The 71322-nt window shown below is 36.3% G+C and overlaps 6 protein-coding genes, 1 long non-coding RNA gene and 1 other non-coding gene across 10 annotated transcripts; 4 read left to right on the top strand and 4 right to left on the bottom strand.

The window, feature by feature from the left end:
* Nucleotides 1-3604: 3604 nt before the first annotated feature.
* On the top strand, nucleotides 3605-3711 carry LOC118483444. The gene has a single exon (XR_004870732.1). It is a non-coding gene; the product is annotated as a small nucleolar RNA R71 (small nucleolar RNA).
* Nucleotides 3712-15981: 12270 nt separating this feature from the next.
* LOC110886465 (DNA-directed RNA polymerase I subunit rpa49) lies at nucleotides 15982-20914 on the top strand. Its single transcript, XM_022134273.2, has 5 exons — nucleotides 15982-16150; nucleotides 17104-17602; nucleotides 17949-18083; nucleotides 19370-19693; nucleotides 20297-20914. Exons 2-5 carry the CDS (start codon nucleotides 17162-17164, stop codon nucleotides 20702-20704), a joined length of 1308 nt encoding a protein of 435 aa, XP_021989965.1. The 5' UTR covers nucleotides 15982-16150; nucleotides 17104-17161; the 3' UTR covers nucleotides 20705-20914.
* Nucleotides 20915-21941: 1027 nt separating this feature from the next.
* LOC110883404 lies at nucleotides 21942-23899 on the top strand. The gene is made up of 2 exons (XM_022131167.2): nucleotides 21942-22033; nucleotides 23172-23899. Exon 2 carries the CDS (start codon nucleotides 23186-23188, stop codon nucleotides 23762-23764), a length of 579 nt encoding a protein of 192 aa, XP_021986859.1. The 5' UTR covers nucleotides 21942-22033; nucleotides 23172-23185; the 3' UTR covers nucleotides 23765-23899.
* A 3013-nt stretch (nucleotides 23900-26912) lies between these two features.
* Nucleotides 26913-32491, bottom strand: LOC110886466 (protein phosphatase 2C 16). The gene is made up of 4 exons (XM_022134274.2): nucleotides 31014-32491; nucleotides 28796-29140; nucleotides 28582-28687; nucleotides 26913-27421 (listed from the first exon to the last, which is right to left on the bottom strand). The coding sequence occupies exons 1-4, from the start codon at nucleotides 31635-31637 to the stop codon at nucleotides 27087-27089; spliced, it is 1410 nt and encodes a 469-aa protein (XP_021989966.1). The 5' UTR covers nucleotides 31638-32491; the 3' UTR covers nucleotides 26913-27086.
* A 4915-nt stretch (nucleotides 32492-37406) lies between these two features.
* Nucleotides 37407-38197, top strand: LOC110886467 (mitochondrial import inner membrane translocase subunit TIM23-1). The gene has a single exon (XM_022134275.2). The coding sequence runs from the start codon at nucleotides 37496-37498 to the stop codon at nucleotides 38057-38059; it is 564 nt and encodes a 187-aa protein (XP_021989967.1). The 5' UTR covers nucleotides 37407-37495; the 3' UTR covers nucleotides 38060-38197.
* Nucleotides 38198-39520: 1323 nt separating this feature from the next.
* LOC110886468 (dihydrolipoyllysine-residue acetyltransferase component 2 of pyruvate dehydrogenase complex, mitochondrial) lies at nucleotides 39521-46403 on the bottom strand. Of its 2 annotated transcripts, none has more exons than XM_022134276.2 (19): nucleotides 46046-46403; nucleotides 45496-45589; nucleotides 45265-45392; nucleotides 45085-45137; nucleotides 44960-45000; nucleotides 44088-44143; nucleotides 43918-43992; nucleotides 43714-43806; nucleotides 43372-43608; nucleotides 43213-43285; nucleotides 42443-42546; nucleotides 42254-42339; nucleotides 42094-42169; nucleotides 41905-41972; nucleotides 41736-41802; nucleotides 40839-40934; nucleotides 40652-40754; nucleotides 40017-40112; nucleotides 39521-39905 (listed from the first exon to the last, which is right to left on the bottom strand). In XM_022134276.2, the coding sequence occupies exons 1-19, from the start codon at nucleotides 46082-46084 to the stop codon at nucleotides 39835-39837; spliced, it is 1656 nt and encodes a 551-aa protein (XP_021989968.1). In that variant the 5' UTR covers nucleotides 46085-46403; the 3' UTR covers nucleotides 39521-39834. The 2 variants fall into 2 exon arrangements, with proteins under 2 accessions (XP_021989968.1, XP_021989969.1); XM_022134277.2 differs by having other exon boundaries at nucleotides 43489-43608; nucleotides 46046-46196.
* A 6600-nt stretch (nucleotides 46404-53003) lies between these two features.
* On the bottom strand, nucleotides 53004-59095 carry LOC110886469 (casein kinase 1-like protein 2). 2 transcript variants are annotated; one of them, XM_022134279.2, is made up of 14 exons: nucleotides 58650-59095; nucleotides 58515-58555; nucleotides 56673-56742; nucleotides 56434-56582; nucleotides 56256-56351; nucleotides 56093-56163; nucleotides 55575-55636; nucleotides 55426-55489; nucleotides 55242-55326; nucleotides 55026-55152; nucleotides 54826-54908; nucleotides 54675-54738; nucleotides 53610-53746; nucleotides 53004-53488 (listed from the first exon to the last, which is right to left on the bottom strand). In XM_022134279.2, exons 1-14 carry the CDS (start codon nucleotides 58723-58725, stop codon nucleotides 53240-53242), a joined length of 1374 nt encoding a protein of 457 aa, XP_021989971.1. In that variant the 5' UTR covers nucleotides 58726-59095; the 3' UTR covers nucleotides 53004-53239. The 2 variants fall into 2 exon arrangements, with proteins under 2 accessions (XP_021989971.1, XP_021989970.1); XM_022134278.2 differs by having other exon boundaries at nucleotides 53610-53749.
* Nucleotides 59096-69428: 10333 nt separating this feature from the next.
* On the bottom strand, nucleotides 69429-70532 carry LOC110883405. Its single transcript, XR_002560455.2, has 3 exons — nucleotides 70383-70532; nucleotides 70114-70210; nucleotides 69429-69703 (listed from the first exon to the last, which is right to left on the bottom strand). It is a non-coding gene; the product is annotated as an uncharacterized LOC110883405 (long non-coding RNA).
* Between the last annotated feature and the right edge of the window lie 790 nt (nucleotides 70533-71322).

The raw sequence follows: 71322 nt of genomic DNA on the forward strand, positions 1-71322 counted from the left end.
TGCCATCAAACAAAATTCATCATCAAAAGTATAATTAGAAGCATAGAGAGCAAAATTTTCATCACCAAGTTCATCAGGCATGCTGCTCCAATCAACAAAGCCTTGTGTGAAAAAAGCTTTGCTGATCTGGTTGTGTCACTGTTGAAGCAGCTTGTTGAGGTGCAACAAGTTGCACTTGTGCCTGAGGAATATGGGCCTGAACATACTGAATTTGTGGAACAGTGGTTTGAACATAATGCACAGGCACAGGGGTTGCAGCATAATGAGCAGTGTTAACATGTGCTGCAGGGGCATATTGAGTATAGTGCACAGTGTTTTGTTGTTGTGGTCTAGGGTTTGAGCCAGGGTGAGTAATTATGGGACCAGTGGTTTGACTCCTACATTCCCTAGCAAAATGACCTAGCCTATTACACTTGTAACACTTGATTTTTGACTTATCCAACCCCACCCTTAAATTCCCATGAAGCCCTGGGAATTTTCTCGCTGTTCTTTTGTAGAATTTGCTTGTTCTAACACTAAGCAAAGCCAATTGATGCGAAATGTCCATTTCTTCTAAGTCAGTGGGATCAAAATGTTGCAAATCATTCAGTTCAAAGCAAAAGTTATCTGACATCTGGTTTTCAGTATTTGCAGTGAAAGCATAATTTACAGAGTGAGGATCAGAGTTGTTAAAATTACCCCCAGCAGTTATGTCAATAAAGTGATCATAACTCTGATCCTTACTGCCGCTACCAGATTCTTCCTGACCAAATAGAGCTGTGCTGCCAAATGAATAGTCATCAGCAACTTTTCCAGACTCTTGCAACTTCCTTTTCTGGTTTAACTCCCTTTCATAGGTCAGGAGTCTACCATGGAGTTGGGTCAGGGTCAGATCTTTGAACTCAACTGCATTTCTGGTGACAAAAGCAATTGTGTCCCATTTTTCGGGCAGTGATCTAAAGAACCTGCTATTTTGAGTTGCATTTGGAAATGTAACTTTAACAAGCCTTAGTTCACTGATGAGACAACTGAAACGTTCAAATTGTTGGGTTAGTGATTCCCCTTTGATATGACAAAATGTTTCGTACTGCTGATTCAGAATTTCCCTGTTGTTTTCAATAACCTCTTGTGTCCCCCAAATTGTTCCTTCAATGCATCCCATAATTCTTTGGCACTGTTACAATGTAACAGCCCAGCATAGATTTCATTGGGTAGTACAGAAGCTATGATGCTAAATGCTTTGGCATCAAGTTCGAACTTCTGAAAATCAGATTCTGTATAATTTTCAGTTGGTTTAGGAACGAACTTTTTGGTGTCCTCAGCACTTGGCACCATAGGAACATGAGGACCGAAAACAACAGACCTCCAACATCCAGTGTTCTGTTGAGCAAGGATGTGACACATCCTTCTCTCCCAGATGTTGTATTCATTTCTTTTAAGCATAGGAGGTTTAAAAAGCGAGCCAATGTTATTCTTATCATCTTGAGACTGTGACGACATCCTGGTTGTTTTACAGGCACTGATTAATCAACTTTATCGGTGATTAAACCTTGCACTGTTTTTCAACACGACGAACAAACGATCAGTATCAACGATTTCGAGCTGAACTATTTACGTCAAAATGATTGTTAAATCAAATTTGACTGTCCAGGCTCTGATACCAATTGTTAGGATCTGAGTTTGGATTGATTGTGATTTGTGTTTGAATTTAGATGAATAATGGAAGAGTAGTGCAGCGGAAATTAAATGGAAGCAAACTTTTCACAATCAAACAGAAGAAATGCTTTCAATCATACATTTGCAACACAGAATCAAATGATTAAATTTATTTCAAACTTTGATTACAATGCATGTATGATTCTCAAACTCCCCCTCAGCCCGAGCTCAGTATTTGTTCGTGCAGGGAGAATGATGGTGAAAGAGCTAAACAGAACAGTACAGAGCACTGTTCTATTTATAGGCACTAGCAAACTACTGAGCATCAAAGCTGACGTCACCATGAAAGTGACATCTAACCTCCTAACAAACTCTTAACAACTGACCTATACAAACACTGCTATACTAACCACTGATGTTACAGTTTATTACATAAAGTAAACATAAACAGCTGTTGCATCCTTCCACTGCTGTGAACCCAGCAGTGCTTGAAACAAGGCAGTAGATTGAGCAGCAGAGCTTTAGTTCTTCAGCAGACTTTGACTTGATCAGCAGTTGTAGGTCAGCAGTTTGCATGATCAGCAGATAGGAGGTCAGCAGATGTTGAAACCACTTTCAAGGGGAGAGACTTGCAACCAAACATCTGCTTATTCTGGATCCACTGCTCTGATCCAGTTTTGGCTTTCATTATCTGTTCCTTTGGTAGGGTGCAATCCCAACATTAATGCTAGCCCCAAGATCGGCTAGTGCATTACGTATGGGTGATTCCCCAATTGAGCAAGGGATGGTGAAACTTCCGGGGTCGATCATCTTTTGTGGGAATTTGTTGAGTAGCAAGGCAGAGCATTCTTCACTTAAATTAACTAATTGCAATGATTCAATTTTCTTTTTGTGAGTCAGAAAGTCTCTCATGAATTTTGAATATTTAGGCATTTGGGTTAGGACTTCTACAAATGGAATATTGACATGCAATTGTTTTAGTAGATTTACAAATTTTGTGAATTGCTCATCGGTCTTTTGGTGAAGTAACCGACCGGGATAAGCTACCGGAGGATTCTTAGGGGGCTCTTGATTTGGTGGAGGAGTCATCTCTTTTCGGGGTGTTCACGGAGTTGCGGTTTGGTTAGATGGACTCTTTTCAGTTGGAGGTAGCGGAGCCTCCTTGGGACCTACGGTATGGTTTCTCAATGTGATGAGATGTACTTGCACCTTTGGGTTTGTTTCGGTATTGATGGGTAACGCGCCTTGCGGTCTCTCGGAGAAATTTTGAGCTAGCTGATTTAATTGTTTTTCAATGTTTTCAATACTAGCTTGTTGATTTCTAAAATTCTATTCTATTTGTTGAAATCGATACGAGTTTTTCTTGTCGGCGTCAGAGATGAGGCGTGAGACAGTGTCTTCAAGCCTCTCTCGTCCCCCTTGTTGTTGTTGAGAGAAATTTTGTGTCTCATTACGTGGTTGTTGAAAGTTTGTTCGTGGGTTTTGATTTTGTTGGTTACTACTATTGCCAGGTTCTCTCCAACCAAGGTTAGGGTGGTTACGCCATCCTTGGTTGTAGGTACCTGTTGGAGGACCTGATGGCCTAGGCCTATTATCAATGTAGTTTACCATTTCTGTTTGATTATCCATTTCTTTCATACAACTCCAATTTTCATGTGGCCCACCACACCCCTCACAAGTCATAACCGAGGCCGTTTTTGCCATTTCTAACTTTTTGATTTTCGAACAAAGGGCCTCGATTTGAGCTTGTAAAGAAGTGCTTTCGTCAACCTTATGGGCGTCCGGGGCCATAGATTTAGTGCCTCGGGAAGTGTGCCACTGAAAATTGTTTTGAGCAATTTCCTCAATTTGATTATAAATTTCATTTGGGCGGCGATTACCTAGAAGTCCCCCAGAGCTAGAGTCAAGTGTTTGTCTTGTGTGTGGCAATGATCCATTATAGAAAGTGGATACTTGTTGCCATACCACAAGACCATGATGAGGACACTTTCTGAGTAGCTCCTTGAACCTTTCCCAAGTTTCATACAAGGATTCCCTGTCTTCTTGTGAGTATGTATTAATTTCAGTCATTAATTTAGTCGTTTTAGCAGGAGGGAAATACTTATACAAAAACTTTTGGGCTAGTTCATCCCGGGTGTTTACCGAACCAACTGGGAGGGTGTTAAGCCAAGCCTTAGCTCGGTCTTTTAATGAAAATGGAAACATTCGGAGGCGGATGGCGTCATTAGATGCTCCGTTGATCCGAAAAGTATCACATATTTCCAAAAGTTGGAAATATGCAAATGGGGATCTTCATCCGCAAGCCCGTGGAAGGTTGCGGAGTTTTGGAGCATTTGTATCAAATGCGACCGATGTTCGAAGTTGTTGGCATCGACATTCGGTGCATTGATAGCGGCGCCGAGATTACCTACTGTGGGCCGTAGGTAATCCATTAGGGTACGTTGATCCGCCATCAAAAGTGGGTCCCCCGAAACTTTCTCTTGGTTTTTAGCTTTAAGTCTTTTTCTTAGAAAGCGTTCGGGTTCGTCTAGAGGTTCTTTTATGTCTTTACTGGAGCTGGAGCTCATGCACTACGTGGGAAGTTCAGGTGTGGCGCCTAGGTTCCAAGTCCTGCGATAAAAAAAAGAAGAATATTGGTCAGAAGTTTCACCACGGCCCCGTGCTCAGCTGAACACGGCCCCGTGGTCGGAGTTATAGTGATTGTTTTTTGGATCCCTGTTACTGGAGAGTTAGACACTGCCCCGTGTGCACCAACACGGCCCCGTGCTCAGCTCTCTGTAACTCGGAAAATAAAAACTGCCAGTTACAATGCTCAGCACGGCCCGTGTTCGACCAGGCACGGCCCCGTGCTGCACTCTGCAGAAGCTGAAAATTAAGAAAATTCTAAAAAAACAGAAAAATAAGAAAAAATATTAGGCCGTTGATTACTAACTTTCTTAAAATCCTTGTGTCCCCGGCAACGGCGCCAAAAACTTGATGTGCGTTAGGTGTGGTATATTTTCAATAATATTTTTAGCCATTTTTAACACTTTAGTCAAGTTTTAAATTTATAAAACACAATATTCTACTAACACTAAATACACATATGGGCAAGTGCACCCATCGTGATCGTAGTATAGCGTTGATAAGATACCGAGGTCGTCCAAGGACACAAGAGCTTTTAATACCGGTTTATCCTCAACGTCTAATCAACTCAAAATTTAGAAAAAAGGTGTAAATATGAAAATAAAAACTAAAAATGCTGAAAAATAAAAATAAAAATAAAACAGATAGACAAGATGAATCACTTGGATCCGACTCGCCTTTAGTGTAACCTTTGATGATTTCCGCACTTTTGCACTTTTTAAGAGATTATATTAGTTATAGTAGTAGGCCCCTCTTTTGAAGGTGACGTTACCCTCAATCCAGTAGTTTGAGTCAGCAATGATACAATCCTAAAGGGCCGGAATATTGAAAGATAATTAATTAAGTTATTAATGCGTAATGTGGTAGGCCCCTCTTTTGAAGGTGACGTTACCCTCGGCTAAGTGGTTTGAGTCAGCAGGGATACAATCCCAAATAGCCGGGTTAATGTATTAATAGTAGTTTACATATGAGGGGATCAAGCCATTCGCACCCCCGCCATCCAATACCAGTGGGTATTGAAGGAGGTCCTAGTAAGCTTGACCCAGGTCCTTGCAGGATCTATACACTGAACAAGGGAAGAACCTTACCAAACCATTCTCTTAACCCCGACCAGGTAGCCAACATATCTCTATACAGACCGTAGAGATATGAATGGTGTAAATCTTTTATTTTATATAGACAGTAAAATAACGCCAAGACACCATGGACAAATGATAAGGAAGTTTCACCTTCAACATAAGAAACTAGTTATTAAAGTCATTAATACAGAACCAAATAAAAAGTGTGAAAAGATTAAAAATCAAAAGTATTACACTAAATGCTTGTCTTCACCAAGTGATGTAAGAGACTTAGGCAAACATGGCCTTTGATTGTCAAGAACTCTTACTATCAATCTTTGATCCCGAGACTACTACACACACTCTATGATGGATGATGGATGATGGTGGTGGATGTGGGTGTTAGTGGTGGTGGAGTGTGGGTGAAGTGGGAGAGGGGTGGTTTGCTAAGGGATGCCTTTGAAGTGAACCAAGCACCCCTATTTATAGCATGCACAGAAGCCCGGACACGGCCCCGTGTCTAGTGGGCACGGCCCCGTGTCCATCCACTTTCTCTTTCTTCATTAATTGCAGTTTGTCTTTATTGGCTCCACACGCCCCCCGTGTTCGCTGGGCACGGCCCCGTGTGAAGAAGCGTATCTGTACTATCAAGATTTTCTTGGATTCTGCGAATCTTAGCGTTGACCACGGCCATGTTGAGCTGGGCACGCCCCCGTGTCGGGAAATAGAAGCTTTTACGACTTTGTCTTTTATGCAGACACTTGAGCACGCCTCCGTGTCCGCTGGACACGGGGCCGTGTTCATCCTTCTGATATCTTGTTTTTGCTTGGGAAGATGCTGTCGAGGGGTCGGGCATGCCACATTTATTCCTTTTCTTATAGTTATGTTAGATTTGGCTGCATTTTTGCTTCTTTTGTTCATTTATGCTCATTTAATCCTGAAAATACAAAAGGAAGACAAAAGCACACTTTTTCCAACATTAGTACTAAAAAAGGGTTAGTTTTATGCCTCATTTGATGTAATTTATATGTTGCATTTTACACACATCAACAAGAATAGTTCCTCACTCCATTACTTATTATTAAACTTTCATGTGTTGGCATTTTCGGCACGAAAGTTTCTAATTCTTTGAATAACATCGTTGTAAGGCACGAATGCCTTTAGTGACCAATTTAGGCACACTCGGAAGTATGACCGAGCATTACAGAGTTCATGGTTCGCTTAAAAGGTCGCTCAAAAGTGCAGTTTCGTTTGTTGTCATTTCTAGTCCTTTTAACGCACATAAATGTGCGTAATATCGTTTAACGATGTCCAAGCCTTACGTAACCCATGTTAGGCATTCCCGAGTGTATGCTCAAATATTACGACGCTCCAGCCACTTAAATGGTCATTCAAAGGTGTAGTTTTAGAAGTTAACGCTTTTGGTCCCTCTAACGCTCAAACTTGCGCGTATTATCATTTAGTAGCATCAAAACCCTGTGAAATCCATATTAAGCATTCTCAGGAGTATAATTGCACTTCATAATACCTCGGGTTCGTTAAAAGGTCATTCAGAGGTATAATTAAAAATATTGACGCTTTTAACCCCTTTAACTTGCAAAGTTGCGCGTAACGTCACTTATAGGCATAAAAGCCTTAGATGGCCAATATTGGGTATTCGCGAGAGTATAATCACACATCATGAAGCTCTTGGTTTGTTAAAAGGTCACTTAGAGGTAAGAATTAAAATGTTGACGCTTTTGACCCTTCGACGCGCAAACTTTCAAATAATTATGCAAACGGCTCCTCTCGACCAACGAGTGGCTTAATTCTAATTATGAATACCGTGTTTTGTTATTCAGAGGCTTAGTTTAAGCATGTTAACACTTTTAGTCCTTCTACATTCAAAGTTTTTGATTTTTCGCAAAAAAATGTTCTATAAAGTCAATGTTTGACTTTATTAGGGTTTAGTACACGTGTCAACACATCATTGGGCGTGATTTTACGAGGTGTTACACAAGGGCATAACGGCTTACAGTTGTAGATCTTCTAGAAGCCTTAAATGACCATCGTGCACAATCATTCGGTTATAACTGAAGATGACATGGCATAATCCTGGACACTCATCTAAATCACGATGATGACATTAACTTGGAGAAGGATCTACCCAAAACTACTTTCCATGTGGTAATTCCCCAACCGTTGATCAAGACCCACGATCCGTGTGCAAAGATTAACGGAAGGGAAAATAACCACCAAACGGAAAGCACTTTCCGTTACTCTCTCCGTCGCACCAGTTTCCCGCCAAAAACCGGCTATAAATAAGTCATTGCAGGTATGATCTCATAAGCTAATTTCACTTCACTCTCACTTTACTACTTCTTCTTCTTCTTCGTCAAGATCACTGTACTTATTCTCACGCTGGAGGGTGGTCACGGAGAGAACCCCCATTCTCCCCGTGACGAGTCTAACGACTTTTTGTTTTGCAGTGATTACCGGAGAAGGAAGTCAGCCAAAACCCCCAGTCAACGAGAGGATTAACCCTTTTTTACAGAGACTAAACCCCCAATCTGATTGATTCCGGTAAATTCAGATCGCTGTTTCTTCAACCTGCGACATGTTTTAAAAGCATAGTTCAATACAAAAGTATTGGCGAGTATACAAGTTTGGTGTACTAGCATATAAGTATAAAAATGATAATGAACAATCCACATGGCAAACCTAGTTATCAAGATTAACGTATAAACTGGCATGTGATTTACAAGTCAACCCTCTGATTACCGCAAGTATAAAGAATGAATAAACTTAACATGACCTCTCGTTCACGGGTGGTGCGTTACTCCTATAGCGTTGTACATGTTAAGTGGAGGTTTGTATGAAGTTAATGACAAGTTCACCACATAAGAATCACCCAGAAAACACGAATCAAGCATAACATATCAGTAAGCATGTATTGGATTGTTGTTTGTATGATTGCATAAAAACATGTATGTTAAGGTTATTTTATATATGTAAACATGTTGCACCCAAAAATGTGAAAACGGTAAAATGGGTCAAGTATACTCACAATATTGCACATGCTTTCCTATTATCCGTGATTGACGAGTTGTTTGTGAATAAGGTTTCAATGGTAAGGTTACATGATGTTTAGGAAGTGGTAAGATTCGTGATTTAGAATATAAAGTATCAAAAGTGTGTATATAAAAGTATTATCTTGTTCTAAGCACTCGTTTATGACACTATGTTATGTGGTTTCATGGGTCTCAAATTGCCCATTAGAATCAATAACAAGTGACTTAGAAACTTAGATATAATAGCCTAAGTTTATGAAGAACCATCATGACTTGATTACTATCACAAAAGCAGCCATGTTCTTATGTATACATATGTATTTATATAGTTATAATATCATCCTAAAACTAAGTCCAATCATAGATAACATGCAATATCATGTAAGTCAAGCATGGAGGTTGAAACCTCATTCTATGATTCACCACTACACAAACCATCACAAGGATGGTTCAGAGGGTCATGAATAACAAGAAATAAACTTATCTAGCATATGATCAAGCGACCAAGTACTCTACAACCCAGGTGTGCCAACACATCATGAAAAGAATTAACTAAGTAAGGAGGGCTAGACGGGGCTAAGGTACTTTGATTCTAGTAAGTCACTTTGAGTATACACAAGGTTCAAAATGAATGAGTGGAACTTAGTTTGGAAAGCCAAAACTTCCATTTGTTCACACTTCACAAGTCACGAGTTCATCATATGGAAGATGATGAATTGTGCTAGCTTTCATCATTCAATTACCATGTATAAACAAAAATAAAATGAGTGTTTGAACTCATAACTTTGATGGTAATCACCTTAACACAAACCCACAACCATATACTTGATTGTGAGCTTAGTGGGTTTCACCAAGTTATTGCCAAGAACATGAACATACAAAGATATAACACAAAACTGAAAGTTTAATGCACTTTGGACCTCAAATGTGGTGAGGTTTCACCTTAGATTACCAAGGTAATCTTGTGAAAACCTTCCTAGAGGTTATCCAAGTGCTAAGGAAAAAGAAACAAGTAAGAAATAATAGTAGAAGTGAGCTAGAACTCACTTAGAATCACTTGAAGTTTTGCTCAACTTCTGGAAATTATATGAGATTAGGGAGTGTTTTTGAGAGTGTTTAGAGTTTGTAAAGTGGAAAAAGAGTGTAGGAGAGGTTGGTTATATAGTGGAGGGATTAGGGTTTGAGTTGGGTGAGTATTAATGTGATTAGATGAGAGTTAAGGCATCAAACAAACACAAAATGGACCAATACAAGAGCTGAATCAAACAATCTGCGGATTCGTGACCATGGCGGGCCGCGACAGAAGACGTCTTCAGCCGTCGCGGGGCGCGGCGGCCTTAAGCTGGGCAAATGTTTGATTTTTTGACAAGTTTGGCCCTTGTTGTTTCATGTTTCTTATGTAGTAAGGTAGAATGCATGTAATAAGATGGTTTTAAGTATATAAACACATAAATAATCATTAATTAAGCATCGTAACTAGGGATTAAGTACTTGTAAGTGTAGTATGATGTATAAGCGTACGTGAAACGTATGGACCATGTATATACGATGTTTGATTGCAAGTTGCATATATGTTCACGAGAATCATGTATAACATATCAATTGCATAATTGGATTAAAACGTATAAGTATAGACTAGGGATGAGCTCGGTACCGTCCGGTACCGAACCAGTACCGGTACGGAAAAAACCGAAACCAAAAATCCCCAAAAGTGGGTACCGGTACCGAATGTACTGGTTTGGTACCGGTACGGTACCGGACCGGTACCGAAAATGTCAAAAGTTGGTACCAAATCGGTACCTAAAAAGTACCCGGTCTGATAAATTCGGTACCGGTACCGGTTCGGTACCGGGTCTGATTTGCTCATCCCTAGTATAGACAATTAAGCAAAGTATGATTTGTATGAAATAGGGAATTTTATTACGATCCAAGGTCTCGGATTTCCAATGATACAAACGAAATACGATTACAAGAGAAACAAGTTTCCAAAAATAGGATTACAAGACATGCTTTCTAAATAAGGAAAGGTACGGAAAAACTATCAATCAAATGGCTTTGTGTTAACTATATACATCATCAATGCTATCAAATGGGCTTTGTTAATTAAATCGTTATGTCAGCCCATCTTTGCATAACCCACTCACTCCACTATCAGTTTATTGTTTACTTTCATTCCAGAATTGATCGACGACATCCACCAAAACCTTAGCCGCCTCAAAACCCCTTCACAAACCGTCAACTTCTCAAGGTAATTCTATGTTATTTTTTTTCATGCCATTACAAGGTGCTGATATCAAGTTTGTATTATCAATTACGTGTTTTTGTTTTGATTTTTAGCTCAGAGTGTTTTTTGGTTTAATTTGATTGAATTTGGTTAGTTCGGTTAATCACCCGAAACCGATTCGAATTGAATTTGAATTTTTTTCGGATCCATTAGAACACTCCGAATTCCTAATTACTATGGATTCTAATATTGATTAGAGCTCATAATGTTTTTAATCGTTAACCTAACCGGTGAACACCCAGAATTGCCATTTAAATGAGCCTAAATTAAGATACGTGGTTAAAAGTAAAAACATGTTTTTTAGAGAAAATTGGTGGTTTATGCCCAGGGCTAGAGGTGTAAACAAGCCTAGAGGCTTGAGAGCTACTTGTGATCAGCTCGGTTTAATTGCTTGAACGAGCCGAGCCTTGACGAACCCGAGCCTGAAATAGAGCTCGTTTAGTTATCGAGTCCGAGCTTGAGCCTGATATTCAAAGCTCGTTTAAGCTCGCGAGCCTAAACGGGCCCAAACACAGTTATTGTTTTCATATAAAATATAATAAAAATGACGATACAAATGGTGAGCCGAGCTTGAGCTGAGCTGTTAGCTCGTTTGAGGTTTTCTCAAACTAGCTCGAGCCGAGCTTGAGCTTTGAGTTTTACTCGTGAGCCGAGCTGGAGCTCAAATAAGTAGGCTCGAACCGAGCTGAGCTCGTGCTTTGAGCTTTACTTGTGAGCCGAGCTTGAGCTCAAATAAGTAGGCTTGAACCGAGCCGAGCTCGAGCCTAGTCGGGCTCAGGTTTGGCCTGGCTCGTTTACACCCCTAGTTTATGCCACGCTTTTGAAAAAAAAAAATTGGAAATAAAATTTTTGATGTTTGGGTTGGATCATAGTCACATGGTTCGTGGTACGCTCCGGTACAGGAACGTGAAACGGGGTCGCAATTCGCTAGGTCTCTAAAAATCGGTACGAGCGGGGGTAGGCTCATTTCGGATCGCTTCGGTATGATTTACCATATAATATGGTATGATGTACATTTTGAAGTTAACTATAAATAAGTTGGAGGTTCTTAAAAGCAAGATCTTGGCATAGTTTGGATAAGCAATACCAACATCCTTCAAAGCAAGATCTTGACATACATGAAGAGAAAACTTGAAAACAAACTTGACAGAATTTGGTCGGATTCTCTTCAAAGTTTCTCTACGGCACAAACCGCTCTGAATTAGAGAAAATGGACCTCACCATGGTGTTCGGAACATCAAAATTAGTAGAAAAAGTGTACATTTGGCCGGAAAACGGTCGTCGAAAGGTTCGCCAGAAAACCGCCGCCGGCATGTGCCGTAGTGGTCGGCTGCCGCCGCTGCCATGGCTCTGCCGTGTGGTGGCTGGATTATGGTCGACGGATCTTGTGTTTTAGAGAGAGTATGTAGAGAGTGGTTAGAGAGAAATGAGGCAGAGAGATAAAATGTTTGCGGATAATGAAGGATATGGAGTATATAGGGGTTTGTATACCTAATTTTGGTGGAGTGGATTTGAACTTTGAAGCTCATCAGCCAAGCTCATCCTTCTTTAGCCCACCATTGTCTTCACACAACTCCGTTCCAGCTTGTTCTTGCGTCAGAATTCTCGTTTTCTCGCGTAAATTTAAATACAAATTAGTTTATAAATTAAAATAATTATTTTTATGCTCAAAATATTAGTATTTTGCTGATATTGCATTAAATGTCGCGCACACGAGCTACGTCTTGAAATCGCGTAAGTTGATCTGCTTGTTGATTCTTGTCGTTTCAATGACCCAAAAGTTACTGTAAGTTATAAACATATTTTTTCAACAATACATTAGTATTCTAAACATATTTATTACGATTAACGCACGAATTCTTGTTATCCCATGCGTAGTGTTGACCGTATACACGTCAAAACACTATGTATCTCTCCTAAATGCTAACTTTTAAATCTTAAAGATACAATTTCTTTCTTAATTATAAAGTTTAAAATAGAGAGTCAAACATTTGTTTTGAGTTATATTTCTGGTTGAGTCTTTGTTTTCCTGTACACTAATCGGGTTTTTCAATGTTAGTGTGTTCTCAAATAATCATTAGTTTTTGTCTACATCTTATCTTCTTATCTTATGATGGTGTTTGTTTTTCTAAAAAAATATCTACATAGGCTCTTCTGTCTATTCCACGCAGACGTTGCCATCTGCAGACTGTTTGTTTTTTCAAATATGGTTCATTAAAAAACATTTTCGCGAGCTCTTGTTGGTGCAGACTTGGACCAACCACTTTTAAGGTTTGTAGATGATTAAACACCACCACCGTCCATCACCATTACCACCGTCCACCACCCCCGTCCAACACCACTACCCATCATCCACGTCCACCTCCCACCACCACCGCCACTAGGGATGGGATTGGTATCGTACCCGTACCCGTACCGGTACCGGTACCGAAAATACTGATATCGAATTTGAACAAAACTGGGTACCAAATACCGTACCAAATATATAGGTACCGTACGGGTACGAGTATTTTCAATACAGTACCCGCTTTGGTACCATTTTGTTTTTATATAGTTTTTAAGCACTTGTACGATGTACTAAATAGCTAAAATTGACATGAGTACCAATATAGTACGGGTGCCAAATATGTAGAATTGGTCCGAGTACCAATATGATACGGGTACCGTATAGGTAAAATCAATACAAGTACTATAAATACCATAACACGAAATAAAACATAATATAAAAAACTTTTAAAGGTCTATATAAAACTGAGTACTGATATATGTACCAAATACCTAAAATTGGTACGGGTACAGGTACGGTACGGGTACGAGTATGGGTATTTGGGAAAAAAAGCTCATCCCTAATCGCCACGACCATTGTCTGTACACCACCCACCAGTTTATATATGTGTGTGTGTATATATATATATATATATAAATAAAGGCCCTTTAGCTATCTTTCAATGATCTCGTGAAGTCCCCTAGGTATTAGCATGTGATTCTTCCAACTCAACAATCTTCTTCACCGCAATACGTGTGACGTACCAGGATTCAGCCACTAATCACATTGAACTAACAATTATACAATAAATAAAAATTCCCATTCAATGTAATTAGTAAACTCAAAACATTTGTTCAAAACATGTTTAAGCTCAGCAGAAGCATAATTCGTTGTTTTAGTGACTCAAAACCAAAGTATGTAAAAACAATCAATACTCCTTGTCTTTACACTAGTCACAACCCATGACCACTCCGGCTCCCCAGACTGCAAGTCCCACATCAAATACCTATCGACCTGCAAGCATGCAGAAAAAGTGTATCAACATAAAGCTGGCGAGTTCACAGTTTTGTAAAACGTTTAGTTGCCAAGTGTTTAGTTTCAAAGCATGTTGATAATAACTCGATACCGCAAGACGGCTGTTGTTTGCCCTTCCCCAATGCCTATCAACATTGGTCGAGTGGTTAAGGTCATTAGTTCACGCCCGTCCTATCCAGGTACGTCGTGAGGGTGCCAAACCTAATAGCGCTATCAACTAATAACCCCGTTGCCCTCCAAGCAACTAGTTCGGTAGTAAGATGGGACTTAAGGTGATAGTTTTGAGTGTATTATCCAACATCAACAGTTATAACGTATCCCATCCAGGGATAAAAGTGTGTCAAGTATTCCCTACAGGGATGTAAGTTTGTTTGTTTGTCCCCACTAGACGCATGCTTATGAAAAGAGCAGTGAACTCACCTTAGATTTGCTTAGTAAGTTTATTACTTGTTCGAGGTTGGTCAGCCACGTCCTATTATGGTTATTAGTAACAGTCAGGTTTATATGCAAGAATAAACCATGTATGACAATCAGGTTACATCTAATGTATTCATCACATAACACATATAGCATGCAAGTTAGGCTAGTCACATAGAACATAAAGTATATGGGCCAGGCTTAGACTTTTCAACAAAAGCCCAATGTGTAAATTGGTAAACAGTGTACGGCCCAAGTTCTGCTGATGGGCCAATGATCAGCGTATGGCCCAAGTGGATGTTAAAGTTGGTTTCGAGTGAAACATCAGTCGAAACACAAGATCTCGAGTCGAAACCGATGATCTCGAGTGACAAGTTCATTAGTCGAAACCTCAAGGTTTCGGGTCATGTCCCGAGTCGGAACCGAGGTGGTCTCGACTCGCAACCTTGGTCGAAAACTCGTCCCATTCAACTGGTCAAATATCTTATTAACTTCTATTCCGAAAAATCAGTTAACACTTTATCACATTCCTAATCAGATCAAACAAGTTTTTTTTATTACTATTAACATGTTCATCTCTATTGGACATATAAAAGATGTACCATCAAATGCTTTTTAAAAGTCTAATCTCCATGTTAGCTATTCACCACGCTTCTCCAGCTTGTCTTTATCTTATCTAAGGGCCCATACTTCAAAAAATTTAAAACTTTTGTAGTTAAATTATGAGTAGGTTACGCTCTAGTAATAAAAAGAAAGTACAACGCTTCACGGAAATAAGAACTTCCTCTGAAGAAGGAAGTGGCTTACGGAAGCTATGTTTTGCAAAATGCAGAAGGAGTTGGGCAGGTGGTGGGTTTTTTATGATAAATTAACATTCTGGAACTAATGAGAAAGATGATAGAGAAATGTGTTTGATATAGAAAAAGAAGAAGACACGTGGCATGAAAACCATGTTAACAACAAAAAAGAGAGTATCTAAAAAAATCAAAATAATTTAACTATACTGGGTAAAAAATAAAAATCATGTTAACAACAAAGATAGAGTAAATAAAAAAACTCAAAATAATTTAACTATGCTAGGTAAAAATAGATTAAATTTCTTTTATCATTTATTGGCTAATAATAATATATAGAGTAAATTACAAAAATCATCATTTATGTATGTCACTAATTGCAAACTGTGTACTTTATCTTCAATAATTACAGAAAACGTACTCGATGTTTGCAAATCCTTGCAAGTTATGTCCTTTAGCCATAACTCAGTTAATTTTTTGTGTTTAAGTCTGACCAAATGGACCCCACATGAGGGTATTTTAGTCATTTTACTTTCATGTGGGGTTCCATTTATTCAGATTTAACCATAAAAATACCCTCATGTGGGGTCTATTTTGTTTTCAGATTTAACCACAAAAATTAACTGAGTTAGTGCTAAAGGACATAACTTGCAAGGGTTTGCAAACATCGAGTACATTTTCTGTGATTACTAAAGACAAAGAATACAATTTGAAATAAGTGAAATACATAAAGGACGATTTTTGTAATTTACTCTAATAGTCTAATATATATATAGTTAAAATAAAAATAGAAATAAAATTAAAATTAAAACAACCCTAAACTAAAGCAAGCGGCCGCCTCTTGTCTATCTCCCTGTTCGCTTCTCCATCTTCTAAACCTAAAAAACAAACAGCCGACTGACTGACAGATCTTCTTTCTTTCATTCTACGATTCAGCAGGGAGGGAGGGAAGGTAAGGTTCAATCAGCCAGCCAGCCAGCAAGCAGGTAAGCTTCGATTAGCCACCATTTCTTCTCTATTACATTTGAATTGTTGCCATTATGGTCGTCGGACGAACCAAAACGAAAATCGTGCCATGACCAGCGAATTATGTGACTATGGGTTGGATGTTTACTAGACACTTGGTGTATCATATGTCTAGAGTTCAGCGTGTGGTCCACAACAACTTTTCAACCCCTTTGTTTTTAGTAGATTAGGGTTTTTTATTCGAAAAGGGATGGCGGCGCAGTTTGTTGCTCGTCTACCTGCTATCCTTATGTAATTTGCCCTGATGAATTATTAATGAAAATAATTAGCAAAAAGAAAAAAATGTGTTTGCTGAAGTATTATGGTTGGAGATTGTGCTGAAGGGTAGGGTTGTGCATGATTCGCAAACTAATTTTTAGGTTTTGAAAACCATTCTGTTTCAGATTTTCGGCTTTTTATGACGGTTTTGGTTTGGTTAGATTTTCGGTTTTACCAAATAGTTTTGAATTATTTGGATCAAGAAAAAATGACCAAATATAATGAATATGGTCTTAAACTTTTAGGCCTAAATGATTTGATAATGAATGATTAATTGATTATTACACCTTTAACCCTAATTTTTTGAGGACTACAACATTTGTTAATTACTTTTAAAGGCCAGTTCGGTTATGCTTGTTCGGCTACACGGGTTCAGTATGGTTTTTCGTGGATAGGCACAAGCATAATCGAAACCGGTCCAGAAAGTCGGGCTTTTATGAAACCAAACCGATGGTTTTTGGTTGGGTATGGTTAATTCAATTTGTTTAGGTCAGCTATTTCTGTTACAGCTCGATTTTTCAGTTTCATATTCATATTGAGATTTTGTTAAGTTTTTAGATTCAACCTTGCCAATACAAGATAATACAACAATTTACTCTAAAAATTAAAAAAAAAAAAAAACTAAATTAACTAATGTACAATTTATTCTTTGTAGGTAAATTCCACTCCCGTTTCTGAATCTATCGCTCTCAGTCGATTTTGTGCATAAAACGATGGGTAAGAAGCACAAGAAGGATACAGTCGATACAGAAACAGACGTTCCAACGGAGGAAAACGATGTCGTGCCGGAAGAACAATCAAAGAAGAAGCACAAGCACAAGAAAATCCGCAAGAGAGAAGAAAAGATCGAGGTCAAAATCGAAACTGTCAAAGCAAGTTCCGATAAATCCCTGCCGTTAATCGGATATTTTCCATCCGGATACGACCCGGAGAAACGCCAACGGGTCGAAGAACCAACTGTTAGGGTTTTGAAAAGCCTGAAACGCAGCCACAGATTACAGGTTGTTGTGAGCCCTAACCAGTCTTCGCCGGTCAACTTCGTCGGAACCAATTATTCTGGCGAAGCGGTGGTTCCGCAGATGTGCTCTTATGCTCTCGGTGTTCTTGATAAGCAGACTCAGACGCTGAAGATTGTTCAGATTGAATCTAATAAGGTATTATTATGGCATGTAAATGAACAGACCGAACACAAACAGAGAAATGCTCATGTTCGGTCATTTAACTTTAACCAAACAAGCACACAAACACATAATTTAACAAATTTTTTTGTTCATGTTCGTTCCATATTTGTGTTCGTTTTAGAACCTAAAAATAGTTCATCAACTTAAAACAAACATCAACAAGCAAAGTTAAAACGAACATAATTTAACAAACAATAAACGAAAATGAACATAATTAACCTACATAAACGAACCCAAACGAACATAAAGTAGTTTGGTTCATTTACAGGCGTAGATATTGGTTTGTGTGATTAATATTATTAGTTGTTTTTGAGTTCAGATATTTAGATTGGAACCGAGGTTTGGGGATCATGATAAGGCTGCGGATGAAGCTTCTAAGAAGGTGGAGAATGAAGCGACGGTTGAAGATAGTAAAACCAAGTTTAACTTTTCGACGAAGAAGTCCGAACGAACGGTATGCGGTTTTTTTGTTAAACATGTTATTGCAGTAAGTTTATAGTCTTTAGGTGATAGTTTTAGCAGCAGAATACTTGTTTTTCATGAAAAGTAGTTGCAAGCTTTTGATATGCTATCTAGGGTGTTCATTAGCCGTTTAGTCTGCCTAAACCGAAGCAAGTTGGCCGTTTGAGATACATACGGTTTGGCAGTTTAACAGTTATGTATGGGTTAAAACTTGGGACCGACAGTTTAACAGTTATTTTTTCTTTTCCATATTTGAAATATGTAGTTAGGTGTATATATAATTATATATTACAATCATAAACCATATATGCGATTTTAAAATTTTTAGTAACAGACTATCGATTTTGAAATAAAAAATAGGTTTAAATTGACAAGTTGCTAAAACTGAATCTATAAACCGACTCGGTTTGGCCTTTTTTTTGTTTCCTGAAAACATAGTTGCTCAGCCCAAATTTCATCAAAAGCGTAGTTATTTTCCATTAAAGCTGTTATATTTTATGAACTCATAACAAATATTAATGATCATTATGAACACATTTGATGATCTTTATAATTATGTTTTTTTTTTGTCATATCATTCATCCTGTGAACTGTTAACAATGATATAATTTTGATACCGTAGGCCAAGAAGAATTGACCGTGATACAATTTTAGTACTGAGTATTGATTTTGATATAAAAAATCAAACTGCCAAACCGCCAAAACTGACAATGAACCGCCAAACTAGCAACACCGGCCGACATATTTCATATATAGGTCACAGTTTACCCAAGGTTTAAAAAAACAGAAACGAGTTTCAAGGCGTTTTCCCTTCGCCTCACGAGGCGTAAGCCTCGAGGCGAACCGAGGCGTAAGCCCGAGACGGAATTAAAAAAATAAATATAAAATTGTATATCTTATAAAAATAATAATACTAACTAAATTCATCATCAAAATCATCAAAAACACACATAAAAAAGACATAAATTGCCTGAAATTGACATAAAATTCAATAACATCAAAAACAAATATCAGAAACCCCCTAAGGCGCAGCCTTTTTAGCGCCTCAGCCCTCTCTGAGGCGCACGTACACTAGAAACCCCCTGAGGCGCGCCTTAGTGTCGTTTTTTAGGCGTTTCGCCTTGAGGCGCGCCTCGAGGCGCACACCTCAGCCGTTTTTTAAAACCATGAGTTTACCATTATATACACGTTTGATGATTTTTATCTTCATGTTTTTTGCAATGTCATTTATCCTATGATTTTTATGGACCTAACGATGGTACAATTATGATACCATAGGCCAAGAAAGAAAAGGCGTTACGCGCATACCGTGATCCAGAGGCCCAGGAAGATTTGAACGACAAGATGGCTGAAGCAGCGGTTGACACAGAAGCCATAGAAATTAGTGCACAAACTAGCAGCATTACCGCTCGTAATATTCCGCCTCATGATATATCAGCAACTAGACCTCAACAGGCTTATCCGCTAGAAAAGATCATATTAAAGGGAGAATGGAGATACCTTTCAGATATTGCTGAGCTTTTGCAAGAAGGAAAAACTATAAACTCTGCATCTTACCCTCTGTTTGTTTGCAACAGAATTCATAAGATCGAGGAGGTCAAGGTATGAAATTTTCTTTTTCATTTATATGCCACTATTCTGTCGAGCACCATGTTATCTTGCGTACATCATTAAATTTGCGTAGTGGTGCCAAAATGAGCGGGTTGACTAAAGGGTCACAGTGTGTACTTTTTTTTTTATATGTGTCAAGACTGCTAAAGCATCTTGGCTTGACCCCAAAACTCGTTGTGTTTAACTTATCTACATACATGATTGTTTTTTTTTATTATGATTATATATTAATTTATATTATTTATTTATTATGATTATATATTTGGATGGAAGTTTAAAACACAAAAGGCTCTTACCGTGCGACGGTACGCGACCACCAAAATAACGTGCGTTATAAAACATAATTATGCACGTTATTTGCATAATTACACACGTTATATTGTTGGTCGCGTACCGTCGCACGTTAAGTGGCTATTGTAATTTATATGATATTTTATGCAATTGAAATTTGAAAACACACTTCTGGACATTTCATCTCTTGTTTGGTCATATATGATTGTTTTTTCTATTCTTTTAGATTTAGTCTTTAGACCCTATTCACACGCTTGTTACTACGTGTTATAATTACAGTTTTTTTTTGTGTGTATATTTTAGGATGAGGAGGTGAAGGAGAGTCTTACTTGCATATTCTCGTACATCAATCATCTTATAAAGTTCAAGGACAAGCATTCAATGGATGGTTATTCGTCAGCAAAACATCATAAACTACCAAACATATTAAATCAGAAATTTAACGACATGTTTGCCAACACCGAATCAAAACGGCTGGCTGACGACAAAAGGGATCTTCTAATCAGCTATGTTTTGGTGCTCACGCTTTTTGTTGACAACTTCAAAACAGAATTCTCAGATATTGCTAAAGATCTGAGAATGACTACTGGTGCGTTGAGGCCTCATTTTGAATATCTGGGCTGCAAATTTGTTAGAGAACATAATATAACATTGGCCATGCTTCCTGCGCCTCTTAAATTCCCCGAAATCAGGATGAGGCGCCGAAGGTGAGCATGAGTTTATCGTTTGGGTGATAGCAGGACGTTTCTCTGAGTTTATTATTGAATATTTATGAACCCTTTCATGTAATTCAGATTTGAAAATTTTGAGATGGTTTTGTTGTCTTTTGGAACCATATAATTACAATGATTGGAGGGAGGGAGCTATAGAATGATTGTACTTGTTTATCCTATGTTAGTTTTTCTTGATAACAATTTGTTGTGTTGAGCCTTCTGCGCCGGGCGTCTATGATGAGTACACTTAAGTATGGGTTGAAACGCACAGTCTGGTATAGGTTGAAATGATGGGTATAAGGGTGTGAAAAAACCGAATAAATTGACAAAACCAAACAGAAAAAACTCACCCAAGCTAATAACCGGTGATTCGTTTTTTCTTTTTTCTAAACCGAAAGTTATGGTTTAGGTAAAATACATTGTTCCAAAACTGAACCATGACCGAACCTAATGACCTAGACAAATTCATTAAGAATCGAATAGATTATTAGTTATAGGGGTGAAAACGAGCCGAGCCGAGCTCAATTAACTTACGAGAGCTCGAGCTCGACTCGTTTGTTATCTATTAATTAATATATTAAAAAATAATATAAATAATAGACTTGTTTAGGCTTGTTAGACCACTTTAAATAGAGGGTAAATATTATTAAATATTAATAAAAACTAATATTGCACTAGGCTCGATAAGGCTCGATGAGCCTGATGAGCTTCACATGCCAGGCTCGAGCTCGGGTTCGATAAGGCTCGACTCATTTCAAGCTTTTTCTCGAGCTTATCGACTCGTTAGCACCGCTAATCACTTATTTTAGGCTAATTCTTTAAAACCCAGGTATTTAGCTAGAGAAGAGAAGGGATTCGAAAGGAAAGAAGAGAGTAACGGTCAGAGATTTTTTTTAAAGTCCAACGAATCTTTAAAGGATCGAACTAGCGATCACCGCCTAGTCTCCCATCATCACCAGGTGCTGCAGAAACTAAATGCTGAGGCAGGAATTGAACCTGAGTCATTTGAAACACCAGTTCCCTACTTCCCTCTCTTAAGTCTTACCACTCCACATTTGGCGTCAGATATTTTTATGAGAAGAAATGAAGAGAAGAGAAAGAGATAAGATTTACTATTATAGTGTTTATCTCTTTCCTTCCAAAATGGAGAGAATTGGGGGGAAAGGAACACACATGCATCACGTTCATGACAAAATTCCAAATTTACCCTCAATCAAAAAAATTGGCGCGTATATCTCCCACAACCCCCGCCTTGTATTCAACCACCTTCGATCATCAATCGCAGTCAGTTAAGAGTCTGATTCAGCACCCACCCTGATTTCTTGAGGTAAATCACTGATCCTTGTTTCTCTTATGTTGTTTGTTCTGCTAATTATATTGACCCACCTTATATTGCTAATTATATTGTTGTAGCAGTTTCTATACAACCGCACTAAGGTATTAAAGATGTTCTCAAAACACAACTGAATCGTTGAACTAAACATTTCAAGATGTTAATAATCAGTAATTGACCTTTTCAACTTTAACGAAATCGTCCATTCGTCTGAATCCATTTAACAAACTAACTGCAGAAAAACATATTGTATCCACATCATTACATAAGTCTTCAACATTAACTATCCACATGTTGTCACGCGAAGTATTATATTATAACAAAAGTTTTAATCATGTGATTAAGCTTTCTTAGATCATAACCACTTAAATAATCCGATATGCTAATAGTTTGTTCATTTGTCTACTGTGAATTATTAATATAACAAGAATGTGATAGAAGCTGTGCAGGGGCGGAACCAGAGGGGGGTCAAGAGGGTCCGTTGACCCTCCGGTCATTGAAACCTTTTGAATTTTTAATTATAAATTCTGAGTTTTTGAATAACAAACTTAGAGATAGACCCCTAATTTGGACCAGTAGGGTAAGGATAGTGTAAAAAGGGCCTAAAGTGTGAGAAGTGTAAGAAGTGTATTATAACACTATATATAATACTATATAACACCATATAAACACCGTATAACAATATGTAACACCATATAATACCATATAACACTATGTAACACTATATATCATTATATAACAAATATAACACTATACATCTATCATAGACATGCTATCAGACAACATATAGTGTTATATTTTTTATATAATGATATATAGTGTTACATAGTGTTATATGGTATTATATGGTGTTACATATTGTTATACGGTGTTTATATGGTGTTATATAGTATTATATATAGTGTTATAATACACTTCTTACACTTCTTACACTTTGAGCACTTTTTACAGGATCCTCTACCTGGACCAGTATACAATATAAGCTTATGATAACCCTCTAACTAAATCGTTCTGGTTCCGCCACTGAAGCTGTGAAATGTAGGTTGATCATCATGCCAATATGTCGATTTGTGGATCCTACCATAATTTCATAGAACAAGAATAAAACAATTTTCTAATATTTTTTTAACAGCAAGTAAAGTTGCAATGGATAATCATATACGCAAGATAATTGAAGTTGTGCGAGCCAGACAATTGCTGGCAGTTAACCTGATTTGCTTATTGTTGGCTTTCGTTGCACTCCGTAGACTGTCAACCAAAAAGCGTGCTAATTTACCTGCTAGAGATGAAATTTTACAACGACGATACGTACGAAAAGAGATGTTACGCGGTCCTTCAAACGGCGGTAAATGCCATGACCTTATCCGCATGAGTGAGCACTCTTCAAGCGCAAAGAAACGTAAGAGTAGAAAAAGAAAAGTTGAACAACAAGATGAAGATTTAGCCTCTATGATTATGAATAGTGTTGGTAGTGTGGCTAATGCTATTTTAGAAGGCAATAAAATTATTCAGGAGAGCAATAAAATACTAGAAAGAGCTTATCGTCGCGAGTACACATGTGAAGAAATCTATAATGAACTGGAGCTGATGGGTTTGGAATCGCATGAAATACCAAGGACTTTAAATTACTTGGCGGCCAACCAAGCAAAAGCAAGGGCGCTATTTAGTTGTCCTCCTCAGATACGGTTGGGTTTACTACGAGATATGATGGGTTCTGGTAACTAAGCGAGTTTAGGATACATATATCTAGTTGAAGTTTTTCTTGTTTGGCAACTTTGTACATTTATGACTTTTATTTCTTTGTTGGGTATTTTACTATATGTTTATGGATCTTGCTTTCTCAATGATTTTGTTTCTTTCTTTCCTTTCTAAATTGTTGTTTCATTTAGTGGTTATGGTGTTATTTCACATTTATGGGTACGGTCCTTTTCTTGTACATGATTGATTGTTTCACGGCAACATGCTTAACCGCCAATTTGATATGTGTATATTTTAGGTGACCGTGGTTACCAAAGCTGTTTGATTTAGTTAAACGGGTCAAGTTTAATGTGATAATTTGCAGAAAAACTAAGTCTAACACCAACATCGCTAGGTGCTCATTAGACAGTATCGCTTCATCCAAACTTTTCTAAGTCAACGGGTTGCATTATTTATCATACTTCACTTTTATCATAGTCCTCATGTAAAAATTACTCCCTTTGTCCCAAAATAATGGTATATCAGACCAGGTGCATACCTGATATCTACTATACCCTCGATAATGAGAATAAGAGAACTTGTGGGCTAAAAGCCTAAAATCAATGTGGTGAATATACTTATGATTTACTGCTTGGAAAAATGGTATCTTGGATATGAATTTTACCAAAAGGGAATTGTTATTATTTTGGGACATCACAAAAAGGAATTTTTTGCATTTACTTTGGGATGGAGGGAAGATATTCCTATTTAGACACGATCTATGTAGCACGGGGACTCCATTCATGTGGCCATACCCGTCTCGGGTACTTGTCGGGGATAGAAACGCCATGGGTACTCGTTGGGGACGTTTCCTAAACGTTTCCAATGTCGGTGACGTATCTAATAGAAGTATCCAGCCCGTTACCATTTATTTTTAGGGTTTTAACCCTTTCAAATTCCACAACCGGCCATTAAATAAATAGACCTATCATATTCGGCTTCTCTAATCTCTAAACTCTCAAGTCTCATGATCTCTAATTCTCTATCGATTGCCGATCTCTCACTAGATGAACCTGAATTTGAAAATGATTTGATTATTGATAATTAGTTACCTTTGGAAGATGTAGTATTTTTTGAATTTGTTTAATATATTTTTATTTTTTATATTTTTATTGCCGTACCCGTATCCTGGAATTTTGAGTTTTGTCGTTCCTCGTTCCTGTACCCTGATCCCGTACCCGTTCTAGTGCTACTTAGGACATGATCATGGGTACATAATGACATTTAATCAATTTACGAGGTTTATTGCACTAGAAATACACATTTGGCGCTTTTCTACCCCTCTTGACTCATTTTTTTCTTAGGTGTAACCTGAATTAACTTGTTCATAAGTAAACGGGTCAAAAGTGAATATATTGTTTTTTGGAGTGTGTTGTAGGTATGGCAAACTCATTTGTATGTTCAAGAAAGCCACATGCAGTTGTTCATGAATTGTTAGCTGGGAATAATTTATACTTTGGAAATCCATTTAAGAAATGGTAAATTCAAGCTTTTAATTTAAGTAAGTGGATTAATAAAAGCTTAGTAATAACTGGGAAAAAGGCAATTATACCCCATTATTATATTTGAATCTATTATTATTAGGTTTATTATATTATGAGCCCACAGCCATTAGGTATCTATGGTTTGCATTCGTCCTCTATATAATGTAACTAGGTTATAACCCCGTGTATTATACGGGTTGAGTAAATGAATTTTATATACTAAATAATAAAACAATATATCTTTAAAAGGCTCCTTTATTGCACGGGTTGAATAAATATCATTTTTAAATATTAAGTAATAATAAAAAGTTATCTTTATAAGAACCATATTGTACGGGTTGAATAAATTTAATTTTATATACGAAATAATAAAAAAGTTATATCTTTAAAATCACGTGTATTGCACATGTTGAATAAATAGAATATTGTTTACCAAATAATAAAAAAAGTTACATATTTAAAAACCCCCATGTATTACACGGCTTGAATAAATATAATTTTATATACCAAATAAAGAAAATTATATTTTAAAAAACTAATGGATATACTCGGTACGCGACAGATATGGTGATGCGGAGATGATTATTGAAAAGAAGAAACAGTGGTCAAACATGCTATTCAAGAACCAAATAATCAGCAGTGATAAAATATAAATTATATTTAAAAACCCGTAATAAATCTAATTTTATATATAAAGTAATATTGAAAGTTATATACAATTTATTAAAAATTATGTAATAAAATCGATATAATAATTTTTTAATAATGAAAATAAAAATAAATAATATGTTAATAAAAATTTTGGTTTTGGTAATAAATAATTTGGTTATTTAAAATATCTTAAATTAATAATAGAGTAAACTACTAAAATGGTCCTTCAGGTTTGGTCACTTTTGCCACTTCTAGGCCCCATGTGGTTTTAGTTTTGTTGTCATTTTCATTCAAATGCAAAATCTAAAATCTAACCATTTTGCCCTTCATTAAAAGGGGGGGGGGGGGGAAATACAACAAAACTGAATATTAACTGAAAAATCTGATCATATTGTGATTTTGGATGAAAATGACAACAAAATTGAAACCACAGGGACCCAGATTCAAAAGGTTGAGTTTTGGACTAAAGTGGCAAAAGTGACCAAACCTCAGGGACCATTTTGGTAGTTTACTCGTTAATAATATTTAGTAGGAGAGTTATCTATAATTAATTACAAAATATTAAAATAAATAATAATTATCCATAAAATATTAAATTAAATAATATTTAGTATGCGGGTTATTTATAATTAATTAGAAGATATTAAACTAAAACAATAATTATCTATAAGACATGGCTTAATATGATGACAGGTGTCCCTAAAAAGGTTTTTTTTTTATTATATAGTATAGATATAGATACGTTATTGAAATAATATCAATCAAACCTTTTACCATTCTTTTCTTTTCTTTTCTTTTCTTTTCCTTCCAACAAATGTTTAGTTTCCTTTCCATTAAACTCGAGAGCAAGAAACAAATCAAATCTTTTTCATTTATAACGAACCATACCCATGTAAAACTGAAAACCGAAATATTGGTTTACTTGGATTCAAATCCAAAACAATCCATGCACCCCCTGTTAAATTAATTCGTTAAAAATATACAACCCAAATTAACCCATAGACACAATAAAGTCAAGTGATTTACATCATTAAAAACCCTTATAAATCCAGTCTTATTTAAAGAAATGGGGCAGTTAAGTAAACAAAGAAATACACATAAGTTTTTTCTTTTTCTTTTTTTTTAGATTGTACAAAAACTATATCATGATCAAACGATGGGTGAACATAACACTATCAAGGTTTAGCTTTAAACTTCCTTTGGGATTTGAGGTCCACCACAATCACAGAAACATTATCTTTGCTTCCTTTTTGAAGAGCCAACATTGTAAGATAATCAGCTGCTGCTTGTGCCGCTAGATCCGGCCCACCGACCTCCCCCTCAATGGCCGATCCACCGTTCTTTTTGTGCCAAATTAAAAGGCGTCTCTTAGCAACTTCACACGCTTCCTGATTTGACATCACGTCCCATAAACCATCACTAGCTAAAATAAGACACTCGTCGTCTCTACCTCGGGGTGTAAATGTGACTTCCGGATCAGGTATTATCGAAGGCTTTAAATACCCGTCACCTGAGAGAAAAAATAAAACACATCAATTCAAGAAATAAAAAACATGATTCACACTTCACTACAAATTAAAAAAAGTTAACCAGCTTCGATACATTTAATAATTTAGCAGGTCACCAAATATGGTTGCACCTAGGGGTGTAAACAAGCCTAGAGGCTCGAGAGCTATTCGTGATCGGCTCGGTTAAAAACTCGAACAAGTCGAGCCTTATCGAGCCCGAGCTCGAGCCTGAAATAGAGTTCGTTTTGTTATCGAGCACGAGCTCGAGCCTCAAATACAAAGCTCTTTCAGGCTCGCGAGCCAAACGAGCCCATGCAAAATTTTGGTTTTTTATATATAATAATATAATATATTAATAATGATGATAATATTGATGAGCCAAGCTCGAGCCGATCTTTGGCTCGTTTAAGCGATGTTGAAGTGAGCTCGAGCTGGGCTTTTAGCTCGTTTAAGGTTGTTCTCAAAATAGTTCGAGCCGAGCTCGAGCTTTAGGTTTTACACACGAGCCGAGCTCGAGCTCAAAGAAGTAGGCTCGAACCGAGCCGAGCTTTATAAAAACATAACGAGCCGAGCTCGAGCCTGGTCGAGCTCGGGCTCGTTTACACCCCTAGTTGCACCAAACACGACGACCATAAAATTCAAGAAATTGTTTTGAAAGTTTTGTGAGTTTTTAATAATTATTTAAAGTAAAATGCAATTTTCGTCCGTGAGGTTTGGCCGCTTTTGCGACTTTCATCTAAAGGTTTGTTTTTACAGTCCGTGAGGTTTGGCCACTTTTGCGACTTTCATCTAAAGGTTTGTTTTTACGCGTCTGGGTCCTCGTGGTTTCAAAATCTTGTCATTTTCGTCCCTGATAGCCAAACCTTGAGGGACAAAAGTCGCAATAAATTGCCAAACCTCAGGGACAAAAATGACAAGATTTTGAAACCATGAGGACCCAGATGTGTAAAACAAACCTTTGGATGAAAGTCGCAAAAGTGGCCAAACCTCACGGACGAAAATGACATTTTACATTTTTTTATAAAGCTTTAGAGGTTTTCTTTAAAAATAAATTCTAAAAATATAAGTTTTTTATTTTAGAAAAAAAAGATGGTTGGTAACCTAAACTTTTTTTCAACCGAAATTAAACTTTTTTATGCAATTAACTCTAAAATAAACTTACCAATAGACCTTGACATTGCAAGGACACCACAAACTCGAGGCCCGTTCCATTCTATGACCCTGCCACCTGCCGCCTCAATCCTTGCATACTCATCTTCACGGTTCGGCTAATCATAAGAACAAAAAAAAAAAAAAAAAAAACAAATTAATGGTGAGTTATATAATAAACAAAACGTTTATACATCATATGACGACAAAAACAAGAAGGTTTTTACTTTATGATCACTTGACAAAGCAATGGCTTCTTTCCCACGATAAAGTACGGCTCTCGAATCACCACAATTTGCAACTACAACATGCGATGCACAGATCAATGCCACCACAGCAGTGGATCCTACAGTTTCTAGAGCTACGGGTTCAGCGATCGCATTTGACCCGTCAATGATTCCGCTTGTTTTACCTCCAACTTCATCATCGACTTTTTTAAAGCAATTTATGAATGTTTTCTCCCATTGAACTTGTACCGTCTCATTTGTGGTTCCTTTGATCAGTTCTTGTTTCATAACTTTGATTTCCTCCTCTAAAGCAATATGAAGACGGTCACGACAGTAATTGGCCACCTGCAAAAAGAAATATGATCCGGTTTAGATATTCGGCATAATATAAAGCCATAGGTGTGAATGTGTGATATAGAAAGATTTTAAAAACTATAATATATACGGATGGTCCTGTGGTTTACCAAAATTTTGAATTTGGTCCCTAGCTTTCCAAAAGTACACGGATGGTCCCTGTGGTTTGTAATTTGTTACGCATTTAGTCCCCAACCAACAAATCTAAAGGTTTTAGCATGATGTCCAAGTTAGGGACAATATGCGTTACAAAGTGCAAACCACAAAAACCATCCATGATTCCATGTACTTTTGGAAAAGGCTGAGGACTAAATTCGTTATAAAGTGCAAACCACGCAGACCATTAGTGTACTTTTGGAAAGATAGGGACCAAATCCAAAATTTTGGTAAACCACAGGGGCCATCCGTGTATTTTACTCTTTATTACATAATAGGCTAACTTTTTTAAGAAATTATTTTGTAAGATTTTTATGCATTTGAATAAAGTTCTGATGATGCCCAACCTGGTAGACCATCTCGTTTTAGCAAATCCTTTAGGCTAACCTAATTTGATTTGTTAGGGTGTACGGGGTAGTCGCAGCAAGGGGTGCGGCAACCCCCTTTGCCGAGCGGCAAACACCGCCGCCACCAACGTATGTCGCGCGGGGAGGTGAGAGATTGGGGAAAGGTTGCAGCTTGCGGGGAAGGGAAAAGGTGAACGTGTTGGGTGGGGCCCACTAGTATTCAACCAATCTAAAGTTTTGTTTTTATTTTATTTTTTTTTTAAAATGGTTTGGAGGAAACCACCCCTAGGTTTTTTGGGCAAGAGGGGAGAATGAGAGGGGAAATGACATGGCATATTATGATTGGGTGGGTGTAGAGTTGTCCAAACTGCTCGACGATCGAGGATCGCTCGACGATCGCTCAAAAAATGCTCGAAAAATGCTCGTTTGATTCCTGCTCAGTTTGTAAATGGGCCGCTCGGATCGGTTTGATTCAAATTCAATCCAAGCATGAGCAAAGGTCCGCTCGCTCGTCGATCGCTCGGTTTCGTTCGAAATATTTTTATTAATAATTAATATATATATTATAGATTTTAAAGATTAAAAGCCCAAAAAATATACTAGCCCAAAAAGAAATTAAAAGTCCAAAAAATATTACTAGCCCAACTTAATAGTTAATATCAAAATCTAACCCTAAATCCCTAATTCCTAAAACAATCACATAGTCATAAACTGATTGTTCGAAGATCTGCTTCTTGATATTGTTAAGAACATTTTTAGACTCATGATTTTAGTTATGTATTGTTTTTGTTGGTAAGGTGTTCGACATATTTTAATTAAGTTAGGATTTGTTTTTGTTGAACGCAGCCTTATAATCCAATCGAGCGAAAACGATCCGCTCGATTTTAGTTAGGATTTGAGAAAAACCGATCGAAACCGAGCAAAAACGATCCGCTCGATTCAAATTCCATCCGAGCATGAGCATCACTTTTGTGCTCGGTTTCGCAAATTGGATCGGTTGTAATTCAATCCGAGCACGAGCAGACCCTCGATCGGATCGGATCAGCTCATGAACACCCTTAGGTGGGTGGAAAGTTTGCCCCATCTCATTAGGCATGCACCCCTTACACCCTTAAAAATAAACGATAATCCAAATCAACCCATTCATACTTAAACGGGTCAAAATTGTCACCTATATATAGAACTAAAGTTTAAGCAGCAAAGAAACAAGTGTCTAATTCAACAATTCCAAAATCAAGGATAACAATTAAATGGTGCGTTTATATACGTAGAAAACGACATAAGACATCTAAATGAATTAAAAATTATAAAAAAATTGCTACTTTGTAATAAAATGAAAAGGGGGAAAACCGAAAACATACCTGGCAGCCTCCATGACCATCATATACTCCAAAGAAATGAGCAGTCAAATCATTCAAATTTGAATTAATCCCATTAATTACACGATCGCCAACCAACATTTTCAAAGGAATTTTCATAAATGCAGGAACACTTGCAACCGCATCTTCCATTTCCGGTCTTCTACCACAAACCGAATGAGACCCATAAAGCGGCACATATTCTAATTCAAAAACACTCCTTACGGTTTTACTATGAGTCTTATCAGCAACCACCACTACCGATGCTGTTAAAGTATGCCCGATCGCACTCTCGATTGTTTCTTTCCCTAAACTTATTACTTCCGCAACTATCTGACCATCGTCTATATCGGTGATCGCAACCGTAATCGAATTTGATTCATGCCCGATGGACATAATTTCTTTTGGGATGTTTTCTTGAATAATAATATCACCGTTAACGTTAACCAACCCGTCGGTTCCAATTTCTTGAATCATATTAAGATCATTATTTGACCCATCGAGAAACATGGGAACATGATCAGATAGCAAGCTCGTTGCGCCCGTTAATAGCGCGATTTTCGATATGGGACTAGCTAAACTAATCGAAATCGAAGCGGCCGGTGTCATCTCTTCAATCAAACCCATTAATTTCGAAATCTTTTTATTTTAAGGAAGATCAAGGATTAAAAATGGCGGTGTGCAGGTGATCTAAAGAACGCGATTCATCGATACATATATAAACATTAGTCTACAGTTGACCCATCAAAAAAGGTCAACAGATCTGGTGTGGTGAAGTATCGGATCTGATTTCTATCCTAAAAATCGTTACTTTTTTTAAACATCTATCTACAGAATACAAGATTCTTCAATCAAGAAACAAAATCAAAACCCTAAATCCTAATTTCACAGTTTCACAGACAAACATCAAGAACAAACTCTACAAACTACAAATCAATCTAGAAACACCAAAAGAAACAAACCCATCAAAGATCATAGAAAACCCACAAGAAATTTCAAACCTTTTTTCAAGATTTCACACATAGAAGCTAGGGTTGATGGATCTGAAGCAAACCCAGTTGAGATTGTCAAGATAACTTCGGTTTTCGTTTCATCGCTTCACCAACAATTTGTATAGCAAATTAGGGAGACAACAATTTGTGGGGGTTTTCAAGAAACTAAACTGCAAGATTTGAGCTTTTTATCCTTTGATGCAACTGGAAATAAGAGATATAAAAAAGGCTACAACTTGGTTACATATTGAAGGGATGAAAAGGGGAAAAGATTGAGTACTTGAGCTTCCTCTTTCTTGGCAACAAGATGTTTGTTTGTTTGTTTGTTTAATGGGGAGGTGATGGGAGAGTATACGAGAGAGTTCTTTGGGAATGGTATGATGAGTGGAATTTTATATATGTTGGGATGTACATTGAATTATAATAAATAAAAGTGAAGCTTCAATGAGTGCATGTTTTTTTGTTGATAACAACATGCCTATGTTGTTCGGATGAATAATGCCTCATCTTAGGGCATTTATGCTATGTGACAGCTCAGTCAGTAAATACGAGAGAGTTCTTTGGGAATGGTATGATGAGTGGGATTTTATATATGTTGGGATGTACATTAAATTATAATAAATAAAAGTGAAGCTTCAATGAGTGCATGTTGTTTTGTTGATAACAACATGCGTAGTTGTTCGGATGAATAATGCCTCATCTTAGGGCGTTTTATGCTATGTGACACCTCAGTTAGTAATGGAACACTATTGGGCGTTTTTAGAAAAGGAGTGTAGTGGGGATGTGGGGGTTGTGGGGAATTATGTTTGTAATAAAATAAAATAAAAAAAAACATTTAAAAAATCTTATTGGCCAAAACATGAAAGCTCAAATGTGATTGGCCAAGAAATTCCCCCACCAGCGTGATTTATAACACGCCATAACCAAAAAAAGGCCAAACACGCCCATGCGTAGTGGCATGTGGGCGAGATTGGGCGTGATTGAGCACAAAAAACGCCCCAAAGGGCAAACCACTACGGGTGGTCTAAGAAGAAGAGGGTATCTTCTACATTTTTTTTTTCTTCCCAACAATTATTGTTACTTTTGAGTTGCCAATAATAGAGTTACAACTCTCGTTTGTAAACAACTATAAGAGTTGCCAATCTTATTTTAAGTTTCTAAGTTCGAACTAAATATGGGCTCAATGTGTTTATCTTGTCCTGTTCACAGCTCTATCGCTCTACGGTCCTAAAACGACAGAGTAGAGCTCTTGCTTCTTTCGCAACCTTTGGTCCCGCATCTTGCTATGGGTTCAATGTGTTTATCTTGTCCTGTTCACAGCTCTGTCGCTCTACGCTCCTAAAACGACAGAGTAGAGCTCTTGCTTCTTTCGCAACCTTTGGTCCCGCATCTAGCTTTTGTATGTTATTTTTCTTCTTTGTTTCCTCTCTAAATCGAGACGACTGGCCCCAATGGCGGAGCTTGAATGAAAAATCAGGCTTTGCCCATGACTGTCCCGTTAAGATCTTGTTGTACCTAGAGGTGGAGGCAATGTTCCCGCAAGGAAATTCAATAATGAAGAACTGCAAAAGTTGAACGATGTTTTCCAAAAAAAATGCCCTTAACAAAATCGATCTTTAAATCGGTCCTTGGTTCTTCATTATCATTTCTTGCCAAGCTTGTGATCGGTCCTTTTCGAGTTTTTTATTCAATTTAGTTCTGATTGAATCTTGTCCAATATTGTTCTTGGCTAGAGTTCAGCGTGTGGTCCACATCAACTTTTCGACCCCTTAGGGGCGAGACTTTGTTTTTAGTAGATTAGGGTTTTCTATTCAGAAGGGGATGACCAGTGGCGAAACTTGACCATGAAAACGGGGGGTCGAAAACGTATATACCAAAAAAAATTCTATAGAACCGGGGGGTCGAAAACGTATATACCCAAAAATTTCTATACGAAAACTACATATATAACACTACTAAGCGAAAAGTTCGGGGGGTCGGGTGCCCCTCCCGGCCCCTCTTAAGCTACGCCCTTGGGGATGACGGCGCAGTTTGTTGCTCGTCTACTTGCTATCCTTATGTAATTTGCCCTAGTGATTGGAATGGAGTTTGTTACTCAAAGATTCAAAAAAAAAAAAAAAAAAAATCATAGTACATTCCTCTTGATCGAACTATTTTACAACTGACACACTAACTGGTGGATTTGATGTTCTTTTGTAACTTTTCATATGAGGTGGATGACTTCCTTACACACCAAGCTCTCTTAAATGTCATTTTTATTTGTCAAGATACCAGTTATAAAAAAGGGTAAGTGTGTTATAAAAAAGGGAACTTTTGACTTGGTTTTTTATTTAGAAAAAGTGGATAGAAATGGTCAACGTATTTACGATTGGTTACCATGTGAGTACAGTGAGAACACAAAAAAATATTGGTCGATGATGGGATCACATTGTTCATACATAGATGGATTGTATATTATTTTTTCCCTAAAGTTTCTGAATATTTTTTGACAATTCAAAAGTTCAATTGTTGAATTGTTACTTATTCAATAGCAATCACTAATAGTGAATGTATATATTCAGGTGTCAAATTTTGATCAATTTTCTTTATTTGGTTACTTTGTGTTGGAGGATAGTTCTATCATTTGTATTTAAACATAATTTTCGAATTTAATATTCATCTAAACCTTACGGGGAACTCATGGGTGATACAAGGTGCGAATGTAAATCAGCTACGTCGAATAGAAGATCCAAGATGATTGAAGATATTCGACACAACGACTTTGTGCATTCACGTATGTTGTGCATTCTTACGATTTTGATTAACTTGCTTTCTTTTGGACATTTATGTTGATGATTTAAGAATGTCAAGGTAAAATGGTGATCTATTTAGATATCGACATTCTTTCCCGCAAAAGTACCATTTTACTTTCTTCTCTCTAGTAGTGACGTTACAACCCCTCTTATTCGATGTACATGAATCTAGTTCTCCTTCTCAAGACATGTATCGGGTAAGCATTACATAAGAGATTATGTGGCTGTGGGTTCAAATCTTACGAAGTAATGTTGGGATGATCTTAAGAGTACAACAAAGATAAAGTAAAGAGTTTATGTTTGATGGTAAAAAAAATACACGTGTTAGTGAACTTAAATAGGATTAAGGGAGGAGGGCCCGTCTGCGATTAAGGGATTGGGGGTAGCAAACTCAATTCGATAATACTGTAGGCACCCCTTCGGTTAAGTTCGGCGGTACCATTCATGGTTTGTTACCTGAATGTTATGTTTGAATTTTTATCCATGGAAGGGAAAAAAATGAAGTTACAGTGCAAAATTGGTGGGTTTCCATATGGTGTTCAAAACCAGATATCCGAATCCGTATCGGAAATTCAGATATCTAGTGAATCGGATATCCAAATATCCAATTTTTTATTTAATTTTTATTTTTTTATTATTTTTCATATTCGGAACCGGATAGTTTCAGATATTCGAATATAAATTTTCGGATATTTCGGATATCCGAAAAAAATAAAAATTAAATTTCGGATATATCCGAAATATCTGAAAAATTTTAAAATCAATATCTGAATTCGAAAATTCGGAGATCTAAATTTCGGATATCAGAATTTTCGGATATTATTCGGATATCCGAATTTTCGGATATTTCAGATCGGATTTTCGAATACGGATAATCTTGAACACCCCAAGGTTTCGAGGTACATGAACGGAGTGCCACCTCCTCTATAAGCATCATCAAAAATAAGTTAAGAAGTAAGGATGACAATAAAGCGGGTTTAGGTAATTAGATAAGCTTGTCCCAAACCCGTCGGGTATCTATCGGGTAATTACCCGTCAGGTATCTGGTATATCCGCGGGTTTCAGGTAAACTTGCTAATCTAAAAATGTTGACTGTTGTGTATACTGACCCAAAACCCATCGGTTATCTATCGAGTTACTACTAATCAATTGCGTTTAGCATTATCACTAGAAAAATATATAAAAAAACTAGAATGTATATAAATAAAATACCAAAATGTATATAAAAAAATACTCAAATACACAAATGAAAAAAGTAGTGTATGTCAATAACTGATATACACACACATACTATTAAAAAAAAAAAAGAAATTATATTTGCTATACAGTTGGGTGAACGTATATATTTAATCAGGTAAATGGTTATATCACCAAATCTAAACTTATCCAAAACCCGTAGAAAAATAAAAACTAACAACAAACCAGTTGTCATATCCAATTACCTGTCCAAAATATGTAAGGTTTCAAGTTTACCAATCAAACTCGGGTTTAATTGTCATCCAAAACAAATTATATCTATACCAAGTGTGAAGTGGCATGAACACTGGTTGCCACCTACATGGGAGGTGGCTATTTGCCTTCCCTTTTTTTATGAAGTTGGATACACAATGCCAAACACCTGCTTTATCTTTTTGAGTTTTTTTTTTTAATAGTTTTGTTTTCTTTTATACTTTTGTGATTTCTTTTATCTTTTATTTTTTATTTATAGTTTTGTACTCTTTTACCTCTTAACTTTCAGCGTTGAGACTTACAACCCTTTAACTTTACAAGAACTTTGTAATCAAGCTTTACATGTTTATTTTTATTTACGTGTTGGTATAAATTAAAACTGATTTGCGTTATTTTGCGTTTAGACGTAAATTTTTTGCGGAAATGAGTTGGATCAAATATAATATGTTCTCATCCGTATAATTATGTACGTTTTCAGTTAGTCTAGATTTTAACGTAATTTTTTGGAAAATGAGTTGGGTCAAATATAATACACTTTCGTGCTTATTTTAATTTACGTATTCAATTTCTTTACATTTTGACGTAAATTTTGTTCGGAAACGAGTAGAGTAAAATATAATACGTTTTCATTAGACGGTATAAATTCGAGTCACTTTGCGTTTTGACATCGCCGCAACGCGCCGTAACTATTTTTTTACGTGCTTATTTTATTGCACGTGTCGGTATAAATTCAAGTTGGTCTACGTTTCGATGTAATTTTTTTTTAGAATATGTCGAGTCAAGTATAACACGTTTCTATGTTTATTTTTATGTACTTTTTTTCTTTCTTGATTTTTTTTAGACTTTATTATTTATACTTCTATCCTTTTCTTTATGTTTAGTGTTTTGGTTTTATGTTCATTTTTTATTGAAGTTAGATTTAAGCTAACGTTTAAGTTTTTATTTACATTTAATTTAAAATTAACCCATCTCGCTGTCCAATTTAAATTTATTTTTATGGTTTTCGTTAAAATCAACCCATCTCGCTGTCCAAATTAAATTTATTTTTATGGTTTTCGATCGATGTAAAAAATGTGTCTTTCTTTTGAGTTTATTTCTTTTGGTGTTGGGTTGTTATATTAAATCAGAATAGATATCGAACGAAACCACACACGTAGCCGGGTAATGTCACTGGTAAATTAACAAGCACCGCCTCTCATCTTCTTTTATTACCACCACTTATTCTACCCCTCACCAAAACCCTAATTCCACCATGTCTAACCACCAAAAACCTTCAAACCACAACCAATCCGACGAAAACAACCGCCTCTACAACCCATACCAAGACCTCAAACTCCCCGCACAAACCGTATACAAACTCCCCACATCTCCCCAATTCCTCTTCCAAGAAGAATCCATCGCTCAACGCCGTTCATGGGGCGAAAACCTAACCTACTACACCGGCATCGGCTACCTAAGCGGCGCCATGATCGGCGCCGGAAAAGGCTGCATCGAAGGCATGAAAGCGTTTGAACCTGCAGACACTTCGAAAATTAGGGTTAATAGGATATTAAATGGTTCAGGAGGTTTGGGAAGGAGATATGGGAACCGTGTGGGTGTAATTGGGTTGTTGTATGCAGGAATGGAGAGCGGAATGGCTGCGGTTAGGGATAAGGATGATATTGTTAATAGTGTGGTGGCTGGGTTGGGGACCGGGGTGGTTTATAGGGCCGCTGCGGGCGTTAGGTCCGCCGCGGTGGCTGGAGCGGTTGGTGGAATGGTGGTGGGGTTGGGGGCTGTAGGGAAGCATGTTTTGAAGAGATATGTGCCAATTTGAGAGTTTGAAAGGTGCATGTTTGGTTGAAAAAAAACTTTGTTCTGTAATGTGTTAGCATCACGAAGGGTTTAGTGACAAGTGACAAATAAAGTTACGTAGACTTTTATATGTTTAAATCTTATTACAGCGTTTTGAGTTCTTGTAGCTTGTTGGCTAATTTTTTTATTTGTTATGGCTAATTGAAGTGAAATTGATTGAAGACTTAACTGATATTTTCGTTTCTGTAGTTTGGTGAAAAATGTCACTTCAGTCCAAAAAAATTTTGCGCCAGTTCTGTCCTCAACATTTTTGAAACGTGTCACTTCGGTCCAAAAAGATAACGTCTTGCGCCAGTTTCGTCCTCAACGTTTTTAATGGCGCTTTATCTTTTGAACTGAATTGGCACGTTTCAAAAATGTTGAGGGCGGAACTGGCGCAATTTTTTTTTTTTTTTTTTTTTTTTTTTTTGACTGAAGGGGCATTTTCCACCAAACCACAGGGACGAAAATGGTAGTTAACTCTTGATTGAATGATGTTCTGGTTGATCATCTAACTTGTTGAGATTTTGGTTATGTGAAGACACAAGGCCTTACCGCCTTAGTAATGTGCTTGCTGTTTGTGAAGTATAGCCATTTTGATAACAACTGCTAATCTTGAAAATCAAGTTTCTTTCATGATGAAACTTTTAAGTTTTAACCCTCTTGGCACTCGTAAGGTATGTGTACCGTCAAATTAGACGAGGCAGTAGAGACTATGAGATCAATAGTTGGCATGATAATGATTAGTATACAAGATTGATTCAGCTAATTTAGTAACGGGATAATTAGCGGTAACGGGATCATTGTTTGTTATATTAAGAAAAAGTATGTTTACTAGTTTGTTATATATTAGTGAAAATTAATATATTGTTTAAATTTCATTTCATAACGATAAAATGTGCACAAAAGGTTTTTGAAATGGAGGGAGTTTGCTACAGGTGGAAGTGATTAAAAATAATTATTTATACGTCCATGCTAAACAAATCATATATATAATTGCGAGATGCCTTTGACCTTTCTACGATGCAGTTTACTCATGTATTTGAGTTTTATTATCAAATGACTTAATGCAGGCTGGCCAACTTTGTACTTTAGAGGGGATTTCCAAGATGCAAATCTGAACAAAGGGAGCGCTTTAAAATAATTAGTGTATAGTAAAAAAGCAACATTTTATTCGTTCAAAAACATAAAAACTTGATTTAACACCTCATTGTGTATAAAGAACAGATTCTCTATGCTCGTTGGCCAATCAATATAAATCACCTCCTAGGATTATGTTTTCCTTGATTTTAGCTACCCATTTTGAATTACAAATAAAGAGCATTCAACTTTCACTTTGAATTCTAATAAGACTTAAAACTCTTTTAACAGATTAACTTGTGATGTTAAATGACTAAACATGTGACAGAAGTTGGTTTATTTTTATCGTCAGCTCTGCTTGAAACAATCTGCAAGATGAATTAGAAATAAATGAAACCAAAACATAGTATCAGTTGGGTAATCGGTTTTATTCAGGTTACATGCAAGTGCAAGAATTGAATCGAGAATTACGTCCTGCACATTAGATGTTAACTCTATACATCACCAAAACTGAGTTCACGTTTTCATGACTCGAAAACTCGACCTCTCTTTTCTTATTTTGAAACCAAGATTTCATCATGTGATCAACCGAAAGCCAGTGGGTAAACAACACATGGAAAGAAATTGATAATCGCAAATGGAAATTAAATCAAAAAGAGAAAACACAGATGATGGTCTCTAAAGCAGCATTGTCTCCGGATTCTCTATGTAGCCTTTGAATGCTTTTAGCCATTCCGCACCAATAGCACCTAATAACCCAAAACCCTCTTGTTAGTATCCATCTCATCTATACTTTTTCAACCAAATTCATAACGAGTCAAAACATATTTTATGCAAGAAACTCTATAGTCTATACATACCATCAATAACACGGTGATCACAACTCAATGTGACAGACATGTATGACGCAAACTGGAATTCTCCAGCCACTGAACCGGGAATAACCCTCTTCTCAGCTGCAAAGAATTAATTAAGTATTATTGTTAGGTTGGAAGTTAAAGATAAATAATATTGCAAAGAGTAAAATGCCATTTTTGTCCCTGAGGTTTGGCCAGTTTTGCGACTTTCGTTCAAAGGTTTGTTTTTCCATACCTGGATCCAAAAGATTTGAAATCTTGCCATTTTTATCCGGCTCGTAACTCCATCCATTTTTCTCCAACAAGTCATGGGTATTTTCATCTTTTTTTGTTAACTTAAAGAGAAATTCAGTCTTTTGAATACTTGTACATATGCTAAATGCTTGTTCATAAAATGAAAAAACATCGAATTGCCCTTTAAATTAACAAAGAAGATGAAAATACCCCTGACTTAACAGGGAAAATGGATGGAGTTAACGAGCCGGATGAAAATAGCAAGATTTCAAACCTTTTGGATCCAGATGCGGAAAAACAATCCTTTGGACGAAAGTCGCAAAACTGGCCAAACCTCAAGGACGAAAATGGCATTTTACTTTATTGCAAACACGATTTAAAATTTTGCTTATTTCTCAACTCACCAGATCCAACTGCTAGAATGCCAGCCTGAGGTGGATTTATGATAGCACAAAACTGCTTGATCCCAAACGGGCCCCCTAGATTTGAAACCGTGAATGTACCCCCCTACATAATAAGAGTATATGAACTACTGAATCATGCTTGAAGACAATACAAATAGTTTAACAAAAAGGTGAGAACCATTCAGACCTCATATTCAGCTGGTTTCAAGCTGTTTTCTCTAGCTTTTTGGGCTAGATTCTTTACATCCTCTGAAATTGCTGACAGGCCCTTCTTATCAGCGTCCTGCACAGATACAAATCAATTATATATTTATAATACGGATCGAGTTGCAAACATGGTGTCACAGTGATATACAGATGTGGCAATTTTGATCCATTTAACAGATCAGAAGTTTCCAAAATGAATTTATTATGCATATAGCCTTGTAAATTGTTAAAACATTACTAAAATATTGTTAACTTTGTAAGACACATCAATTCTCTATCTATTACAAAGTAAACTTTTTGGACAAAATGCGTTCCAGATCAACCCCAAGCCTAGGGCTGCAAACGAGCTGAACGTTCAGCGAACAGTTCGTGAATCGTTTGGCGGGACGTTCGTTTAATAAAAGAACGAACACAGAAATTTCGTTTGTTTAGGTAACTGAACGAACATGAACAGAGGTCGCGTTCGTTTATTTATGTTCGTGAACGTTTGGTAACATGTTTGTTTTATGTTTGTTTGTGTTCGATAGTTTGTTCATGCTTTTAATTTTTTTTAAATTCAGTGTATTACATATTCTGTTCAGGGACACTTGTTTGTGTTTTGTTTGTTTTCATTTGTGTTAATTTATATTCATGAACGTTCGTTACCTAAATTAACAAACGAACATGAACAAGTTCAAACGAACACGAACGAGAAAATCTCTTTCGGTAAATGTTCGTGAACACATATATTTCCTTAACAAACGAACACGAACAAGGCTTTGTTCATTTTCGTTCGGTTCGTTTACAGCCCTAACCAGCCATCCAAAAAATATGCCAAACCCAGCCATATTACCACCTGTAAATCATAGAAATGGCAACCAAAGGTGTAGTGACTAACCCTTACGACAGGGACAAAGAGTCCATTATCGGTCTGCACAGCCACGTTGATGTGCACTTCATGAAACCTATGAGTTCAACCATACGACACATGATTTCATAAGTCAAGTTACTGTGTAGTCATATTCTAACAGACTAAAAAAAATAATTTCCAAATTGCGTATACGTACTGACGAATATAATCATTAGTCCACGAACTGTTACATTGAGGAACTTTACGAAGAGCTAATGCTGCAGCCTGCAAAAATAGATCAAAACAAGGTACGTAGATACATTAATAACTTACCAACCATAATCCAAAATAAAATAAAATTATACAACAAAGTCCATATAAGTGGTGAAAATCCAACTTCTTATACCTTAATCACAAGATCATTAATGGATATCTTCTTCCCTCCTGAAGCTTCTTGTAACGAATTGAGTTCTGCACGCAATCTGTACAAACAACATTAATCAGATCATCTTATGAAAGACTGATTAGTGCAAATCATCACACATTTAGTTTAGACCAAAACTCACTTAGTAAGCTTGTCGACACATGTATCTACAGTAAGATAATAATGTGGAATGGTTTGCTTTGACATCAACAACCGTGAAGCGGTGACCTGTTAACATAACAAGATCAGTTATTAGTTTAACGTTAAACAAAAAAGGGTGAATAGCTATTGTGTCAAGTTCGGAAGTCATATCGATAAGGGTATAAATGACCTTTCTTATCTGAGAGTTTGGAATGTCAGTGTAATTGATAGCGGAAACTGGAGCTTTAGCGTCAGCCTTTGATGGTGCTGCTGAAAGATCTTTCTTACCAGAAGCTACAAAACAATTATGCAACCAAATTAAACTGTGGGTTCCATGAAGCGGTGGCAATTTCGACCCATTTACTTATGAATGGGTTGATTCGGGTGATGTTTCATCTCCAATAACATGTTGAATCGTTTTATTCAAAACACTGGATTACTATTGCGATAGTGTATCTTTCATAATCATATCTAGCACAAAATTTGGAGTAAGGTACACGGATGGTCCCTGTGGTTTACCAAAATTTGGATTTGGTCCCTAGCTTTTCAAAAGTACATGGATGGTCTCTGTGGTTTGCACAACGCATTTAGTCCCCAACCAACAAATCTAAAGGTTTCAGTGGGTCCACGTTTGAGACTAAACGCGTTACAAAGTGCTAACCACAAGGGCCATCCATCTACTTCTCAAAAAAGCTGGGGACTAAATGAGTTACAAAGTGCAAACGGACCATCAGAGTACTTTTGGAAAGCAAGAGACCAAATTCAAAATATTGGTAAACCATAGGGACCATCCGTGTACTTTACTCCAAAATCTGTTTATAACCAACTACACCCGACCTGTTTTGACCCAATCCACCAATTTTGTCACCTCTAGTGTCATGCTATAGATGTATAAATGTGATCCAGTAATACTACAAGCTTAACAATATCCAGCTTAAGCTGAATTATGCTTATAAGTACCTAAGTATTCTTCGATGTCAGCCTTCACAATGCTTCCATCAGGGCCTGTACCTTTAATACTTGATAAAGATACCTAATTAAAGAAAATGATTAATATATAAGGAACGTGAAAAAATCAGGCTTGTGATAGTAAGTTTTATCATATATAAGACTTAGTACATTGTTATCTTCAGCCAATTTTCTTGCAAGAGGACTAGCAAAAACACGGTCTGTTGCAGGTGATGTACTGGGCTTCACAGGTTTTGGTTCAGGTGGGCTGGGTGCTTTTTCAATTACCTCTTCTTTGGTAGGAGTACTTTCTGGGGGAGCTTGTTGGGCCCCACCATCTGATGCTTGGGGTTTGTAGTCTTTGAATTTTTCAATATCTTCCTTGTCTTCAACAGTTATAGCAATCACCTGCCACAAGTATATATACTTTAGTTCCTCCTTGCTATCGCTTAACCACTTAAAAGTCATTCAACATCGCAGTAAGTTGCGTGTCATCATACACGGGTCAAATACCTCGCCAACTTTGATTTCTTTTGCTCCATCTCCATGTATAATCTTAGCAAGATATCCTTCCTCCATACATTCCATTTCAACGGTGGCTTTATCCTGTAACAAATCAATGCACATGTTGGCAGGTAGTTTGCAGGACTGTACAAAATTCTCCTCCAGAGAACCATGATAAGCGAAAACCTAAAAGTAAAGATAAAGGCCACGCACTGTTTCAACTTCACATAGTACTTCACCAGGTGAGACTTGATCACCTTCTTTCTTTAACCAGCGTGCTATGTTGCCCTGTACAAGAAATCAAGCAAACAGTTCAGTAAACAGAATAACACAAAGAGCCAAAATGAGGTACCATGAGAGTTGAGACGTAGAATAGCACATGCCTCTGTCATTGTAGGAGAAAGAGAAGGCATCCCGAGCTCTTGGTGTGGGGGAAGGCCTGCAGCGTGAAAGCATATATTAGATAATTTTAAATATAGCATATGATGATCTGGTAAAATGAATATGCCGCAAGAGCTTGGTCAAACAAAAGTCAAAGCAAATCTCCTGTGAATCTCGTGATAAAATGGCCCCTTTGTCAATTAATATATGAGGATAATTGATCTAGGCCTTGAGTATGATGCAAGTTACACCATTCAATTTATGGTCACATCCCAACAGAAGTATAGATAGTTTCAAAATGTTCACTAAATAATATTTAGTAAATATTTGATTTTTCAGCACCAAATCATCACAAACAATGTCTGTACTTTCATCATCACAGAAAGAAGTTCCATGTACGTCAGTAGATTTATCCATTTAGTTCCATCGAATATATGTTTAGGGGTTTAAGCTAACTTGTGCATAGTTGTCAATAGCGGCTATAGCGACCGCTATAGCGCGCTATGTAGCGAAGCGACCAAGTGTCGCTATTTGGGTCATAGCGACCAATAGCGTGAATAGCGACAATTAGTTTTTTTTAAGTAAATAGCAATTAGATATAGCTATAAAATAGCTGGATTTATAGGCTTTTGTTAAATATACATGTAAAATAGCATATATACCAAGGTATTTTGACATAATAAACATATAAAAATTTTCAAAATTCTTTTTCTAGTGTATCGCTATATATAAGATTGCGGTCGCTATTTGTCGATATTCGCTATGTAGCATATAGGTCCCTCGTCGCTATCTGTCGCTATTCGCTATTAACAACATAGAACTTGTGTCTGTAGTCCGTAGATAACTAGATATCAATGTGGCACATAAAAGTTACCTGAATTTGTTGCAAAACTTCTCTTCAGTTGCACATCAGAGCTGTTACACACAAAGCATAAATCAGAACATAAATCATGAGTGCAATAATTGCAATGGTGGTGGTTAGGACGCTTCAATGATTACCATGTAATTCCTCTACTAAACACCATGCCACTAGCAGCATGTCCATTTTGCACCTAGAAACAATGGGCATCAGCAATATTCGAGACAACAATATTCTATTTAACTTTATGCCCAATCAACATAATGACAAAAGAAACAAAAAACACTACAGATGTGCAATCCTTAATGAATTTGGCTTACCTTTGTGGAATTAACCGCCCTATAACTTCGAGTGAACACGGGTGCACTAGACATGGATCCACTGCAAGACTTACATGCACACACACTCTCCCCGAAAACATTGCTAATCTGGCGATGCTTCAACATATCTGCACACGAAACCATAATTTTGTCAACATCATCATCATGTAAACCTTGTTTTCTTCCACACAGTAGCAAAAATAAACCTGCTGCAAATGAATTACAACTTACCATCCCCTTTGCTAGTGACGGAACGAGTACTATGCGTAAACCACCGAACCAGAACAGCATGATCCTGCCGTAGCAATCCAGGAGCATTTTTCAACTGAAAACACGCACAAAATCATTACAATAAAACTCTATAACTTATCAGATAGATTATGCCACATAAAAATAAGCATCCTCAATTCCTCATGTTCAAGCTCAAATTAACAGAAATCTTCCTCTCTCCACTCACAACTAATCAAATCTGCAACCTAATTACCTAAATAGCTCAATCTTCACATACTAATCATCTACTCTTCCTTATAACAGCTAGACGCATAGAACTAATTAGCTTAATCCTCACGGATCTTAAAATGAAATCAAAAGTGCAATAACCTAACCTAACGCATCAAGAAGAGTCAATACATTTACTAATTGAAATCAATCAGCGATCGTGAATCGTAGGGTTTATACATACAAAACATGATACAGATCGAATAAAAATGAAAATACAAAAAGCGAAGATATATAGCAGTAAGTAAGCGAATCGAGGATGAAAAAGAAGCGTGATCGGAACCTGTTTAGAGTGACGGAATACGTGAGATGCGAAAGTCATGTTCGCCGGAAGAAATGGCGTACGCCGTCGGAGATGATGCAGCGAATCTTTGGTTGAATGAATGAATGTGTGTGTATTGGCTAGGGCTAATAAGAAAAGTCAATTGGTGAAGGTAAGGAAGGTCCAGATTGGTGTCTTCCTGATTAAAATGGGTCTTGCTGTAAAATGGTAATACGTAAAAGTGTGGGGGACCTTTTCGCTTTTTTTTACCTTGATTTTTTTTACATTTCCTAATTTAAATAATCATCACTTAGACTTGGGGAGTGGGGTTTGGGTTTGGCTGTGAGAACACAATCCACGCCGCGTACATCATCCGCTTAGGGGATTGGGTTTGGACGTTGCCTTTTTGGCGTGAGATTCTGGCCAGGCGTGAGGCGAGGCTTGGGGTGGGGACTGGGGTGGCTATGTGGGATTAGTTAGTTTTTTTTTTTATGTATTTTTCTTATTTGATGTGGTAGTTTTTTTTTTTATTTTTTTGATGGATTAAAAATATGTGATGCAGTAGTTTTATTTTTATTTGAAGTATTTTTCTAGTATAATGGTCACTGTTTTTTTAATAAATTTAAATGTATTTTTTATATAAATTTAATTCGTTTGTTTAGTAAAAGAAAGTATAAAAAAAACTATTGTCACGTATTAACTCATGCCCTAAACTCAAACCCCTTCACTGCCCTATATTTCGAGGCTTGAGTTGGGGAGCCTACACTGTCTACGTGGCAGACACGTGTCAACTCATGCCTCCAACCCAAAACTCTCCACTCCCCATAGTCTTAGGGTGGCGGGGCCGGGGCACCTTTGGGTACCCCTTGTGGGCAGGGCCGGCTCAACCATTTTGATGGCCTAAGGCGAAGTAAAATCTTGTGGCCTTTTCCCAAAAAAATGTATGTAATTGAAAGTTAAACTTGAAGGGCCAAGTGTAATTATTTGAAAGATTGTGTTAAAATTTAAAAACAACAAAAAAAATGTTGAACCAGGGATTCGAACTCGGGTCTCACCAACATCCATACATACACAAAACCAATACACTACCAACCATCAATCTGTTGATAACTCACACCCTAAATCTTTTATAAATGGATTGTAGTTTTATCAAATTGTGGAGGCCCTATAGTTTTGGTGGCCCAAGGCCCAAGCCTCATTTGGCTTACCCTTGGGCCGGCCCTGCTTGTGGGTTCTCAGGTACCCACGGTGCCGCCCCTTATCTGTATTCTTTCAGTTTCAATCAATATGAGTAGGAGTGTGTTTGTGACAGTTGAGTATGGAAGGGGGCAAATAGTTCGGTAACACCGGCGCCGGTGTATTTGGATTTCAACTGGCTCTAATATGAGAGATGAGGTGTACACCGATGATTGGTTGTTGAGAGGGTTCTGACAAGTTACATCATGTTCACCCTTAGACTATGGGGTATGGGGCGGGGGTTGGGGCGTGGGTTGGAGAGAAACGCCCAAGTCACCACCCCGGGTGAGCTTGGGTTTGGGCGTGGCCCCTTGGGCGGGAGTTTAAGGCCGGGCGTGGGGCATGCTAGCGATCCTATGTGGCCGGCTCTTATTGGCTTGTTGGCTAGGGCAAAGCGGGCCATGTTTAAATTTTAAAATATACACCTGGCCAAGCCACGCCGGGCTAGCCAAAGTTCTTGTTGGCCGGACTCTAAATTCCAATATTTTACATTACAAAAAATTCAAATATTTTGAGTAAAATTAACATTATAAGTGAAAAAAATTAGTAAGGCCGACCAATAAAGCTTCACCCATGTCCGTAACTAAATGAAGGGAGGATAAAAGAGAAAATCCCAGTCACTTTCTTCTTCCTTTTAAACTTAGTTCCAGCACATTTTGTATTTATAGGACTTTCATATACTTGATTGTGTTTTTTTTTTTTTCAAATAAAATTATAGCATAAAATCAAGAACTTTGTATATTTTCTTACTGAGTTATATAAAGCAAAAATAAATTGAGCAAATCCCAAGCATAGTGGTAAGGTAGCGTTCGTTTCATGTCATGGAATGGAATGGAATTAGGAAGTTTTTCTTTGTAAAATTGATCTTGGTTGGGGGAGGGAGGAATTTGAAATCCCATGAATTTCTTTAATCAATGAAATTTGTGACTATTTCAACATTTCATTCCATTCCTTCATTAGAGTGAAGGATTTATAAAGAATGTTGAAATAGTCACAAATTTCATTGATTAAAGAAATTCATGGGATTTCAAATTCCTCCCTCCCCCAACCAAGATCAATTTTACAAAGAAAAACTTCTTAATTCCATTCCATTCCATTCCATGAAACGAACGCTACCTTAGAGTTGTCGTAATAAACACTTAGTTTGTTGGAAAGAAATCTATTTCATTAGAAATATGATTAAAATATTATTTAGCAAATGATCAACTATTATCTGTTTTGGTTGCTACTTCATAATTGAGGTGGAAACTGATAGGATTTATGGGATTGAAATTGGTGGGCTTTTGGTGTGCTTCAACCGATTAGATTTAGGCGTCGATTGAAATCATGGTTGTTGGTGTGCTCCGCCGTCTTAAAACCCTAATTCTGGCGTCTGAAAACAATCAGGCGTCTTAATCCTGATACATATCAGATGTCTTAGGGCATGTTTGGATGAACTTTTCCATTTGTCCTTATTGACTTTTTAACCTCCTTAACTCCTTTTCACCTTATTACCCAAACACCATTTAACAAAAACTCATTTTCCATGAAGTCAATAAGTTATAAGAAGGTAAAATAAGCTCATCCAAACATGACCTTAATTTATGCACCGAAATTACAATATTACCCATCACAAATCTATTATAAATTATACAGATATAATTAAAATATTATTTAGCAAATGATCAACTATTTAATATGCCAAGTGATAAAGACATAAACAATATTACTAGTGAATAGGGCCGTTCAAATCGCTCGCCGCTCGTCGCTCGCTCGACGCTCGTTCGAAAACTGCTCGGAAAATGCTCGTTCGATTTGTCGCTCGGTTGCAAACGAGTCGCTCTGCTCGGTTCGGTTTGTAAACGAGCCAAGCATGAGCAAAGGTCCGCTCGGCTCGGTTCGGCTCGAATTATTATTTTAATTAGTATACATATACATATACCTATACACATACATATATAAACATGTATATACACACACATATATATATATATACACAAGTATAAATTATACATAATACATACACACCTATATATGTATACACACTTAGACATACATATATACTTAAACAGGAATTAAATTGATAGTTTTATATGTACCACTCTATTAGATTTTGGTAAACGATATACAAATTTACAACTATATCTATACGTACTAGCCCAACCACGCTAATAAAAAAATTAATATTAGAACTAAAAGTTAAACCCTAAACCGATAAAAGATAGTTTGTTCATCGCCTCAATGTTTCATGTCGTTACCCTAAGTCGATCATTTCCTGCTCTCAACGTAATTGTTTGTGCAATATGATCATCGCCTCGTCGGCCTCAACATTGTTATTAATAAGAAAAATAGTGTGCTATTAAATGTGCGTATTTTTAAAGACATAAAAACTTGAGACCCAACATTGTCAATTTCTTTCTCAGCAAATTTAAATCGGGCAACACGGTTGTCCAAATTGCTCGAATTTCGCTCGGCGCTCGCTCGAAATTTTTATTGCTCGAAAAATGCTCGATTGATTTGAGGCTCGGTTTTAAATGAGCCGCTCCGCTCGGTTCGGTTTGTAAACGAGCCAAGCACGAGCAAAGGTCCGCTCGGTTCGGCTCGGCTCGTGAACAGCCCTACTAGTGAAGGGGAATAAGAGTTGAACCATCACTATAATGAAGAGTTTATTTCTTATTATATAAATGTATCATGATAGGTTATTAGGTTGTATTATTTGGGGCGTGTTTGGGATTTCTTTTCCACTTCTCCTTCTTCAAAAGTCCTTTTCAAAACAATAAGTAAGAAATTCTTACTTCTCCATTTTGACTTATTGAAGGCATAATTGGAGCTAGAAGAACTTATTTCATGGTGTTTGGGATTCCTTTTCTCTTCAAAAGGACTTATCAGTGCATGTTTAGGATTCCTTCTCCTCCTCCAAAGGACTTTTGGGGCTAAAAGGACTTTTGAAAAGGAATCCCAAACACCCACTTGGAAATTATTTGAAAAAGAAAACCAAGTGTTTATTATTTAAGGAGAGGCAATACAAAGTTATTATTTCATAGGGATTATAACATTTATTCTAGTAGTTACTTAGAAAAAAAAAATCATCCCAAATATATTGACGAACCAGATAATGTGAAAACTGATAGAAAACTGTTGATGTTTGTACTCATTTCTTTTAGACCAGATCTATTAGTTGAATCAATAAACCCTCAAGGCTCAAGCTACCTATTTAATTGTGGGTCCATTTTTTAACTTATAACAATTGTCAAAGGTGTATGCTGAAAAGTAGATAAAAAAAAAGCACATCACTATGTTGGTTTAGTTGTTCTCCCTTTATTGGCTTGTAACCAAACCAATAAAACTAATAGTTGTTAGTTTAACTAGATGAACCGACCGGTCTGATCTTATTTTTAAAACACTAGTAATTAGTATATAGTAAGTAAGTAACTAGTAACTAACCTCGCACGTTGCGGCGATAATTTAGTTGTATTGGTTCGTTTTATTACAGTATAAATACAGTATCGGTACTCGGTATAGCAATAAAAAGAGATAGTGCAACATACGTAACCTTGTATAAGAACAATGAAACCTAGACGTCGTTGTTGATAACCTTTGTAGCTTAAAGTGCAGATGGTGGCGATAACTTTATTAAAGTTTAGGGGCTTTAGTGTAGATTTGTTAAAAAAACGAAAATATATTTTTATTAAAATTGAAGGGTCGTGTAATAAGTTTATCAAAATCAAGGGAGTGTAAATGAAATTATGAAGTGAAAGACAAATTCATTACTACTCTCATCTCCTAAGAAAAAAAAACAAAGTTGTACCGTGTGCTCGTAAAATTGTAAATCACTATTAACAAAATTTGATAAATGTATGTAAGTTAATAATTAATTTTAACTTTGGTTTATGTTTATTGTATTATAAAGAATGTGTTGTGGAAAGGTGAAGGGGCGCGTAGCTTGATTTTGCAGTGGATATCATAGCATTGAAGCTTGATGTTTCAATTTTTTTACTATTAGCTATTATATGATCCACTCATTTAGATCCGCTTCACCAATAAAAACTGATTCAACTTTCATAACACACCTTAAAAAATTGTGAAACCACTTTTGCCTACGTGACGGTAACGTGAAAACACTTTTTCCACCTTTTAACTCACCATAACATATTAACACAGTCTCATTTTGTTAGGAGGTTTTAACACCGGATAATTAACTAAAAATATCAAAGCATATATTGAATAGAATATTGTAGTTATTAAAGACAGAAGGATAATGGTGTATAATTAAAGACGGATGTGTGTATAATTTAAAAAAAAAATAAATAAATGCATTTTTACTTGGTGACTATTATCATTTATATGAATGGTGCTAATATTGAGTTTGGTCGACACTTTTCTTAGTTTTGTTTTTGTTTTTTTCCACTTTAGGGCCACTTTTCGTATATCCACAAAAATGAGTCAATTTCGAAGGTACACAATTCACAAATAAAGGCCACATGTTAGTCCCCCACTGACGGAAGTAGATGGGGCCATTTTTATCTTTTGACATTAAAATCTATACCAACACAGACTGTTTAAAAGCGTGACCTTTTTTTTTTCTATGATTTTACCCTAAGTGAAAAATAACTAAAGCTACCATTCATTCAGCCAAATTTAGCATGTGCTGTCTTTTAAGTGCAACCACCACCTCATCAATGGCCTTTTGAATTCCAAAAGAGCCATATGACGAATACCATTAGGCTACACGGTATGGTGCCGGAGAAGAGGACGTCGCCGGAGCAAGACCGAGGGGGGCGGCGTGGGAGGACGGGCGTCACCAAGGGGGGCCCACATGCTTTGGTCCGTCGCAAACGGCTTAACTCCGACGGGGAGGACGGGACGGAGGGGGACGGAGGGGCGGCGGCGTGGGACGACGGTGGTGATGTGGCGGCGAAGTTGGAGGACGAACCTGGCGACGGTTCCATACCGTTTAGCCTTATCAAAATACATTATATCCCCCCAATTTGACTAAAAAAAATTGGTTTAATAATAGTTTGTGTTGACCAAAACAGTCTTATCCACCCAATTTGACTAAAAAAATTGTTTTAATAGTAGTTTGTGTTAACCAAAACATTCTTATATATATCTCATTTGACCTCGAGCTTACTAAGTTATCTTCAAAACTCAAAGAACATGAAAAGTTTCAGAAGATGCGTGCGTCACTCAGAACCGAGACACAAAGAGCCTAAATCATCTAAAAAGGTAAATAGCCGCCGCTCTTTTCACACAGCAGAAGAATATTGAAACTGGATTACTGGTACATATTTGAGGAATATGCATCTTAAAAATATTATTATAATATTAATAAGGGTAGGGATAGTGTACATTAATCCAGAAGTATGAGAAGTGTATTATAACACTATATATAACACTATATAACACCATATAAACACCGTATAACACTATGTAACATCATATAACACTATGTAATACTATATAACACTATATAACACTATATTTTGTCTGATAACATGTCTATGATAGATGTATAGTGTTTTATTTGTTATATAGTGTTACATAGTGTTATATAATGTTATATGGTGTTACATAGTGTTATATGACGTTATATAGTATTATATATAGTGTTATAATACAGTTCTCACACTTCTGGATTAATGTACAGGATCCTCTACCAATAATCGTAAAGATCTTACATACATACTAATTTGAGAATATTTTGCTAAACTTTCATTTATGAATCATGAATACCTGAGTTCAATTTGCAGCAAATCAACACAAGAAAATAAAGGTCTCATGATGAATCAATAGATTAAAAAACATACAACCGTTGATGAACCATATTACAAAGTTGATATCCACATCAAATCATATCATCTCAGTTTCCACAAAACAACCGAAAAACATGTGTGTTTTCAAGAATTCTTTGTTATTGCATGAGCCGAGAGCTTTACTTTCGAAAAAAAACAAATTTATATGGTACATGAGTAAATGAAGCACACTCTTTTTTCACTTTGTTTAGAGATGCAGACCCTCAATACCTTTCAGAGTTGACTCAAAGTTCTTTATGTTAGTTGACCGTTTCTGGTCCGAGGATACAACTGGTGAGCTCCTTTGACCGGTGCTTGTGACCCTATGGAGAGCACCAGGGCTTGCATTTGTGGTCCGCCCGTATGACGACTCGGGCTCACCACCTGGGTCACGACTGCTAGAGACACCAGGTCGCCTTGAAGATCCACTTGATTGCAATACAATATTACTCGATAACTGCGTAGCCCAAAAAGAAACTTGTCACAGGTCATATAAATTTCAACCCTTTTGTTAGTGTAAATACTCTTTTTATTAAAAGAAAAAAATTAAAATTATTTTATAATTATTCAAAAAATACCTCTCTGCTCATGGATGGATCACTGGAAGCGGGATTTTTCTGTCGAGAAAGGGTCCCGGAATTGAAGGGCATCCCGGTATTTCTGGTTCTGGAGGGATTTGCAGAGGACCAACCAGAAGGTCTACCTTCTTCACCACCTGCTAACATTTTTATTTTTCCTTTTATAAGTAATATTAATTCAATATACCAACTATGATTACAGATTTACTATTATATACCAAACTAATGATCCAATCTTTGATGAAGCAATATGGAAGATTGTAAACACTTATATTTCGAACAGCTTTTAAAATTCGACCAATTTCCTTTTAGGCTAACTAGAATTTTGACCCGTGCCGCGCATTGCGGCGGCAACATCGCGTTTGTGACTTCGTTATACATGTAAGGATGATGACATCAACGTGCAGTGGCCGCACATGGCGTTACGCATTTTTTACATTAACGTCATTAAACATAGATAAAAAAACAGTATAACGTCTTAGACGTCACGGCGTAAAGTTAGTGTAAAGTCGTAAAAGTAATTTAGACAGTGGTGTACAAGCGTAAAAGTAATCTAGACATAAACGTGGTTAGGCATAGATAGAAAAAAAGTATAATAATGTATCGCACGTTACAGTGTAAAGTCGTAAAAATAAATTAAATAAAATGAGTTGTCAAGTTATTAAGTAAAAAAAGGCTGGCGGGTCAAAGTTGTAAATTACCAAAAGTTAGAAGCGAACGTGTAACTTACTTAAAGACGAGGATTAATAGTGTTTCATGTCAAAAGTTTGAGGGTAGGTGTGAAGTCAAAAAACCAAAACTTTTAAAATGAATTAGTAGTCTAGGGGCTAAAGTTGCTAATTGTAAAAATTGGGGGGTCAGTTTATCGGTGGAAAACCCCACCAACCATTGATTTTAAGATATGTATAAATATATGGATCTATTTATCGTCTATCAATATTCCAGATATTTGAAACGTAAACAAAAATTTCACTCTAAAGAGTAGATGAATAAGAACAGATATATCTCCCGATCAGATCGTTATAAAAATATTATATATGAACAGCTTAAGATACGAAAACTCACCTGATAGCCTACTAAGGTTGGCAGCCACAGGAGGTACACCAGAACTTGTTCCAGCACCAGTACCCTGTCAAAATAAAAGCATTATGTAATTCAATGATACCTATATAACTCCCACGTAGAAAAATATATATAAAAAAGGTAAACAACTTACGATAGCACGCGATGGAGGATTGGCAAGCTGTGATTGCTGATATTTCAAAATAGTCCAATCAAAGATGTAATCGAACTGAAAGCCTGAACCAAACAGATTAATGGCATTAATAATTAACAAAGTAAAACAAGATATTGAAACCCATTCATATGAAACACGATAAAAAACAAAGTAAAACAAGATTATCCCCAAGAACTTACCTTCACGAATAAAAAGATCACGGAAGATTCTCTTCAAGTAAGCATAATCCGGCTTATCATCGAATCTTAACGAACGGCAATAATGGAAGTAAGATGCAAACTCTGTAGGGTAGCCCCGGCATAAAGACTGCAAAAATTATAATAATCAATAATAATATATTGAAATAACACAAATGACAGTTAAAAACATCTCGGAATATTATAATAGCTATATACCTCGATAGAGGTGGAAACCTTTTTTTCACTAATTTTTTCGTACTTCTGTTTCTTGTTCCCAGCTTTTAGTCCCTGCCAGGGGAGACTACAATGTACAAAATACGTATTCAAAACCAATAATATTATATTTATACACCAAAAGGAAAGAAAGACGATATATATGTGAGGTGTATAGTATATCTACCTTCCTCTTAAGAAGTACATAAGAACATATCCAAGTGATTCCAAATCATCTCTTCTGCTTTGTTCTAAGAAATAGATACGTATAAAATATATAAGAATGATGTCATGTTGTCTTATACGTTTGAATGAGCTTGACCACCATATGCTTACCAATCCCAAGGTGAGTATTCATGCTGGCATACCTAGCTGTCCCTGTCAAATTCTTGTTCTCTCTGCATTTTTATGACATAACAGAACAAAAAACGTATGACATTATTATCTTTTATTTTTGTTCCTTTCTATTAAAACGTCACTTGTGGACGTGCATTTATGTATTCATGTGTTATTTCAAGAAACGGACAATTGTAATTCATGCATATTAGACCAAATAATATTTTATTTAGTGATAATATAGGGTAAGTTATGTAATACTGTGCTTTATATAAGCACACATCGTTGTAACCCTAATTACACAACAATTATCAATACAATCATATTTACAAGTTTATTACTTTATTTATGCACCTCACTTGAATGAGCACATCTCATCTTTATAGATAGCAAAAAGGGCGGGTTGGTAACATGTAGTATAAATCAAGTTAGGTTGACCAGTCAACACCTTTTATCACTTTTCAAATTCTTTTATAACAAACTAATGTACTATTATAAAGATTATAAAAGCTACGTACCTGTAAGGAATATGCTGATGAGTAGAAGAGTCCCTATATTTCTTTGCTAGACCAAAGTCAATAGCATAGACCTATAATTTGCAGGCATACATATATTTTACAAAACAACTCATAAAATTCAGAAACGTGCGGTGGGAAAAGAGAATAAATTATGAACAGAAACCTGGTTAGCACGCCTCCCTAAACCCATAAGGAAGTTGTCGGGTTTAATATCCCTATGCAGAAATGATTTACAGTGAATGAATTCAACACGATTGATCTGCAGCAAACAAGTTCATGAGTAAACAGAATTAAAAACATGATTTTTTTCAAAATAATAATAACAATTAAAAAAGGCATACCATCTGATCAGCAAGCATAAGAACGGTTTTCAACGACAGCTTTCTGCTACAGAAATTAAACAAATCCTCGAGACTGGGTCCCAATAAATCCAACACAAGAACATTGTAGTCTCCTTCAACACCAAACCATCTCACGTTTGGGATTCCAGCTGGCAAATTGGCAAACACACGGAGCAGTAAGAACAAAAGGTAAATATGCAGTATAAAAAAGCGAAAGAGAATTTAAAGGGGATAATTACTTCCTCCTTGTAGTATCTTGTACAGCTTTGATTCATATAGCAATTGTGGATGTTTTGTTTTGATATTTTCCTGAAAAGGAAACAACAAAACAAAATAGTTAAGCTAAACATAATAGTGTAATACGGTGTAGATATTAAGTTATAGTTTTTATTCAAATTTGCAGCAAATTAATCAAATACCACACGAGGGTAACAAACCAAAAACATAAAATTAAGACAAAACAATCACAACTTTGGTATATTTTAACTCAAATATGTACATGTATTTACTATTTAGTAGATTCTTTTATGAGCACATAAATACAAATAATTTTATTGCAAATATTAAAGATTTATATATTAATACCAGACCACTTAGCATCTAGGTCAATCAAGTATTTTGCAATCTTTAACGCATTTTAGCTCGGCTTAAATGGACACTATACACATCAAGATAATATATTTAACATTATCTTAATATAAAATTATAAATAAATGTTTCATTCAGAAAACAATGGTCAAAGTAAGGGTGGTTTTGTGTTTTTGTCATCATAAAAGTGGACAGAACCTTCTACTTTCCGTTCTCTCTATATCTTTCCATATTGTTAGGTATGCGCACGCGCAACAAACACACAATCAATGATGATCTGCAGAAAATAAACGAACACGTAAATCCCCGACGGGATTCCTCTTCTGCCGGTGACTTGAACAAGGGTGGCGGCTAAGAACCTACTGGCCAAAATCTAAATCCCTTGTGTCCGTTCATCGTTTTCTGCAGTCGATTGTTCGTGTGGGTTTGTACGCATGTTTCCTGAGTTTGAATTTCATTTTAAGCCTAACACATATTTAGAAAAAAGTTTTGAAGAGAAAATCAACCAAACCTTCCCTCCAGAACCTTTTTTTTTTCTTTTGTAAAAATAGAACAAAACTAAGTTAAATAACTCTAGAACGCATAGGTTCTCTCCATTTCTTTCCAGATCTTTCATTTCCCCTAAACTACTAATGCCGTGAAAACAAAGTTAAAAATGGAAATATCATTTACCAAAAACAATCTCTGTGGTCTCATATAAAATAACACTTTACCACATCACGGTCTTTAGTGAGACAATGTAGGCGTGTAGCATGTTTTGTTGGTTGACAGTCATACTCACCTTTAAAAAAGTCATCTTCTTGTAAAGCGCTTCACTCAAACTTGCCATAATCTTTCGAAAGTTCCATATCATAGTAAACCGTGTAATTTTGAACTTGTATTTTCCGACAATAAATTAACCATCTATCCGGTTAAAGTTTTGACCTTACTACATTGACGAAACAGCTGGCAAACACTAACATGAACACAAAGGAGGTCAACTACAGCACCTACTATTTTTTATATGTTACGTGATACATTACGATTACACCTACTCTAGATGTTTCAAACAAACAACGTTCATATACGTGCTTTATAATATTTGGGCTTTGGCCATGCATATATCCTCTTACCTCCCATGATTCAATAACTGAAACTTACAAATAACGCTAAATCCGGTTATCAGGAAACCCGTTTTCCACAAAGTATGACGATATCACAGCCAGCAAATTACTGAACCATGCATATACATTGTACCACTATTCTATTATCGAGATTACCATAATTTGTGCTTGACTGCTTGATTATAGACCACAAATTCACGATGAATACACACATCCAGATAAGGTTTTCCTCCCTATTCAGCTGGTTAAGTTATAGATGATTATGTAATTTATATTTATCTCACAGTATTAATTTCTAAATCAGGTATGATCATTTAGACCCAAACACCCTAAATGTATAGCTTAAATGAGAAAATCCTATGTGAAACTTAACAGTAATCAAATACTCACCAGCTTGATAGCAACTTCTTCATTCGTCTGAATATTAGTACCTGTAAAAAACAAACAAATTCACAACAATTAACAACACAATCTACTAAACCTCAACATATCAACAATTCAACATCAATAATCAATCAATCAAACCTAAGTAGATCTCTCCAAATGATCCGCTACCGATCTTCCGCCCTAGCCGAAACTTATTCCCCACACGAGGCTCCATCGTTCAAAACTCCAATTGTACAAATCAAAACCCTAATTCACCAAAACAGATGAAAAAAGAGCAATCCGGTCCGTCATGGCCTCATTTTTTAACAATCGGATCGGCCGATCGAGAAGAAGAAGAAGGTGTCGACGTCAGCCAGCCATGAACAGTGAGGTTGGTGCAAAATTCGGTGAAGGAGAATGAAAGGATTGGTGAAAGAGACGGATCAGGTGAATTGAGGTGATTGTGATTGTATGGTAATGAATCTGTAAGAGGTTAATTTGTTTCTTCAAAATTAAATTATTTATTTCAATGGAGGTTTAGGTTGGAATAATAATGGGATTTGGGGGAGAGAGAAAGCGAGAAGAAGAAGATGCATCGTGATATCACCCGACTCCATACCCCACCCACACTTTGATTCAACCCAAACGGGTTTTTTACCCGACCCGGTTGTTCACACAAGTTTGAACTGACACGGGTTTAGGATGGGTATTGGTAACTTAAGTTTTAGGGGATGCGGTATGGTGATGGTCCATTCTTGTAGGATGATCCGTCACGTAAGCGCCATATAAATCGGGTGTGAGGATGAGGCAAAGGGGATGGAGGTGTGGAAATAGGGGATGGGTAAAGGTGTACAAAAAAACTGGTTTTAGAACCGAAACCGGAAAAAAAACCGAAACTGGTTTTTTTTTAACCAGTTTTTTTATAACCGTTTTTTTTAACCGGTTTTTTTAACCGCCGGTTTTTATACCAGTTACTATTCTTGACTTCAAAAACCGGTTATTAACCGAACCGATTATTAAAAAACCGGTTTTTTTGGGAAAAACCGGTTAAAAACCGGTCCCAATCGGTTATACCGGTTATTGTTTTGGACCTCAAAAACCGGTTAGTAACCGGAACCGGTTATAAAAAAAACCGGTTTTTTTTTTAAACCGGTTTTTTAATAACCGATTAACCGATTTGTACACCTCTAGATGGGCCTAAATATATGTATATGTTGTATGTATATATGTGTGTGAGGGGGTTTTGTCCTATAGTGGACCGGCTTGAACGTCCGGGAGAAGCCGGGGAGGACGCCGCCGGTGGGGGAAGAAATGGGGGGAGGAGCCGCGCCGAGCCACGACGGGGGTGGGACGAAGCCCACACCGTCTAGCCTTATATTGAGTTGTAAAACTGCATCTCATACTCGGTCTAATACTCATTAGGTATATATCAAGTATAGTTACTCACTTACTTGTTGGGTATCGAACATATCCGTGGATAACAGGTATATCTTTGTTTTTTTTTTTTTTAATTATCATTGAGATTTTGAAATATAATATTTTACCCTTTTAGTTTTTGTATAATTTTATGTTCTTATCAGCTACATAAATTAACAATCCATATCACAAAAACTATTAGAATAAATCGTTGCTAGACTATGGTTAATGAAAAAATATAATTTAAAATTACAAAAAACTTAGGTTAGTTGTTCGGATGAACAGGTATTGGTTTTCGAGTGTCATTCCCATACCCATGAAATTTTCAAAACTAATCTCCTAGCATGATCATACTTGAATACCCATCCTAAATGATTCAGGTTTGCCAATTGGGTATGGGTTTGATTGTGATCCCTTTATATTTCAAAACAAACATATGAAAGAACGTTAATTGTTAGACACTAATAACCCTTTAAGTTCCACCCGTCAATATAAAACCTGATTGATGACACATTCATAACACTTTAAATTCCACCCATGAATATAAAACATGATTAATGACCCTACACATCCTCAAATTTTAAAGAAAAAAAATATTTTGTAAGTATTTGATAAAATTTAAAACATTTCCATGATAATATAGTACACTAGCTGAATTATACCGATTGAGCAATAAGTTCAAGAATTGAAGATAGTCATCAATGAGTTAGGTTTTGAATCCAAAAAGTTCCTTTATGACTGTACCATGGCAAATTGGCAATACATATTGATGACAGCCCTTTTGTGCTATGACTAGTTTGTACCATTTCAACATGACTATTGACTAGTTTGTCATATGTATTGAAATGACAACCCTTTTGTGCTATGACAATGAATTGTAGTTACTTTGTACAAATTATAAATTTTAATGATCATATGCATAACTCTTAGGTGCCCTACTCCATTTGTATTATCTCCTTTATGGTATGAGGTACGATTTAAGAGCTCCTTTTTTGAACCGTCAACTATCTTTTCAAAGATTTCTCATACATAATATGACAACTTTTGCCTCTCATGTGAACCGTTCATTTCATTTGGCTTATAGCCGATGTGTACATGTTATGGACACTTGTTAGAAAAATATTAAGGGAAATGTATTCTCATTAAATGTTGATTTAAATAGTTGTATTTATATATGTATTATATAAATAATAATTATGTGGACTTCTGTTCTCCCATGTGAGAGCTTCACAATAAATCAAACCACATTCAAATCGATTCAAATCGGAGCTAAGATGAATGATATATCAACACTCAAAGTTGTGTTGTTGAAATACCTATAGTTGTAAAAGTTGAAAGAAAATGGAAGACGTTTTGTTAACTTTTCCCACAAAATTTGAAGTGGTTCATACGGAGGATCACTCCTTGTATATTATTATATAAAGGCAAAAACTAATGGGGAGCCTAAAATGTACGGGGCACCTGCACGGTGTGGGCACTGGACAGAATGTGGCGCTGAATACGTGTGGCTCGCCAATGGCATGACTCAACCGACACGAGGTTTCAAGGCGCACAGGTGTCTGAATGCGCGAGGCGGGGGCACTAGAAGTTGCCTAGTGCGCGGGTTCAATTAAGATGCTCCTGGGTGTGCGACTAGCATAGCTCAATCAACTTAATGGGTCAAAATGTTACAATGAAGTCATGGATGAAAATGGTTTTTAGTAATGACTAGAATTAAAATGCAAATTTGGTTTCTTCTTTTGGGCGACTATTTAAATGGTCTTTTTGTTTTCAATTTCAAGTGGTGAAAATATGCACTCACAAAAACCTATCTCCAACGAATTTAGAGAGGGGTACTCTCTAATTCATTCCACCACGTTTTCCATTTCCTTTTTTTCAACAATTAAACACATTAATTTGGTGTAACCATGGGCTCGTAAGCCATCTATAGGCTATTGTACCCTTGAAGATAGACAAGTGTTCATCCAAGAGAAGACACATAATCTATAATATGTAATAAGGGACTCATGTTGTACAACACTTTGTTCATTTTTGCAGCCAAGGATAATACAAGAAGACTCGTTTGAAGCCCTTATAGAAGACAACAATTTTAATCATTTTCGTTGCGTAAAAATGTATGTATTTATGTTTGTTTTTATTATGTATTAACGGTATTGTACTATCTTCACGAATAACGAGAGCAACATTATTGTTTTAATTTAATAAAAAGTGAACCAATCTCCTAAAACACTTGCATGCACACACATGCCCATATAGTTTGTAATTTGTATAATGGGCATTTGCACGAACCTACCTTGTTTACCATGCGATATTTCTTGATAGCCATTGTACACTTATGAGACTTGGGTCCTATCAGGTTTCAAAACTACCAAACATCAACTCATCAAGAATGATATGTACACACTCTTTAATATTTAATATTTACACAACCAAATATTACTTATATTCCTCATTAAAGTTATTCTCTACAATGCATGACCTTATGGACCTCGTTTTCACTACACCGTTTCTCCAGAGAATATGGATGTCACATTTTTTTAACAACCAACCAAATCACCGGATACGTATCGTGTGATTCTCTCAACTGAGCAAATGGATCTCACATTCTTCATTTTTGTATTAATATATTAGCTTTCTCTATTGATTATAGTTGGACATGTTGCCATGATACTTGTCATTCATATGTAGTTATTGCATCTTTCTTAATCATAACATTATTTATCGGTTGTCCCATTGTTGCCCTTATCAACTTATGCTTGCCATTTATATGTAGTTACTGCACTCTTTTCGTAATAACATTGGTTATTGATTTTCCTAAACGTTAACTTGTTATATCTAGTCTAGATTGCGACAAAATATATAGTTGTTCGCAATGGTAACGTTGAACATATTTGGTTCCGTAATCTTTTTCTTGCATTAACATGTCATGATTCTTGATCCAGACAAAGTGTTACAAGCATCTCCTTTCAAGTATGAGGTATGTTAGAAAAAACGACACGAAAAGAAAAATACGTAAACATAATAACTTAACTTTGTTTTTTGGAAAAATGATAATGAACATTAAACAAACAATTTGCAGCGTGTTATGAATTTACATCGAGACAGATGGTAAACGGGCAACAAGCTACGCCGCTACCCCTTTTTGAATAGCAAAACCAAGTCTTTTAAAAACTACGTCCATAGATCTCGAGGTCATAACATTACTACGCATGACCCTTTGAACTCGACTAAGAAGGTCCACAACATCTGGAACCAGGAAACCAAAAGTATCAAAAGCAAATGAGATAAACAAGTGCTGGTTGTTAAGACACGCTTTCTCGTGTTTGGTCACTTTACCCGAAACAGTCTTTAAAGCAGCCTGACCCACTGTGAAAGTACTACTCTCTCAGCCCACAAGTGGGGAAACACTGTTAGATCCACACATGCATGTTTTCCTCCTATCTATCCAAAGACCAGATGTCGGCTGGTCGAAGGGTAGATCTCCCTTCCAACGGGTCAGTTAAGAAATTAACGGGTGCATCTTTCTTAACATAAATACCAGCGCGCTTGAATATGTAAAAAAAAAAAAAAAAAAAAAAACATCCTTAACCAAATCATGCCGGTATTTGAACTCCAGAAGCCCTCTACAATGAACTGCATGTTTCCCAAAAGAATTCAAACACACCTTATGACAAACAGGGCATGTATCTTCAACAGGAAATAGATGATGAACTTTTTAAAAGCCATATTGTTCTAGAGCTAGATATAGATGATGAATCTTAATTACCTAAATTACCGTATGTATCCAACTTTCAAACCTATAGTTTAATATGATCATATAATTTGTTGCTATGAGTTATTAATTTTTTATTTTTCCACATATCAACTGGATGTAGATTATCATATATTACGAGAAGTGTCATGTTTAAAAGTATCAATTTAAATTCTTATTAATTTGTCAAAAACAACTATCAGAACTTATTTCTGAGATATACTATGGCTTATACCATATCTTAATTTTTAATTATTGCAGGGTGTTGGGTCACGCAGGGGCGAAGTATAGAGGGGGGGCGGACCCACCGAACTTTTCGCTCAGTAGTGTTATATATGTAGTTTTCGTATAGAAATTTTTGGGTATATACGTTTTCGACCCCCGGTTCTATAAATTTTTTTGGGTATATACGTTTTCGACCCCCGGTTCTATAATTTTTTTTGGGTATATACGTTTTCGACCCCCCGTCATTCGGGTCAAGCTTTGCCACTGGTAGGGTGTTTTAGAAATATGGTTTATACGTAATGAGTTTTATTAAACTATATGTTAGATCAAATTTCTAACCTATACGGCTATACTAATTTATTTGTTGGTTCTGGTTTAAAGTCTTAACTATTTTTTTTAAAGGCGATCAACAAATATCATTAGTTTATGTAACTCGAGTTAAGGTAAAGGAAACCCGTGCGTCTACGATTCTTAATGGGCTCAAACGTATAAGATCAACATCTACAATTCCATCATTAGATTTATTTCATTTGATTTCAAAAGATACATGTTAAGATAAAATCATAAAATAGTTGCACAAAGTTTTCATTAAAGACATAATTATGTATTTTTGTGAAGTACAACTTCATACAATAAGCAATAGTCAAAAACACAATTTTAATAAGAAAAGAAAGGTAAATTATACAAGTATTTAATAAAGGACACAACTACCCCCAATCAAAACAACACTCCATTGCTACATGAACCTAAAATCTACCAATTCTACGTACAATATGTTGCATTAAGAAGAAATAATCAAGAAGAACCAAAAATTAAAGATCTTGATGGGTTGACTACTTGACCGAACCATCATGGGCTATAGAAGGTCCGACCACACTTGCATTTCCATCCCTCTGGCTCATAGTTTGAGTACTCTATGCTCACACTTACTTGACCACCATTGGTCGGCACTTGTGTTGCTTCACACGGACTGCACCCATAGCACTTGTGTTTACAACTCGGTGGGCTTGATCCTATTCTTCTCTCAACCACACTTCCACCCTTCAAAGCACACCAAGATTTCAACTTTTTCAAATTTTGAAACATACCCATTAGTCAACACACACCAAGATTGTATCTTTTTCAACTTTCGAAACATACCCATTAGTTAAAACACACCAAGATTTCAACTTTTTCAAATTTTGAAACATACCCATTAGTCAAAACACACCAAGATTGTATCTTTTTCAACTTTTGAAACATACCCATTAGTCAAAACACACCAAGATTGTATCTTGTTCAACTTTTGAAACATACCCATTCATGGCCGGCCCGGGGGTGGGCGGGGAGGACCACCGGCCAGGGCCCGATATTTAGAGGGACACGTTTTTTTATGAAAAAAACCCAATATGTATATGTAAAAAAGTTTTTTATATGGTACACTCATACAAACACCAACATAGGCCCCCTTACAAAACTATTTCTTAGGGGACTAGGGGTGGTTCACTAGTGATAGAATTTATCACTCACAAGCACCAATCAAGTTTCGCCATGTCATTGACCATTTTTCCATCACTCACAACCATTTTTAGTGGGGGTGGTCATCACTCACCACCACACCCAACAATTTCCCCCCAACCAACAAATACCCTCACAAAAATAAACCATAACGCGTTGTCACCATCACGAAAATGATTAACGCGTGGAAGATTAACGCGTTGAAGTGGTAGCGGCGGCGGCCCATCACGCGTTGATGTTTGTTTCCGTTATAGAATAACGGAGTGCCCCGGCACCTCTTATGGTTTAGATTAGTTATTAACCCCTTTGGTATTAGGTTTAGACCTTTAGTGAGCCTAATACCCAATTTCGTTAAGGACTAAGGGCACATTTTTTTGAGCTCGAACAGGGTATACGAATTCTCAGGGCCGGCCCTGTTAACCCATTAGTCAAAACACACCAAGATTTAAACTTTTTCAAATTTTGAAACATACCCATTAGTCAAAACACACCAAGATTTAAACTTTTTCAACTTTTGCAACACACCCATTAGTCAAAACGGTCAAAGGAGAGAGAAACACATATACAACATACCTGTTCTAAACCCATGGTCAGTTCTTGTGGAGGAATTGCAGTAAAAAGAGCAGAAGCTGGTGTCAAATGCCTGCATTTTACACTCAGAACATGCACCATTATCACAAGAATGATAAAGATTCTTGATTTCATTCCTTTTGAGGGTTGGTGATAACTGATTAAGTGATTATGATGACAGTATGGTAAAAGCTTGGATCTTTATGAGTAAATATAGATACAGATTTATTTGTATGTATATATACTGTGAGAGAAGGACCCCTACATGACAAATGAGATGAAGAAAAGTCCAAAGATTTCATTGGGATTCTACCATGCAGTAATTGCTTGATTTGGAGTGGTGATAGGGAGTGATCAGGTGTGCAGCTGGATGTTGCTTATCAGTCAAGTGATTCTATCATTCTAGTACCCACAAGAAATGTGGGACCCGGTTGGGAGTAGTGTGGGCCGGGTTAGGGAGGTCCGGGTCATTCTTATCAACGGCTAGCATTGACTCTTAAGTCTATAACGGATCTCAAGATCCTAAATAGAACATGTTCAAGTTTTATAGACCCAAGTTGTCCCAACTGTTTTTTTTTTTTTTTTTTTTTTTTTTTTAATTTAGTTGTTTTATTATATAATATTTTTGGTATGATGATTCAATAATGCTTCTTAGGTAATATCCCGTCATCCATTTCTTGATATAGAGATAATGGAAAAAAAAAGTAAAAGTTATAGTTATATTGGTGTTTTTTTTTATTTTTTAAAAATTAATTTTATATTTTTCTTTGTATCCTTTTTTAGTTTTTATTTTCACCTGTTAATATGATTTAACCAAAGCTCTTATCATTTCATTTGACATGATTACAAGATGGTACTAACTAATAAAATATTATGTAATTGGTTTGTTTTGGCGAGATTTATAAAAAATTATCTGTCATTTGTTGGAAAAAAAAATATATTATAAGTAACAAAAATCAAAGGCTGATGACGTTATACTTGCAAAGCAAAGATCTCCCGTCAAAAGCTGCCTGTGCAATACTCTCAAAGATGCCTACTTTAAAGTATTTAGTTACATTTAAAGTTTTATGTTTAGATTTTTAATTATTCCTCTTAACATATGATTTACATAAGTTAAAATTATCTTTTTCAGACACTTCACCAAATATTTTGTTTACAAAAATTTTATTCATTTATTATTTATAACTATACATCCTCACTTTCATATTCTCCAGTCTTTTCATCTTTTTCATTCAATTTCTTTAGTCTCAAGCTAGTATGTAGAACTATTTTTGTTGATTGGAGACGAGAGATAAGAAAAATAAGACAATTGAAAAGACACCAACAAAAAAAAGGTTCGTTTGATCTCGAATATTGATTGATTTAATTGTTATCAACTCATGAGATATTACTCGTAATCACAAACGAACACTAAATAGACATGCTAAGATTTTAAGTATGTGCGGATTAGGATTGAGATATTTGACACAAATAAATATAAATGCCGTGTTCGAGTTCACTTATTTAATATATTAACCCACCAAAATCTTTGTAACACTTGAATTGAGGCTCCTGTGTATTTATTTAGTGCAAAAGAATGTGCACATAAAAAATGATGTTTTAATTAAAGATTTTTTTTTCTAAGGGGAGGGGGGTGGTCACTAGTGACCATTTTTTCATCACTCACAATATCCAATCATGTTCCGCCATGTCAGCAATCATTTTTCCATCACTCATAACATTTTTTAGTGGGGGTGGTCATCACTCACCACCACACCCAACAATTTCCCCCAACCAACAATTACCCTCACAAATAAAACCATCACGGTGTGGAAAAATTAACGAAATCATGTTTTCGTTATACTATAACGCGTTATAGTTTCTTGTGGGGGTGGGAAAATGGAAGTTTAACGCGTGATCATTTGTTCCCGTGATAAAATAACGTGGGTGCCCGTGTGCTCTGATGTGAATGTTGAGTATTTTTCAGCTAAATAAGGGATTGCTTGTATTTCAAGAAGAAGAATGCAACCCTATGTCTCAAACCAGTAAAAAAAGAAAGGTCAGTTTATTCTCGAGTTTTACATGTTGACCTTATTATATAAACAAATATTATTTTACATAAACTTTGATGTAAAATAATCATTTAGAAATTGGATGTTTTCTTTTAACATTTGTATAATTAAATCAAGTGGCATGTAAATAACTGGTTACATAATTTGATCGCTTTAAAGCAAAACATAATAATAAATATTAAGAATTAATAAAAATCAAATCAATTGTTTCTTTTAATACCAAGTGACAACTCATTGGATTGGAGGACCACTGTTGTCATCGGTTTCTCACAGTTGTACCCGGACCAACCCCCACCCCCATGCTCTGTCGACTCAACTGGCTGTGAGGTAGTCAAGTGTTGTCAAACCCTCATTAGTTTATTATCATTTTATTTTAGTATAGCCTTTTAGTTAGTAATTGTCTTGTATAGCCATTTAAAATAAAACAGCATGCATTGTATAACCGATTCAAAACACAGAATGTCAAAATCATATGATACAACGTCTCAACCGTGTCGGCTTGGTGGATTGACGGGTTACGATCTGGTAGGTTGAAATGTTCAACCCGAACAGTTTAACCCATATTTTTTAATGAGTCATATAAGTCACCGATTTTTATAAGCGAGTTGTTGGGTTTTAAGCGGGTTATGGATAACATGTTTAATGATAAGTATGAGTGTGACAAATAAACAATATAATGTGTCAAAACTAACATTATTATAACTAACCATGTAAGATAGAAACGCAAAAAAAAAACAAAAATATAAATAAACTTTTTTCTAAATAGTTAAACGGATTACTGAGTCAACCCAACCCGTTTTTAATACGGGTCAACCTGAACCCGACCCGTTTTTAAAACGGGTCGTGTTAGTCGACCCAAACCTGTTTTTCATGTCGGGTTCGGGTCTAGTTGGTAGGTCGTGTAAAGAATTGCCGCCTCTAGTTGTCGTCTTTAGTGCATTGGTAATAGTGAGAGAGAATAAGGCGTATACATTTATAGAACCACTAGGTTATAACCCGGAAATTTTCCGGGTAGGAAAATTTAATTTACAACAAATAAAAGTATAAAAATAACACTTTTAACATCTAAAGTATCATCTTTCCATTTTCTCCACCATAAATTTTTAATTAGGTTTCTTAAACTTTTTCTTGTTGTAAAGAGCCATAAAAACATACAAAAGCAAGAATGTATATTAATCATGTATATTTTTTTTAGTATAACGGATTATTTTTTAAAAATTTATATACACGTATAGACAATAATGGATTATTTTTTAAAAATTTATGTTGTGGTTAGCCACTCTCATTTTTTTAGCCTAACTATTGATAGAACATAATCAAATCTATAATATGCTAAATCTGATGAGGAAAAGGAGAGTTGCAAAGATTATTTTGGCCTGCTGCTCATCGATTAGAGCTACCTACATAATGTACACATTCACACCCACATCAAAAATCTAAATATCCAAAGTAACAGAAAAGGTTTAATGGTTCTAAACATGCCTTTGCGATTAAGAGCAAAATAACAGGGAGGCGGCGATTAAGATCAAAATAACAGGGAGAAACGCAGTGTATGTACGTGTGTGACGGATCTGCAACTAACGTCGGAGATGGCAAATCCCACTCATTTGCAAATCCGTGACCGCGTAAAAACGACTATCTCTTGACGCGATGGAATGACGGAGTTACAACCAAGCCACGGAACCTTGCCCCACCCACATCAGCTACAACAAAAAACATCAACAAAAAAATACATGTTTGGATTTAGTAGAACCTTATCAATTTGTTTCATGAAGAAGATTAACATTTTATCAACAAATAAAGAAACTCAGACATAAATCAAGAATGAATACCACTGAAGTAGGTCAAGACAAAAACTTAATCAAACCCAAATGAAATCGACCAAGTTGCATTCATCCACTAGTTGTTGTTTGTAATTTCTTTTTTATTCTAAAATATCATACTACATAAAATATCCTAAACAAAGGGACACCATGAAGGTATAAAACAGTAAAATCTTCTTGATAAAAATATTTGTGCGCACAAATCCAAACTCTCAACCAAACATCATAGAACCCTAACAATTTTATCATAAATTCATCATTAGCATGTAACCATTACAAGCGAAACGAACCTCAGAAGAAGCCGCAGTCGAGAGACTCAAACGAAAGGAATCTCAGCCCAGACTTCTTATTCCAAAATCACACGATCTTCACAACCAAAGAAGTAATCTGCAAAAAAAAAAAAAACAAAAAAAAAAAAAACAAAATTAGTTGTCTGCTTAATTTGGGTCAGACTTTTAATGCTCTTATTTGAAGTAAATCAATCAATTCTACCGATCAATTTCTTCAAAATTTGAAACATTCACAACAAAAAAATATCATAAAAGATTATAAAACGTACCTGTTTGAGGTTACCTTTCGGTTATGACAACACTCTGAGGACTGGCTCAACTAACTCCACTTACCACGTTTAAACCAATCGCAGTTCCAATGATAATAGCAGCAAACTAAATCATTCATTTGACCATCTCCATCTCCAGTCAACATTTTTAGGAGCTACTTAGTCAGTATGTTACTTAAAAATAAAATCTTTAGCAAGTGAAAAAAATGATCATGAGTCCTAACAACTGAATCCAATTAACAAAACCATACAGTTGTTAACAACGTGGAAAAGAATAACAACATGAGCTTCAAGTTTAGCAATATGAGCGATTAATGAACCATTATCCCTTCGTTTAATCGATTCTTCATCAAATCATGCTTCACAAAGACGAACTCTCAACATGTTATGATCCATTCCCATACCTGAAATAGATCAACGTATGCTGTCAGCAGCTATCAAAACACAAAATCCTCAAAACATGAATCAAACTTGGCAAATAAAGAGCAAAGAAATAATACACATTAAATCGTTAAACATCACCAAAATCCTAAAATTTCAGATCAAATAGAGTTAATGAGCTAAGACGGAGGCTGCTTACATGGACACTCGATCTGGTCGGTAATTGCACCTCCGATCAGATCAGAAAACTGCATACTGAAATAGGGTCATTGGAACCGAGGCGAGAGACGGAGAGCAGAGGTGAACATGCACGCATCACAAACGCGAGGAGATATTTATATATTTTTTTTATCTTTATGGTAGGTTCTATCATCTTGATTTAAAGCATACTTTAAAGAAAGCAAAACACCTATTGCAAAAAAAAGGTAGAATGTTTTAATTAACGTACATCTAAACTAAAAACATAAACTCCAAACCTTTTATTTCCAAACCCTTTTAATTCTAACCGAATTAAACATCTTGAACAACAAAAAAATTGAAAATTTACAATAATGATTGA

This window comes from Helianthus annuus, chromosome 10 (assembly GCF_002127325.2).
Source record: "Helianthus annuus cultivar XRQ/B chromosome 10, HanXRQr2.0-SUNRISE, whole genome shotgun sequence".
Taxonomy (NCBI): domain Eukaryota; kingdom Viridiplantae; phylum Streptophyta; class Magnoliopsida; order Asterales; family Asteraceae; genus Helianthus; species Helianthus annuus.

What these genes read in the sequence shown, in the direction of transcription:
- LOC110886465 (XM_022134273.2), top strand. Translation starts at nt 17,162, where the DNA reads ATGGGTAAGAAGCACAAGAAGGATACAGTCGATACAGAAACAGACGTT. An exon ending in TTCAGATTGAATCTAATAAG is followed by an intron (nt 17,603 to 17,948) that starts GTATTATTATGG and finishes TTTTGAGTTCAG; the next exon opens with ATATTTAGATTGGAACCGAG. An exon ending in ATAAGATCGAGGAGGTCAAG is followed by an intron (nt 19,694 to 20,296) that starts GTATGAAATTTT and finishes TGTATATTTTAG; the next exon opens with GATGAGGAGGTGAAGGAGAG.
- LOC110883404 (XM_022131167.2), top strand. Translation starts at nt 23,186, where the DNA reads ATGGATAATCATATACGCAAGATAATTGAAGTTGTGCGAGCCAGACAA.
- LOC110886466 (XM_022134274.2), bottom strand. Translation starts at nt 31,637, where the DNA reads ATGGGTTTGATTGAAGAGATGACACCGGCCGCTTCGATTTCGATTAGT. An exon ending in CTTTGTCAAGTGATCATAAA is followed by an intron (nt 28,688 to 28,795) that starts GTAAAAACCTTC and finishes TCTTATGATTAG; the next exon opens with CCGAACCGTGAAGATGAGTA. An exon ending in TGCAATGTCAAGGTCTATTG is followed by an intron (nt 27,422 to 28,581) that starts GTAAGTTTATTT and finishes TTTTTCTCTCAG; the next exon opens with GTGACGGGTATTTAAAGCCT.
- LOC110886467 (XM_022134275.2), top strand. Translation starts at nt 37,496, where the DNA reads ATGTCTAACCACCAAAAACCTTCAAACCACAACCAATCCGACGAAAAC.
- LOC110886468 (XM_022134276.2), bottom strand. Translation starts at nt 46,084, where the DNA reads ATGACTTTCGCATCTCACGTATTCCGTCACTCTAAACAG. An exon ending in TCTTTGTCCCTGTCGTAAGG is followed by an intron (nt 40,935 to 41,735) that starts GTTAGTCACTAC and finishes GTATCTGTGCAG; the next exon opens with GACGCTGATAAGAAGGGCCT. An exon ending in TGATCACCGTGTTATTGATG is followed by an intron (nt 39,906 to 40,016) that starts GTATGTATAGAC and finishes TTGGGTTATTAG; the next exon opens with GTGCTATTGGTGCGGAATGG.
- LOC110886469 (XM_022134278.2), bottom strand. Translation starts at nt 58,725, where the DNA reads ATGGAGCCTCGTGTGGGGAATAAGTTTCGGCTAGGGCGGAAGATCGGT. An exon ending in CAACCTTAGTAGGCTATCAG is followed by an intron (nt 53,750 to 54,674) that starts GTGAGTTTTCGT and finishes TAAAAATGTTAG; the next exon opens with CAGGTGGTGAAGAAGGTAGA. An exon ending in ATCCATCCATGAGCAGAGAG is followed by an intron (nt 53,489 to 53,609) that starts GTATTTTTTGAA and finishes TGGGCTACGCAG; the next exon opens with TTATCGAGTAATATTGTATT.